Source organism: Dromiciops gliroides, chromosome X (genome assembly GCF_019393635.1).
Source record: "Dromiciops gliroides isolate mDroGli1 chromosome X, mDroGli1.pri, whole genome shotgun sequence".
Lineage (NCBI taxonomy): Eukaryota > Metazoa > Chordata > Mammalia > Microbiotheria > Microbiotheriidae > Dromiciops > Dromiciops gliroides.
Window position 1 is genome coordinate 10,490,355 of NC_057867.1, and position 70,927 is coordinate 10,561,281.

Here is a 70,927-nt window from a genome sequence, read left to right on the forward strand (position 1 = left end):
TGGCGCTTTCTCCTTGGTGATTTTAAGGAATGGGTAAAGGAGTGTTTGCTGGGTGGTGGCTCCCATTAGTAGAAGTGGAAGTAGGGAGAGTGAAGATGGGGTGCCCAGCTCCTTCTGGGAGCGATAGGGTGCTCAGTACATGAAGTACAAAATCATCAGTACAAAAGGATGCTCAATTTGCTCCTCTGTAAAGGGGGCCGGCTGGTTACCCCTTTAAGATTCTTCCCAGCTCTGGCATCCCTACATTCCTAAATCCGTCCCCCTATATTGGCCTCAGTTTCCCCATCCGTAGGAGAAGAGGACTGGATGAGAAGATCTCCATCAAAAACCCTGAGAGGTCTTTGTTTCTGGCTCCCGAAACAGGACCCAGGTATCCTCTGTCAGGGTGGGGGTGGGGGGCCCCAGATCTCTAACTGCTTCTCCATATATCGTGAAGGGACTGACGGCCGGAGGCTGGAAGAGGGGCGGGGAGGGGTGAGCGTGAAGCGCCGAGCCGCGGGGCGCGCATGCGCATGCGCACGCGAGGGTCCCCGGGGAGCCGGGGCGCGAGGAAGGGCGGCCCGGCCCCGCCTCCGCCGCCGACCCCCCCTTTTCCCTCCCCCTCCCCCTCCCCATCTCCATCTCTCGGGCGCAAGCGCGGGCTCGGGACTCGGCGGGCGCGAGCGGCAGCTGTCAAGCGAACGAGGCGCAGAGGAGGCGGAGGTGACGGCAGCGGCGAAGCGGCGGTGAGGGGACGGCGCTGACGGGGACCGGGAGAGCGAGCAACCCGGAGCCAGCCGGGCCCGCAGCCCCCCCCCGGCGCCTCCGGCCCGGTCCGGCCCTGCCCCCGGGTAAGGTGCCTGCCTACCTGGCTGGCGGCTGGCTGGGGAAGGGCGAGCCGCCTGAGAGCCGACGGCGGGCGGGAGCAAAGGGGAGGGGGCGGGGGCGGGGGGCGCGAGGCGCGGGGCACGCATGCGCGCCGCCCGGGGCCACTGCGGGGGGGGGGGACGGGACGCCGGCCCCCGCTCTCCATCCCTGGGGGCCGGGAGGCCGGGGTCCCGCTGCCTGCGCCCCGCGCCCCGCCGTCTGCTCCCGGTCCGGTCCATTCTTCCCTTGCGCTTCCGCTGCTGCCGGCTTAATGCCATCCATCCTTGCCCACCCATTGGCCCCTAGGACAGACCTGGAGGCCTTGGGGGCATTGCCCAATCACAGTCCGCCGTGCCTCTCCTCTCCAAGGCCTTAGGTCGCAAACAAGGAGGTCAGGAACCTTGGAAGCTAAAGGGGATGCTGGGCATTCTGGGGCCATGGCCCGTGGTGGGCGCCAACTTCTGTTCTGGCAGCGGTGGCATTTAGGCTCTCAGCATGGGCGCAGCGGCCAACCTGTCAACATTGCAGAACGACTTTGGGCTGACAGGTTTTGTTTTTCTCCCGAGCATCATCAGATGGTGTTGGATGCTGCTGCCTAAGGGGTGGGGGTGAGAAGATATTCTGGACTTCAGGAACAACTTTCTGATCTCAGAAATGACCATGCCTTTAACCCAAGGGATCTCCAGGTGGTGGCCAGCCCCCCCCTTTTTTTGAGGTGATCGCAGTTGGAGAGGAAAGAACCCCTCTCCCTACTCACTAGTGCAGTGTTTTCTACTCCGTGTGATAGATTCCAACAGTGAGCTAACTGCTGTGTCACAGCAAGCCGGGTTTTCCCTACTGCTGGGCTCCTCCTTGGCGCATAGTGCTGCCAGAGCCACTCTCTTCCATGTTCTCTGAGGACAGCCCTGCTTTCTTTTCCCTTCTTTCCCTCAACCTTTCCCTTCTTCTAGCTAGATATTAGAGCCCCACTCAAGATCTGCCTCGGGTAAACTATGGATACCTACCTGATCGGAGAGACTCCTTCCTCTTATAAGGCAACTGAGATAGCATTGCCATTGTCTTGTCTGTTTCTGGGTCCTCTCTTCATGATCATGATAAAATATATTATTTTCAAAGGACTAATTATTTTCTACCTCTTAGACCCCCCCCACCCCTTTTAATCACCGAGTATATAAATGCTGCAGTGTGAAAATTGCTGGGCGAATTTTTCATTCTGGGTACAACATGAGTCAGAGCACCACATTGAATGAAATGGGTAAATGATTCCTAGATGATGTTCCTAAGTCTGCATCTTTAAGGAAAACAAGGAAAAGAATCAAATCTCAGGGTTTTTAGATGCCCGTTGAATCAGATTTTCTCTAGGACAGGCAGTTTTTATCAGAATTCTCTATCTGGGTACATATAATATGCTGATTGTGGGGCCTAGACATAAGGATTTTGACTTACATTTATGTTCTTATAGACTCCTTTTGACAACTTGTTGATATGCTTGGAATGTTTCATTTAAGTATTTGCCACAAGTGTATCTCGGGAGAGAAAAAAAATGGTTTTATTTGCCATTGTACTTTGCTAATTCTTCTCAAAGTACTTCTAAAAGACCTTCTCTCTCCTCTACCAACCATGATCACATGATAATGGAAGTATTACTATTTCAGGGAGAAAATTACAGGGGGGCTTGTTTGTATTTGGGGAAAGGAACAATGTTCATATCAGTTAAACATTTTTCTGTGTTTCAGAATTAGAGAAAGAACACTGGACTAGGAGTCAGAAGACTTGAATTCTTGGTCAGAATCTGCCACTAACATCTTGGGCAAGTTATTTCTGCTTTTTGGGCCTCAGTTTCCTTCTGTGTAAAATGAGGAAGTTGTACTAGAAAATCTCTAAGGTCTATGGAATTCTACCTATTGATTTTTATCTGAAAAGTGCTGTAGCACATTTGTGCCACTTTAAAAGTAATAATAATATAAGAATCAAGGACTAAGGTGATATGTTAGCTTGAGCAGACAAGCTGAGTTCAGGTTCAAATCACAGGCTACAAGAAATGATTGCATGAGACTGACTTCATAGTTACAGAATTAACTGAGATTTTATTGCACATATACTCAGGAACAGGTGGGAATCAGGTGGACCTTAGTTAGGTGAGTACAATCACTGCAAACTCTGATACAGACAACCACAATAGCCACATAGATCATCTCAGTTCTGGGGTACATGGAAAACAATGTTGGGCCAAAAATATGAGGCAGCATTTGGGACACCAATCTTCTTGTGAATGAACCCGATGGCCCCTTCAGGGGCTAAATGTAAAAATACTGATATGGCTGGGTTTCATTACAGAGGCTTTTTTTCACTGAGGGGGAACAACCTGAGCTTATGAGCCTGTTTGGGACCTTATCACTATTTTAGGATGACATTTTTCTTAGCTTGTACAAGTTCATCTGCAAAAATAGGGGAGACAGAAGCTAGGGAATCTGATTCCTGAGAAGCAGAAAGTTAAGCAGAAGAGCAACAATGAAGACATGCAGTACACTGGTACATGTCTACCACACAGAAGGCAGAGTCAATATAATATTTGGACCTTTTAAGCCCATTCACAGGCAAAGAATACAACTTCTTTTTTCCATATTCCATCTCTTTGAAGGAATATACTCAAGGGTTAATGATGTATTGGCTTATTGGGAGGGATGGATAAACTTGTGGTTTTTGTCAGCATGACGGTTGCCATTGATGTTTGCTAGGCCATACCAGTCATTACAACCCTCTTTTATCTGGGGCAAAGGAGACTTTTCATCACATTTATGGCTTTGGTGACTTATCCTGGCAGTGCAAAAACAATTGGATTCCATGGGTGGAGACAAGTAATTTTCAATCTAAGTGAAATTGGAATAGTGTCTTCCCCCCCCCCAAAAAAAAAGTTATCTACCCAAGGGGTTATGAGAACAACTTCTATAAACAAACAAGATATGAAGGTGGAAAGAAAATATATAAAACTGTGGAAATTAAAAAGTTATTATTGGGATATATTTTTCCATGGGTCATCCCTTCATTTCCATGGTGGATTCCCATGGTAGAGGTATCTTAAAATTGTCCTTTGGTTATACTGTATCTCTTCTCATCTCAGTGAACTCTTACAAACATTTGTTTCTTCTGTAAATGCTAAATTAGATAGCTACACAAAAGATCATTATAGAACAAGTATTTCTTAAGGACTAGAGGAACTTACTGCCAGAGGGGGAGAAAGACCTTTTTGTGGTGATATTGATGGTATTTTATAGCATATTGTTCTAGGAATTACAGACTGATCGTGCGTAGTTTTGGGGGGCTTAGTTTCTTTAATTCTGTCTTTATAATGAGTAAAGTTTGGTTCTTGAATTGCCAATTCATAATATATGTCTTCATACTATTCAAGGGGTACACTAGTCAGGTCCATGGTCAACCAGGTGAGGGGTTGCCTCTTTCCAGGGAAGAAAACAGTAGGGTCATCAGAAAAGTCCTGCCACCACCTTCGTGAGGCCGCTTCTCCAATCATTACCTCTGCTCCTATATAACCACCTGGGACTGATTCAATATTCAGAACCATTATTCTGCCTTCAGTGCTTCTTTCATGAGCACTTTAGTAAGTAACCTGTTGACAGTCACCCCTTGATAGTTACAGATTCATCCTCAAGCCCATCACATCAATAATAATTTCTAGCACGAATTAGGCCTTATAATTTAGTAAGTTTTCTTAGCAGGTTTCTGACTTGGCATGGTCAAAATAGAATCACAATCAAATTGTAAGAAGCAACTATAGTCCCAATGGTTTCTTCCCCACACAGTAAGTTCCACTATCTATGGTCATCACAAGAGATGGCACAGCCAACAATTGGTCAGCCATCATGCCTCAACATCAAAATTGGCAAGTACCCAATTAGTTTGCAGATGTAACATTGAATGAACCAGTCAGTAGATGATACGCCTTTTATACCTATTAAGTTCCTGCTAAGTCTTTCCAAAGCTTCCAGTTCTTTTTTCTAAGTTTCCTTCTTTTCCACTTCTCCTAAGTTTCAACCCCACATCTCATCCAAATATGGCATATTAGATAATCATAATACAATCTAAACCAAACTTGACTTCACTCTAGAACAAAATAATATCAAAAATAATAACATTATGGGATACACTAATATTGAGTAAACAGAAGCACTTAAAATAAATCGAAACTATTATACCAATAAGTAAGCTCCTCCAACCACACATTCCCATGAGTCCAAGTTACAAAACGGTCCATGTATTATCCACTCTACACTCAAGTTTCTAGGAAACAAAGCACAGAGATCATTGTTATTCTCCATTTGAGTACACAGTGTAGGCAGCTTCTTCTGGATGAGAAAATTACTCAGATGACAACTCAAATTCCACAGTTCAGTTTTAGCGTTGGTGCTCATAGACTTTCTTAAACACTGCATAATCGCCCCAATTTTACATTTTCATTGCAGTCAGGATAGATTCAGTTCTTGCAACTTGTGTTGTTTAGAAGAGGTCCTCTCTGTTCTACGCTCTTATTGTGATATCTTCCAATGTGGCCCAGCATACTTTATCTCTTGTTGTGGTCCTTCCTAGGGGGCCAAGATCTCCTTGATTTAGGGCTGCTTGTTACAGGTTTGGGGATACATGGCTTCGAATGCAATAAGAATTACAGAACTGTTGTTCTTTGATCAATAGAAAAAAAACAGTAACAGTAATAGTTGATGTTGATCACACAGTGCTTCAAAGTTTATATAGAGTTTTACATACAATCCCATAAAATACTCTAGCTACTAGATTATCACATTGGAAATAGATCACCAAGGATATTCGTTTTATTTATTGATTTTCAACTTCACTTTTCTTAGTATGGGGGGAGGGGGTACCTTTTTAACTAGCATGGCCCTAACCTTTTCTCAGCTTTACGCTATTAAAACTATATGCTTTTTCTATTCCAGTTTTATTCTGTATTTCAAGTGTCTTTGCTTTGCGAATTTCAAAACTAGACTCAGACATGCAAATCACTCATAAAAACTACTCCTGCAAGACTTAGGCTCTCTACTTCTACTTCACGACTTCTAAATTATTTAGGCTAAAACTGCTATCTAAAGACTAGAATTGTTGCAACGTGTAGCTTCTAGGGATTTGGTTCTCCTATTTTGAACTTCTTTTTCTATTAAAAAAAATCAGATAAAAGGGGGCTCTTGTATATGTCCTATAAGGGAGGAAAAAGGGAGCCTCCTGTTTAGGATCTGCCAGAGTCATGGTAGCTTCATGAAAGCTTGTGGATTAAAAGATTTGGAGTCTTAGCTCCAAGGGCTGGAGAGAGCAAAGGAAGGGAGATGATAGTTGACTTTTTCATTCCTTTTTCAGAAGAGATGATCATCCATTCTGAGAATCCCTAGGGTCTCACATACAGGTTTCTCTCAGGACATTCCAGGATAGAGGGAACTGTTAGCTCCCTGAAGTCAGCTCTAGACTACTGGGCCACATGGGGAAGGGGAAAGAATTTTTGTTTTGGGGAAAGTGAGGTCAAACTGTCTACCTGGAGTCTAGGAAGACAGGTGTGAGCTGCGGTTTACCATAAAGGAAGTTGGCATGGTAGGATAGAAGTGTTGAAGCTTGGAGCCAATCAGGGTAATAGAGTAAAAAGAACACTACATTTGGGTTCAGAGGAGCTAGATTTGAACCCCAGATTTGCCACCTACTAGCTAGAAGACCGTGGGCACGTCATTTAACTTCATATGTAAGAGGGAATGTAGCACTGACCACCATGGGCCTGGGTATGCTAATTAAGCTATGATTATAGATCTTCAAAAAGCACATTATTTGCCTATGTTCTCTTTTATTGTCTACATTGTTCATAGAAATGCATAGATGTGCTTCTATATACATTCCAAGAGTCTTATGAAGTTGGGGTCTTTTAGCTTTAGTAATAGTATGTTTTGATAGATTGTACCCAACAACTCATATTATCATAGGTCTTTCTTTGCAAAAAGAAAGCTGATCATATTGGGGAGCTTTTAGCCTAAAGACAAATGTGCAAGTCATTGTTTATCCAAATAGGCATTAGCCCCATCAGATAAATACTTTGTTTGGAGAACTTAGATTTAATAACTTCCAATAGTAAATCACACATCATGCTCGGCAGAGAAGATAAGGACACAGAAGGGAGCTGCATAGGCATAAAGTTCATGAGAGAGAATAGATATCTGGGGAAGAATATCAGAAGCTGCAGCTTGCAGAAAAAGTCCTTCAAGAACCAGACATAGCAATAACAAATATCTTTCCCAGGTCTCTTCTTGCTGGGGTGCTTCAGAAGTCCAGGGTGGAAAGAAAAAGCCAGAGAGTCTGAGGCTTTCAGCCCTCAGGAGAGAGAAAGATCTCAGAAAGAAAAGGGATAGAGTAGCTAGCAAATGCTGTCTAAGCACCTCTTCAAGCTAGGGAAGGAGAGCACAAAACAGCACAGAAATTGCCCTCTGAGAGAAGGGGCAAAAGAGAAGAGCCCACCCTCACCCTCAGCCATCCCTGGTTTCAGGGAGCAGCAGAAAAGGGGAAGGGTAGCTCAGGAAGGGAGTCTGGGTGCAAAGGTCCAAATTATTCATTGTCTGCATCCCCACAATTTAACATTCCATGGTGGGTGAACCCAGCAACCCACCACAGAGAAAACACATGAAATTTCGTGCACATGCAATGTCATTGATATCAATTTACATTCCAGACATTGCTGAAGTACCCCCAATAGAATCACATGAAAGTCTGATTGCCTTCCCATTATAATTTGCATCAAATTCATAGTCAACAAAATTGTGACTGCAATGACTTCTTCCACACTATTCTTTTGCTGGAAAGCAAAATTCAGATTCTTCACACAAATCCCCAGGTGTCTGCATAATCCTTCAGAATTAATCTTATGCAGAATTTATCCCCCCAGTTCTGGCCAGATGTGAAGAGATAAGGCATCTATTTATAATCCAAAATTTTATAAACTTTCATGACTAATTCAAATAGCATGATTCCAGGGTTGTCTGAAATTCTTTTTGCTGACAACCACTGTCCTCTCTATCCCTACACAGAGAGACAGACTCACATACATATATACACACACATGCACAGTCAGATGCCAAATTATTTTTCCAAGGTCTTTTGCATTGGGTAGCTTAGTGAAGAAAAGATCACGGTGCAGTCGATAAAGCACCAGCCCTGAAGTCAGGAGGACCTGAGTTCAGATCTGGTCTCAGACATTTACTAGCTATGTGACCCTGGACAAGTCACTTAACCCTGATTGCCTCTCAAAACAGAAAAGAACAGTAAATTGTAAACTAAATTAACTGCTACCACATTGGTGAACACATAATTAAACAGCTAACTCATGCATGTATCTAGGTTTACACACACCTACACATCACATGTATACACATCAGATTTAACACAGAACCATAAAGCCAGACTTCAAAGTCATTTAAAATTTGGCCAATATTTCTAAATATGTTCTTTTGATTTTCCTGGATTTGATTTTTCTTATCCCCATGCCCTCCCCAACCCACCCCCACCTACAAACCCTTTTCAAGACAATCAGAGGTGGGGAGAGAGAAAAGGGATCACCATCTTTTTTGTCTTCACCAACTATTCTGTTTATTCCTCTTTGGAAATAACTTGATTTCAGTTGCCCCCTTCATTATCCTCTACATCTTCACAACAGACTCTTATCTCAGACTGGAGTCTTTCCTTCTCAACCAATGCTTTCTTCATTAGGAGGGAAATGAGCCCGTCTACGTCATCATTTTGGTTTTCTTTCATCTTAGCCATCCAGTCGAGGATAGGGAATTCCTTCTCCTTCCCCTTCACTTTCCTGCTCTGCCCAGTCTGTCCTGCCATCGCCCTAGCTCAAAAGTGCAGTGTCTGCACCGACCTCCTAGTACGTTTGTGTTAGCCTGACCAGCCAAGCTGATCAGTGGTAGGGTTCAAATCACAGGAGCAGGAAACGACTAAACAAGACTGACTTACATTTACAGAGTCAATTGAGATTTTTTGCAAGGATACACAGGAACAGGTAGCGATCAGCTTCCCCAATCTGGCAGAAATGGCAGGACTGGGAGCGTGAGGCAGCAGTCAGGACACCAGCTCTTCCCTGAATGAATCCAAAGTTCTCTCTCTAGGGGAGAGGTTTTTATAACCCCTCAGAGGTGGGGGTGGAGGAGTATTCATATAGCTGGGATTTGTCACTGATGCTTGTTCCCACAGAGTGGAGGAGCCAGCCTCCGCCTGTGACCCGTGAGAAGCTTTATCACTGTTTCAGGATGTATTCCTCCCTCACTTGGCCTTGTATACTTCTTATTATTCAGTTGTGTCGTATTCTTCATGACTCTGTGAACCATACTGTCCATAGGGTTTTCTTGGCAAAGATACTGGAGCAGTTTGCCATTTTCCTTCTCCAAAGGATTAAGGTAAACAGGGTTAAGTGACTTGCCCCAGGGTAACACAGCTAGTAAGTATCTGAGGTCAGGTTTGAACTCAGGTCTTCCTGACTCCAGGCCTAGCACTCTATCCACTGAGCCATTCAGCTGCCCCTGGCCCTGTATAAGGTTTACTACAAAAATTGAGGAGGCCTGAACTGGTAAAGCTGATTACTGAAAAACAGAAACTTAATCAGAAAAGCAAACCTTAAGACATGTGTCATGTACTGCATAAAGGCTATATAGCGATGATACAGATTTAAGGGGTTTTGAGCTGTTTCATGTGCTAATAATACAACTATCATCCAGAAACATTAATAGAAAATGTCAACTTCATATAGCATGTTTTCAGATACAGAGTAATACTTACGAGCTCTGAAAAAGACAAATTCACTCCTTTTATTGATGCCTCCCCTCAGTAATAATCATCATCCCGGCCATCATATCATTACTCCCCCCCAGTCCAATCCTGATTATATCATCATCAGCAACAACAACAACAACAACAACAACAATAATAACAGTACCTTCTACCAGGAATCATCTCTGGAGTAAAACTGTTCTCCTGCCTCTAATGATTACCACCTCTGAGACTTTGGGCTCATGACTGTAAAATTATACTTACTTGTAAAATAAGAGCTTTAGACCAGATAAGCTCTGAGGTCCTTTCCAGCTCTAAGTCTGCGATTCTTTGTGGATATAGCATTCCATATTTCAATCTACAAAAGCCCTTTCACATGTATGGAGGCAGTATAGTATAGGAAATAGAGCACTGAACTTGGGGGCAGAAAATCTGGATGCAAATTTTACCTCTGATACTTTACTAGCCATATGGTTATGGGTAAGTTGGTATCCTTCTCTGAGCCTTAGCCTCCTTGCCTCACAGGGATGTTCTGAGGCTCAGATGGGAATCACAAAATATGAGGTGGATGGTGGACCTTCAGAAGCCACACCTGAAAAAGAATCCCCAGTGGGTGGCCATCCAGTTTTCAGAGGGAATCTACTACTTCTCTAGATAGTCCATTTCATCTTTAGATGGTTCTGATTGTCAGGCAGTTTTTCCTTATGTCCATCCTAAAAGCCATAATATTCTACACACACACACACACACACACACACACAGGGAGGGAGAGAGGGAGGGAGAGAGAAAGAGAGAGAGAGAGAGAGAGAGAGAGAGAGAGAGAGAGAGAGAGAGAGAGAGAGAGAGAGAGAGAGAGAGAAAGAGAGAGAGAGAGAGGGGTGTCCTCTTCTCTAGGCTAAATGTCCTTAGTTCCTTCAACTCATCTTCATGTGACCTAAACTTAAGACCCTCATCTCAATGTTTTTCAACTTGTCAAAGTCCTTCCTAAAATGTGGTAGCCAGAACTGAAGACAATTCCCCATATGGTCCAACTAGGGTAGAATACAGAGGAACCCTAGTCCTGGACAGTATGCTTATCTTCATGAAACCCAGTTTGATTTTTTTTCTTTTTTTACTTCCATATAACCTTTTAGGTAGTCCATTCAAACCCTCAGGTATTTTTCAAATAAATTTTTGTCTAGCTACCCCTCCCCCATTTTGTAGTTGTGAGGTTAATTGATTTGATCCCAAAGTAAGACTCTGTATTTATCTCTCAAATGATTATATTTGGCCTAGAACTGTACCTTGTCAAAATCTTTTTGGATTCCAGGGCCGGTGCTTTATCCACTGCGCCACCTAGCTGCCCCTAGAAAATGTAATAAGCATACCATTAATGCACTTATCCAAGCTGATGACAACAAATTTCAAATGGTACAGAGCCAAACGCCTTTCTCTGGGGCACTTCGCTGGATACCTCTTTCTAGGCTGACATCAAACCATTACTAACTACTCTTAAGCTTCAGCCATTCAACCAATCCTGAAGCCATCTAATTGCACTATCATTTAGTCCACATGTTTCCATCTTATGCCACCAGAATAGCATGAGAGATTTTATCAAATACTTTGCTAAGATCAATAGAAACTTTACCTCATTTGTCCGACTTTTGTGAATTTTGTCACAAAAGGAAATGGCCTCTTCTTTTGTTTTATTTATGCTTTTTGTATACTTCTATCACTAAAGATCATAGCTCTAGAGCCAGAAGGGACCAGAGAGGAGAGGTCACCTAGCCCAATGCCTTCATTTTAAAGATGAATTGGGGAGGTTATGTATGTAATTTTTCCCAAGCTCACGTAGGCAGTAAAGCTTCAGAGGCAGAATTGGAACCTAGGTCTTCTGATGCCATTGCTTTCTCTACTTTGCCTCCCCAAGGACAAATTCCCTCATGTGCCCCCAAAATAGCTTCCTCCCTTCTAAAAGTGAAGTACAGTTAAGCACATTGGCCATGGCATGACCAACTGCTCTTGGTGAAACTAAGTTGATTCTTTTTGATCATAACTTCGTTTTCTAAATGTTCACTAACCATCCCTGGGATAAGGTCATTTTGCCAGGAACCAAAGTCAGGCTCACTGACATACAGTCTGCTTAGTGTATTCTTCTCCATTTTTGAAAATTAGGACAGTATTTTCCCTTCTTCAGTCTCTTCCATTTAAGAGATCATGGAAAATGGCTTAGTAATCACATCTAACCATAGCAGGGAGTTCTAGACCTGGTGACTTGAACTTCTTAAGGGCAGCTCTTATGAACTCCCTACTTAGCACAAGTATCAATCTTCTATTATCCATTCCGTTCTACCCTTTCCAGTCCAAAGACCATTCTCCTTAGCAGACAAAACAAAAGCTTCACAGGAGGTGAATGCCTTTTCTCAGCTCTCAGGGAGCCTATGTTCTATTGAATTGTCCAGGGTCCTATGGTTAGAGAGCGGTAGATCTGGGGCTAAAACCTCAATCTTTCTGATTCCTAATCCTGCTCTACTTCTGCTACACCATGGTAGAGGTGAATACCCTAAAGAAATGGGCAGCTGGCATGCTCTGGAATCAATTCAGTAGCCTGAATTCCTAGATCCTTTTTTTTTTTTAAGTGAGGCACTTGGGGTTAAATGACTTGCCCAGGGTCACACAGCTAGTAAGTGTTAAGTGTCTGAGGCCGGATTTGAACTCAGGTCCTCCTGACTCCAGGGCCGGTGCTCTATCCACTGCGCCACCTAGCTGCCCCCTAGATACTTTTTATAGCAGTCAACAAACATTTAACTCAGTAGTAAAAGAACTACCCGCGCAAGGGACCCTAGGAGGGGAAAGGTTGCCACTGGACTTTCGTGCCCTGTTATTGAACCTCAAGCATGGATTTGGGGGAATGGATTAAAGAGCAGTAATAAGAGGCAGTCCCAATCCAGGCCCGAACAACCCCTTCCCTGAGGATGTGGCCCTGGATCCAGTGGCTTACCAGGAGAATTTCTGAGCCAAAGAATAGATGTTATCGCTGCAAAGAAACTATGATGTATAAGTATCTAATTGTCTCAGACAATTAGTGAAACTTAGTGAAATTGCTGTTAATGAAAAGGTGCAGGTTCAACATCATTTGTGTATTTCCCAAAGCAGTCAAAGTACAAATAATTGCAGTCTGCTTTCCCATGCGTCCTTCCTACTCCTCTACTCTAATTGTAGCTCTCTGGTAGTTTGGTTTCCATAGTCACTTCATTGGCCCTTCATTCTATTGAGCTTATCCACAGCCGGGAAATTATCCCTAATGAGTTTGATAATATGATCACCAGTCTGCTAGGAGTGTAACTGAGTTCATTTCACACATGCCATTGATTGCTATCATAGTATGTCAAGAGTCCTGTTTCCTAAAATTGTCTTTCAGATCTGCACAATGAACAAGAAAGTATGCTAACAGCTATTCCATCTCCATTTAAAGAAACATTTATCAAATTGAGCTGGCTTCAAGAGCTTCAAATTGCGAATAGAAGAGGGCATAAAATAGGGCTTTTGTAATTATGAGGGTGCTTGAGAAATCTATAGTGTCACTATGGCTTCAAGTCTCAACTCTCATATATATGGGCTGTGTGACTGTTGGCAAGTCACTGAAATTATCAGTGCTGCAGATGAGACTCTAAGACAAATTGCCAATTGAAATTAGTGGAGAGAATTTCCACACCAGGGGGTTCCTCACACTGATTACGTTATACCTCCTCCACCTGCAAAGGGGTTGTGCTTAGTGACTTAGCAATTAATATCTCTACTGATGAATTAATCAATCCAGTATTTTTAGCTTGAATTTCCTGACGTTTATAACATTAAACTATTAAACAGTAGGATGAAAAAGATGCTTTATAGTCCAAGTGTAAACTGTGAGCCCTGTTTGCTAATTGATTTTCTGTTTATACTTCTGTTACCCAAGCTTAACTGTTTATCTAAGAGTTTTGCCTTGATTAAGAATATTATTATTAAAATGAAGGTGTCTTATAATTTCAAGGTCTTGTATTTGTTTATTTAAGCAATCAACCAGTCAGTCAAATCAATTTCTTAAGCTCCAGGCTTAGGGCTAAGAGCTGTACCACCTTTGTTCAAGATTGACTACCTTGATCAAATGATCAGCTTTGAGAATAGAATGACAAGCAGAAGCTAGCTTCCAGTTTTACTTTATTTTTTCTTCATTACTGTGGACAGTGAAAGAGGCAGAGTGGTACAATGGTTAGAGAGCAGGCTTTGAAGCCAGGAAGACCTTTGCGTTCTAGTCTTACCTCTGACACAGACTGGTTGTGTGACCCTGGGCAAGTCACTCAACCTCTCAGGGCTCTAAGACCATAAGTTGCGGGGGAGTTGCTAACCTACATCGGTAGAGGAAGTTCACTCTTCTGGGAGTTCTCTTTATCAATAAAATCATTGACCAAGTCCCTCACCTGGTTGTGTACATTAGATGGTACAACAGTGTGGGGCAGATTATCCTTTTACTGGGGCAACTGTCCTGTCATGGAAATGGGGCCTTTAGGAGAAAGAAATAGAAGGAAGCCTAGTTCTAGTGTAGATGTTCCCTGTACTTTACACCCCTCTTTGCATTCCCTTCACTAAATATCTTTTGCTAGCTTTGTTCTGTTTTCTTTTCAAAGGCTATTTTCTTTAACGTTATCATACTAAGAATACAAATTAAATACATTATATTTGGGACAAGTTAAGGTTCTTATAGCTTCACTTTTCTCTTAGAGTGTTAACTATGCATATTAAATATGTGCTGTGGATTTAAGTTGAAGTTGTTACTTTTTGCTTTTCCTGAGGTGTTTTCCTATCAATTTTTGGAATTCAGTTTCCAAAGTTGTTTTTTAGAAAGGGTGGATAAGAAGACTAAAATCATGGAAAAAGAATCAGGTAGGTAGATACCTTTGTAGAAGCAGTTGTATGAATCACACACACACACACACACACACACACGAACACATACACACACGATTTGGTCTTTCTAATGTTTAGTTACTACACAAACATACCAAAAAGTTTTGGATGGAGGGAGAAAACTTCTTAGTGTGTCTTTACACACTAAACTTACAACGTGTGTGCTTCTGGGGGCATTCTAGCAAGGGCATTAATTAGTGGCTCCATTCCCATCTCTCTTTTCTCTTGCAATCATAATATTCCCTTTACCTTCATCATTCTTACAGATTTGTTTAGTTCACCCAACGACCTAATCACTATATGTAATTTGTCTAAGATACCTTCTAGGTGTTTCATGTGGAAATAAGCTGCCATGGACCCTCCCCAAAATGAGTGAGAAATTCCATGTATGTTTGGTATTTTTTCTGACTCAGAGTCATTACCTTTGTAATGCCATCAGTTTCAGCAAAGTCAAGATCATAGTAGACCCCCTCACTGATAGACAAGCCCCACAGAATTAGAAACGCTTTGACTAACTTGACCTTTTTCCCATTTCTCCTATCAGAACCTAGTGCAGGGATCGCAGGCCTAGAGATCTACTTCAGCATCAGCTATCTTGGAAGCTCTCAGTAGCACGTCTCAATCCCCAAATCAGTTACAGAACTATCCTTTTATTGCTCATGCTATCCATCCCAGGGCCAGGCCCAAACTGAAACTATATACCATCAGTTAGGAGTGAAGTACTCTTTTGCCAATGTATTCAGCCTTGAATATTCAACACTTTGTCAGAAATTGTAGCAGCATTAGACAAAAGAAAAGCAAGTTATCTCTTTTCGTATATCGTGAAGAGTTTGTTCTTTTTGGCTGTGTACTGTTACGGGGCTTGTGTCGAATGCAAAAACGATACTTTTTCAATGGCTCTGTGATGTTACCAATATGGGTACTCCCTGTACCCGTGCAGATCATAACCGATCTATGTCTGCCCATCTTGTGACTCATGTCCATGTCCTCTCTTTAATCTGTCAGTTAAAGTATAGAGCCTTCCCCTGCAATGCAGAGGAATCAAATATTGAATTGCTTATAGTTTCCTTGCGTTTAACTGTTTTCCCTCTTCTTTTTCCTCTTATTTTCAGATTGTCTTGGTCACAAGCCCATACCCACCTGCTGCCGTTACAATGAGTGGGAAGTCCCTGCTCTTAAAGGTCATTCTCCTGGGGGATGGTGGAGTCGGGAAAAGCTCCCTCATGAACCGTTATGTAACCAACAAATTTGACTCTCAGGCTTTCCACACTATAGGTGTGGAATTCCTAAACCGAGATTTGGAAGTCGATGGTCGCTTTGTGACCCTCCAGATCTGGGACACTGCAGGTCAGGAGCGCTTCAAGAGCCTACGAACACCATTCTACAGAGGCGCAGACTGCTGCCTCTTGACCTTTAGTGTGGATGATAGGCAGAGCTTTGAAAATCTTAGCAACTGGCAGAAAGAGTTCATCTATTATGCAGACGTGAAAGACCCTGACCACTTCCCCTTTGTAGTCCTAGGGAACAAGGTAGACAAAGTCGAAAGGCAAGTGACCACTGAAGAGGCACAGACCTGGTGTTTGGAGCATGGGGATTACCCCTACCTGGAAACCAGTGCCAAAGATGACACCAATGTCACCGTGGCCTTTGAAGAAGCAGTGAGGCAGGTTCTGGCAGTAGAGGAGCAGCTGGAGCATTGCTTGCTGGGCCATACTGTTGACCTAAACAGCAGCTCCAAAGCTGGATCTTCATGCTGTTAAAGCGACAGCTTCTAGAAAAGTGTACCCCAACCTTGATTTGTCGATAGTATAAGGAGAGCTGATTTCCAGGCGCATCCAAGAGGGTCCAGAGAAAGGGTAGTTAGATGTTATTGTTGACTGTCAATCAGGGCCTTTCAAATTGAAGTTGGGAGTTGAGAAGAAAAAGCTTTATGGGGAGCAAGCCAAATGTCTTTGTGTGTGATTTCTGCTATTTCCCCTTCCTGCATATATCAACCAGGGCTTTCGAGGAAGATTTAGGTCTCAAAGGAATGAAATAGTTTCACGTTTGCAGTATTAACCCAGAACCCGCTGTGAAAATGAGACTTTCAGCAACATGGAGTCGGAGAGTTACAGGTATCACTGAAAAGGTTTCCACTAATGAACTGAAAAGGGTTGCCACATCCAACTTTTGGAAAAGTAGTTCCTTACATTTCTGCCAAAGGAATGGCATGAGTCTTGAGCTGTGTTTCAGCAGAAGTAGTGATGCTTCTTGAGACTGGCATGACTGCAAATGCAGATCTGTAACAATGTATGTTGCCTTGGTGAACCCCTTCTATATATTTTTCTCCTGCTCTGAGCCTTTCAAAGAATACCACCTCAATGTGAGACAGACTCATGCCACTGGGGACACTAGACTCCTTTTGTTTGAAACGAATAGATTTTGTTCAAATATCTCAACCTTCTTTGGTGAGAAATGGTTGATCTGCCTTTACTTTGCACCCTCGCTGCATCGAGACATTGCTTCTATGTCAGCCTTTCATCAACTGAAGAGTTCTGCCTGATCTTCCTAATGATGAGTGTCTTTAGTCATGATTCACTGCATTTGGCTCAGGTAGTCCTTTTGGCCACCAGAACGAGCTCATTGGGAAGGCCATTAGAAGTTAGGGGACAATGAGTCTCCCTCGCAAAGTTCTTTAACTGCAAGTATTGGAAGATCTTTCTATGTAGAAGAGGAAGCTTAACTTGTCTGGCTGCTCTAAGAGGCAAAACCGTGACCGAAAGGTAAAAGTTACAAGAAGCAGAACATAGGAGCTAACTACCAGTGGCCTGGACTTCCTTGAGAGGACCTTGTCACTCCAAGGCATTCAACCAGAGGCTGAGTAACAACCTATCAGAGATGCTATAGAAGGGATTCCTGTACTGAGTGAGAGGTTGAACTCCATTATCTCTCAGCTCTCTTCCAACTCAAAGTCCTCTGAGTCTATAATGTATGTTTCAGTGCCATGGAATTCCAGGTTTGTCACGGGATGGCAGCTCAGGCCCAAGAGAGCAATGTGCTAATGTCTTAGTCTGCTTTAAAGTAGCTTGTCTTTAACAACGACCGGGCACTTAATTCTTTTGGCCTTTGGACAATGGCAGGGGAAAGTCTAGAACTCTTAAACAATCCTACTGTGTCCTAACGTAAGCTTATCGAAGTACAACAGGGCTTGGTCAACTCTTGGCCACAGTGGCTGCTGGATCTAAACCATGTTATTGAAATGTACAGTCCAGAACCTGCTTTTTATTGATTGATCCATTTGTCCCATGTAGCTCTTATTCTGTAGATCCATACTCTCTTTGATAAATATCTAACCTAAAACAGTGAACTCCTGATAGAAACTACCAGTAAAGGGATTTTTTTCCCCCAAGGGCAGCGTTCACAATAGTACAACCTAGCCTCTGTACTAATCACATAAAAAGTTCACCTACGCAGAGAGGCTTGTCTGAAAATGGAATGAACTGACTACACCCAAATCTCCACCTAAGGTATAGATCTGGTCCCATTACCCAGACTAGCCTTGATGTGGGATATCAGAACCAGAATTGACCCTCTCCCCTTCCTTCCAGCTCTTAAGTCTAGGCTCCTTCTGCTGACTTCACCCACAGCTACCAACACTGCTTTCCAAGTTTTATGATCCAACTGCAGCAGTCACATTAAGGTGGAAATTTTCAAGTTGCTGTAGTAAGAACTAGTCGTTGTTAATGCTCATTTTAAAAAACTGCATGGGATATGGGACCCCTCTTTCTATTTGCATTCTGTTTATGATCGCTTCTATTTGTAGAGCTTAGGCCTTTATAAAGACCAACATGGACTGACTCCCCAAAGGACTGGCTTCTGTTATAGTGGCATATGGTTTGTTGACTAAAAATCACATAACTTTAATGTTTTGGGGCCTGTTTTCTACTCAAGACAAATGTTAATCATCTTGATGGATCGACTGATGCCCCATTTCTCTTCACCACCATACCAATTTCCCTGCCAAGTCACTTCATGATCTCTTAATGAAGGTACTTAATTGTGATTCAAGCAGTGGCATTCTGATGTGTAACACCCAGCGGGCTGCTTATGTATAGTTTGGCTAATGTAGAGAAAGGCTAACTTAAGCCCCAGAACTGTGCTAGTGATTGATTATATATATATATACCCAGGAATAGTTAGTGTCGATGGTTTGGGGTTTAATTTCTGTTTTGGCTTTTGCTTTTAAGGAACACTAGATATGAGACATTCCTCATTAGAATTATGTATAGTTTTTTTTAAATGATCCATTAAGGTATCATACCAAATTTTTACTTTGTTCATTTCTCTGTATTCGAAGAAAATTCCGGGGGCCTCAAAATTCAATTTGTGCCTACCTTGGCCATCTCAATTTTGCCCTATGGCAATCCACACTCCTTGTTGCTGGTGCTGCTAAAAGTCTCAAGAATCGTGTTTCAGGTGTTTTGATTCAGCTATTAAAATTCATCTGTGTTAAAGTGAATTTGTGCACTCTTGTGTTTTTGTTACATTTGGAATAACCACAACTATAGTAAACTTGTCCAAGTTCATTTTTTTTGAGCAGCTGGTAAGCCTAACTCCAAAATCATTGGTTCATGCTGATCGAATCTAGTCTCCTCACTTGACAGGGATGGAAACTGAAACTCCAAGAAGTTTCCCTCATTCCAAGCCCAAGGTTGCACAGCCAGGATTTGAACCCAGGTCCTTTGACTCCAGAGCCACTCTTTTCACTGCACCACACTGGACACATAGCTGCTTATTGTTCAGCCCACAGGAAATAAAACCAACAAGGGTTTGAGGCCTATTTGGTGCTATTTCCTAACAAATTGGTAGGTGTGAACTCACAGCATGTATTTGCAAGTAGGGACCCAGTTTCAAATCCTGGCTCTGCAACTTATTAGCTGTGTCATCTTGAGCAAGTCACCTAACTTCTCTGGACCTCAGTTCCCTCAATTGTAAAATGGAAGGCTTAGATTAGATGGTCTGAGATCTATAATCTAGGAACCAAAGCCTTGCTTCTCCTGGTCTTTATTATAATTTAAAATAAAATGTTAAATCACTATAAGATGATATAAATACACTATTAATTATAAACATTCTACTTGCTTATTTTCTTAATGCCTAATAACCTCACATTCTCATAGTGCTTTTCTTATGACAACCCTGTGAAATAGCTAGTACTGGTATTATTATATCTACTTTATAGCTGGGGAAACCTCTCTAAGAGGTTAAGTGACTCACATAAGGTCATACAGCCATTAAGGAACAGAGCCAGGACTTGAATGCAGGTTTTCTGAAACCAGGTTCTATAGTCTTGTTACCACTAACCTAGTACACATTGATGATATTTTGATTCATACCTTCTGATCAATTAGAAAAATAAAACAGTATAGGTAAGACCAAAGAACTGTTCATGTTGCCTTTAGATGCTGGATGGGGAGTCAGAGGACCTGGCTTTAAATCTCAGCACTTTAAAACTCAGCTAGGTGGCGCAGTAGATAAAGCAGCAGCCCTGGATTCAGGAGGACCTGAGTTCAAATATGGCCTCAGACACTTGACACTTACTAGCTGTGTGACCCTGGGCAAGTCACTTAACCATCATTGCCCTGCAAAAATAAAAAAATAAATCTCAGGATTGCTACTTACTAGCTATGTGACCTTGGGGAAGTCATGTCCCCTCTTGGGGCCTTTGTGTTCTCTAGAAAAGGAGGGGTTATACTAGATAACCTTTCCAAGGTTTATTCAAGTTCTAAATGCATGATTCTGCAATTTTGTGTCTATACAGATATGTGCATCAGAACACATTGTACTTGCTAGTGACTTTAAAAATCACATCCCACCTCCCTGAAGGGCACAGATCCCAGCATGGTGGGTAATTTAGCTACACTACATTCTTTTTATCAAAGTCTCTTATCTTCTTCCTACTTCTCTGTATTAAAATGTTGGTCAATTGAAATCTCATGAAAGACCTGGTTCTGCCACAAGAGCAGTTTCCAATGTAATCATCCACGGATTTGAAAGTAGGGGTTAACTGGAGTTAGTAGTACCTAATGAATCAAGGGAGCCGGGGAGTCCAAGAGGCAGAGTGAGGAATGTTTAGATCAATCCCAATTTCTTAGAGAAAAAAAGGTCAAAATAAATGTTAATGAGATGTAAAAAAAATGTCTGCTCATTCCTCCTAATTGGATCCTAAATATGGGTGTCTGCTCTGAGAATGTTTGTGGACAGCACAACTCCAGGGAACTTAGTGTCCATTCTTTGTGCAACTCTGACCCTGAGAGTGACCTTGGCCTAGACAAACTTGTAATTGGAGCTCTCCCTGAAATTCCTCTTTCATTTTTTACTTCTGGTTAAGGCTTAAGCCATCTTCTAGTAGTAAATACGCAGGCTGGGAAGATCCTAGGGGTGGCTTTCAACTTCTTGTGCTCTTCCTCACAGTTCTGTTCACCACTGTCGGGGGAATCTCTGTTCCTAACAGTACCTCCAGATTTTCATTCACCAGCACCCATTGGCCTGGCATTCAAGGTTTATTGCTAGCTGCTAACTACTTTGCCTGATTTGGAGAAGGCTGGTTTAGGAAAGCCCTAAGTTTCTTTGTCAGATCAGAGATTTTCCTCCATCTTCTCCTTGGGATCTCATATAAACCAGTATAAATAAATAAAGATAAAACCTTAAAGCAGAGACTTTATCTTGAACAACACAAAGGAGCCTGGGAGATTACAACTGCACGGCTGCTTTGTTTGGGGGCAGTGGAAAGGACATTGGGTTTGAATACCAGTTTAGTCACTGACTCCCTGTGAGATTCTGAAAAAGTCATTCCATCTCTTGGGGTATCTGTTTCCTTCTCTGCAGGATGAAGAAATCGGACTATTGGTCACTAATGTTCCTTCCAGCTTGAAATCTATGATCACTTAAGGCCATGGAAGTTTTCTTGGGCAATTTCCTCCTTGCCTATGGAAAGCTCCTTGGTTTATTTTGAAAACGACTTGGGAATCATTAGAAGCTGATGGATAAAGTGGGGCCTAATGTTGAAACAGCAAGAATTAAAACCCCTCACCTTTCTTAGCACTTGCCCTTTGTGAACTCTTTCTCTGGAGTTTTTCAGAGCCTAAGCCTGCCTACAGGTGGGTCATATGAAATCAATATTCCTCAGGCCCGTGTCTTTTTTTTCTAAAGCAGAGTGGAGAACTGAGCCCGTAACCTGGATAACCAGGGAGTGAGCAGTTGAGGAAGCCCCTTGCTTTTATTAGGAAAGGGACAGGGACTAAACCTAAATTGAGAACTCCCAGGTGTGAAAACTCCCTTTCAGTTGCCACCTTCTTTGCAACTTAGAATTTTGGCCTAGAGCAAAGAGGGGTTAAGTGGTTTGACCAGGATATGTCTGGGTGGCAGAACTTGAACCTGGGTCTTCCTTGCTTCAGGGTCAACTCTACCCATTATGCATCACTATCTCTCTCTATTAAGATCATCAAGATAGTCCAAATAGGTTTCAAAGTTTACCATAATAGTTGAGATTGTAGGGTCTGAATGCCCCTGTACCCTGATAAAAACTTGATACTGAAGAAAGCCATTGGCAGCTCCAGGGTGAAAGAGATAGAATTTATTTAAAGGAGATTTACTTACGGGGGGGTGGGGGGGGGTGTCGGTGTGTCCCTGGCGGTGGGCGGACATTGTGAATTGCTTTGAATTCCCACACTTTCCCTCCCATTCCCCTCTGATATTTATACCTACATAGGGCAAGGTGCCTTCTTTGTTCTAACGATATTCATTGGTGGCAATGCTCCTGGGGGAAATGCTGATTGGGTTAAAGTCTGCATGAACTCCTTGTGCATAGTTTGCTCATACTGTAGGCACTTGAAGGGCAGCATGTGTGGCCCCTCCTTATGTGGATAGTCCATACTGAACATCTTGGAATTCACATGGATAGTCTGTTTTTCATGTCCCGGCCCCTACTTCCCGAGCTTTCTTCCCCTTTGTTGAAAGGTGACCTATACTCACTGCAGAACATTTCCTAATAATCATAATAATAGCTAACATTTATGTGTCAATTTAAGATTTGCAAAGCACTTTACATATCTTATTTGAGTCCAACAACAACATCGTGTGGTTAGTGTGATTATGATGCCCATTTTACAGATGAGGAAACTGAAACTGAGGGAGGTTAAATGACTCACCCATGGCTTAATAAATGTCTGGGTCAGCTTTGGAACTCAGGTGTTCTTTTAAATTAAATTAATTTTTTTTTGCAGGGCAATGAGGATTAAGTGACTTGCCCAAGGTCACACAGCTAGTAAGTATTAAGTGCCTGAGGCTGGATTTGAACTCAGGTCCTCCTGAGTCCAGGACTGGTGCTTTATCCACTGTGCCACCTAGTTGCCCCAAACTCAGGTGTTCTTGATTCCTACTCCAACACACTGTATGTGAGAGGCATCAAATACAGGTCTCATGAGCCACATGCTTGTCACAACACTCCCAAGTGAGGCCTGAACCAGATCAAATCATAATTGGGAAACATTTAAGAAAATAAATAAAAATGCAATGAAATATAGATATTACATTTTAAAGCTAAATTGATATGTGGGGAGGGGCAGCTAGGTGGTGCAGTGGATAGAGTACCGGCCCTGGAGTCAGGAGGACCTGAGTTCAAATCCAGCCTCAGACACTTGACACTTACTAGCAAGTCACTTAACCCTCATTGCCCCGCCCAAAAAACCAAAAACAAATAAATTGATATGTGGGCCACGGGAAGCCTTCTGTACCATTAGGCACCTCCCTTTCTATTTGAGATTAACCACTGTACTCCACCACACTGCCTCTCCATCCTGACTGCCTCCAGAAAAAAAAAAAAAGTTAACTGCATTTGATGCAGGAAAAAAATTGTTCCATTTCACAGCATTGTTTGATTTGTTGGCTAAATTGTTAGATTGCATAGTATATGCCAAGGGATGGGTGCTCCCTGATGCCTCCTTTAACTTTTCTTACATTCGGATCCCTGTGCCACCTTCTCCCGAGGCGATAAGGATGGAAGCTGAAAGAAACATAAAGTATCTTCTTCTGGGGACCCTTATGGAAACTGGAAAGGAACGGCCCGACTGGGGGGGAGGGGTCATGGTTTTTTCCAGGATGATTTCAAGCCCTTAGATGCATAGCAACTGCCACTCTTCCCTTTGTATGTTTTCTAAAATGGCTTTGTCTATTCAAAGGCAACCTGCAGAATGATAATGCAGGCAGATGACTCTGTTGAAGTGGTGCTTTTTAAATAGCTGGATGTACGTGTGTGTTTCAGCAATGCTAAGCCTTTCAGCTTTGTGAATTATAGGTACTTATGTGCATAATGAGCCTTGCTGCAGAGCTTCTGATTTTTAACCAGACTCGACGCTTTATATTCTTTTTTTTTTAATTGACAAAAAGCATGTGGGCAGTGCTACTCTAATGAAAGGAAACAGCTCTTAATTCAACATTGGCTTTATTGATGAAAATTTAAAAAATGGAATCTTGGCTACAGGGTACATCTGCGGGGAGGCAAGAAGCAGGTTTTATCTTTTGTCTTTGTTACAGGCTCCCTCTATCTTAGAAACGGCTTGTTTAACCCCTGAGCCAGTGAATGCCTCAACAGAGATTCCCGTATTTGATCGAAAAGTGTTAACAGTTTTTGAAACTTTTCCCATCCTTTCCTGGCTAGAAGCCCCATAGTTACCCATTCTTGACAAAACTAGGAAGAAATTGAGTCAACATAGGGCCATCTTAGAGTATTATTAGACACAAGGAAGACTTAGGGGTGGAATTCAACAAAGGAGAAATGAGATATTTTCCATTTGCATCTTAAACTCTTGGGCACAAACATACTTATTTAGGGGCAGCTAGGTGGTGCAGTGGATAGAACATTGGCCCTGGATTCAGGAGGTCCTGAGTTCAAATCCAGCTCAGTCATTTGACACTAGCTGTGTGACCTTGGGCAAGTCACTTAACCCTCATTGCCCTGCCCCCCCCCCCCCAAAGTGCTTATTTGGGTTTCTTTTCTGGTGTCTACATGATAGGTAACGGTGGGAGAGAAAAAAAAAAAACCACAATCCACCAGTTGTTTTGTGGATGTGATGTCACACAACCAGCTTGATTTTGGTGGCTTAAATGGAGGTTTTTGGAGTCATGTAGACGCAGCCGAAGTGGTGAGGACTTTAAAGCTTTAAAGCTCTCACCCACAAGGGGGAAATGAGAGACCACATTGTGGCTCAACATTTGAATATGAACTCCAAATAGAAAAGCAGACATTTTTGTCTCTTGCTTCCTGAGAGATTCCCCCCAGTGCTCCAGATCTAATGCAACATCTTTCATTTATTTTGAGTACGATGCTTAATAGATTTCGGCCTCCTTTTTATTTTCCTCCATCCTGGAGAGCTAGTGGGAAGTAGTAGAAATGGGACTGGGAAGAGCTTTAAAAAGACCTATGATATAACCTGTGCTCCGTCATTGACTTGCTATATGACCTACGACCTATGCTATAAGTCCTTTGCTTTGCCTGATCTTCAGTTTCCTCCTTGGTAAAAAGATGGAATGGACTAAGGTCCCTTCCACTTCTGAGTCTGTGACTAGCTCAGCTCTATGGTTCAGAGTAGGAAACCTGTTTGTGACATATAAATGCCCCAAAGAATGTTCAGTCGTCACAAGACGGGATCTGGTGTGTGATTGGGAAAAGGGATGTGCAGAATTTAGCACAAGCAAACTTTGGAGAAAATGTGAGCTTGTCAGGGGCAACCCACGAAAGGAGAAGGCATGTATCTAGGTAGGAGGGCTTGGGAAAGCAAGTGACTTCAAACAGAAAGGGAGGGGGGAGAGATGCAAAGAGGTCAAGAGCCCATACTAATAGTTTACAACTGTATGTTACATTGCTTTGTATTCCTTGGCTCTGTCCTTTGATGAACCTCACAACCACCCTTTGATGCAGGTATGGCTCATCTTTGAGCCTTTGCACAAGCTATTCCTTATGCCTGGAATGCACTGCTCCTTACCTCTACCCCTTAGTATCCCTAGAATCCCTTCAAGATTCAACTCAAATCCCATCTCCTAAAAAAGGCCTTTCCTGATTTCCTCCCTACAAGAATTATTTTGTATTTATTCCATATGTTCTTTTTTCCGGGCAAAGAATGACTTGTCCTGGGTCACACAGTAAGCATCAAGTGTCTGAGGTTGGATTTGAACTCAGGTCTTTCTGAATCCAGGGTCAGTGCTTTATTCACTGCGCCACCTAGCTGCCTCCTATTCCATATATTCTTTTAAATTTTTTTTTCCATATATTCTTGATGTATGTCGTATGTTGGGCAGCTAGGTGGTACAGTGGATAAAGTTGCAGGGCCTGAGGAAGACCTGAGTTCAAATCTGACCTCAGACACTTCCTAGCTGTGTGACCCTGGGCAAGTCACTTTACTCTGTTTGCCTTAGTTTCCTCCTCTGTAAAATGAGCTGGAGAAAGAAATGGTAAACTACTCCAGTATCTTTGCCAAGAAAAGTCCAATTGGGATCATGAACAGTCAGTCATAGCTGAAATGACTGAACAACAACAAAAATGTTGACAACAAAATATCAGCTCTTTGAGAGTAGAAATTGTTTCCTTTCTGTCTTTCTGTCCCCAGTGACTAGCAGTTTTTGACACATTTGGGACTTTGGTGTCTCTTTGTTTGTATATAAGGGAGTACTCTTGCAACTCTTGACCTGTTGACATCACATTAAAGATGACTGAGTCATGGCTAATATCTATACCCTTGAAAAGGGAGAGCATAAAAACCAGATGGCTAGAGAGACGATGGCTAAATAAGTACAGTCTCATTCCCTAGAGGGAAGGCAGGGAGGCCCCAGGATCCTTCAGGAGAGCCACAGGACTCCAGGGATGGCAGTATCCAGGGATAGACTTGGAGGTCTGAGTTTCTGGGCCAAGAGGGGGGGGGTTCTAAGATGAAGGAGCTGTTGAAGCTGAAATGTAGCAAAAAAGAGAGCACTATATTAGGACTGGGAATGATGGGGGTTAAATGGGTCCAGGAAAAAAGTGTTGACTCTAGCCACCCCGAGGGTTTTTCCTTTTCTGGGGGGCAGAGGGGAAGGGGGAGGGCTCTGCTACCACAGAGTAGTATTATAAGCTGCAAGACTCTATAGATAAGGATAAAGCACCAGCCCTGGATTCAGGAGGGCCTGAGTTCAAATTTGGCCTCAGACACTTGACACTTACTAGCTGTGTGATCCTGGGCAAGTCACTTAACCTTCATTGCCCTGCAAAAAAAGACTATATAGGTAAATCCTGTGGCTCGGGTGCCACATCCACAATTGAGCCTTCCTAGCTGTGTGGCCACAGGAAAACCCTTTTACCTCTCATCTGGAAAATGGGTATAATAATATGGACAGATCCCTTTGCTTTTCAGTGCCTCCATGCAACTCTTTGAGACTAGAAGACACAAGAGTTGCTGATCTGCAGAGTAGAGAATGAAATTCCCAGTCTGGACTCTTTCCCTGAAATGCCCACAGGGCCTGCCTCACATAAAGGTCAAATATTATCACTCCTGTTTTATAAAGCTGAAACATCTGCTCTGGAAAGGTCCCATGGCTAATGGCCTTCACCAGGAAATATCTTTTGACCTGTGTGGTGTTTTTTTCCTCTCTGGCCCCAGTCATGGCTAGAATATGGTCTCAGAACTCAGGACTTGGGGCAGTTAGCAGAGATCTCAGAGCATCTCTAATACAATCCAGATGTGAACAAGAATCCCACCTCCAGCATTCTCAACTAGTGATTGTCCAACCTTTGCCTGAAGACTCCTAGTGAAAGGAAACCCACTCCTTCCCAGGGCTTCCTGCCCCCAAACCTGGGGAGAGTGCTACTTAAGAGAAGCTACTTCTGTCTTTTTGACAGACCAAATCTGGGAGACTTTTCACAGTTGATAGAGCACTTGGCCTGGAGTCAGGAAGAACTGAGTTCAAATCTGGCCTCAGATACTTACTAGTTGTGTGACCCTGGGCAAGTCACATAATCTGTTTGCCTCAGTTTCCTCACCTGTAAAATGGGGATAATGATATCAAGTACCTCACAGGATTGTTATGAGGATCAAATGAGTTAATAATTGTAAAGTGCTTAAAACAGTGCCTGAACTTGGTAAGCACTATATAATGTTAGCTATTACTGTCACCTATATTCCCTATTATCTGTATCAAAGAAAGTGAAATAAGGTAACCCTTGAAACTCTTGAGCAAGGTAACCTTATCTCAATTGTAGGCAAAAGCTTTTAAACCTGCTATTGGATTAAGAACTATTTCTTCTCCTTTCCATCCCCAAGTCCCACTGACCCTGGATTCAGGAGGATCTGAGTTCAAATCCAGCCTCAGACACATGGCACTTATCAGCTGTGTGACCCTGGGCAAGTCACTTAATCCTCATTGCCCCGCAAAAAAAAGAAAGAAAGAGTACTTGGAAAGTCTGGTTAAAACTTAGAAGTTCATAATCAGTAGCCATAATACTAGATGTCTTTTTTTTTTGAGGCAATTGGGATTAAGTGACTTGCCCAGGGTCACACAGCTAGTAAGTGTCAAGTGTCTGAGGCTGGATTTGAACTCAGGTCCTCCTGAATCCAGGGCCACTGCTGTATCCACTGTGCCACCTAGCTGCCCCAACTGTAATACTAGAAACATAAGAGTTAAGTACTATCAGGAATAATTTTTCCCTGACATACATTGTTTTGGACTCCTTTGGCTCAGAGATACTTGGCAATTGATTATGGGAATTGCCAGTTAATTGATGCTTGGGTAGTGATTCCTTGCCTTGTTCATTAGCTTTAGCTCGCTGGCACAAAGCCAAAGCTGCCAACGGTTGCTCTTTTGACTGAGATGGATGCTTTTTTGTGTTGTCTTCTTGGAGCATTCTCTCACTATAGTGAAGATTAGAGCTTCCTCCTGTTCCTTCTACACCAACGACAATGACTCTTTGGGAGCATGGCCCTGTGATATTGCAAGATCCAAAAGTACCTTCTGCATCACCAAAGAAAGGTGATGTGAAATTCAGTTTACTGCCTAGAGTCGGGCATATTTCATGGTAAACCACACATGTGTCGTAGGATTAGAGATATTGGACTGGAAGGGACATTGGAGGTGATGAAATCCAATTCCTTCACTTGACATATTTCATGAAATGAAATGATTTGCCCAAGGTCACACAAGTGGTAAGTACTTGGCAGATCTGGGATTTGATCTCGGTCCTCTTCCCATTATTCCACCATATGTAGTGATCACGAACCAGAACAGACCAGTCCCTGGGTAACAAGAGATGACTTTTTCTTCCACTTCTTCACATTGTTTTGTTTTTCCTCTAGTGTTGTTGTTCTGTCATGTCTGACTCTTCATGACCACATTTGGGGTTTTTTGGTAAAGATACTGCAGTGGTAAATAAGATACAACTTGAGCTATTGAAGAACCTAGAGAATTGTAGGGGAGATTAGACATGATATCCTGATAATGTGTGATATAAGATGTACAAGGTAGTGCAGAGGTTCAGAAGGAGAGATCGTTACCAAGTGGGGAAATAAAGGAAAGTTTCCTGTAGAAGGTAGTACTTGATCTGGGCCTCAGCTTGATACTTATAATGTTGACAAATAGCATAGGGACAGGCCATTTGAGTTTGTTTGTAGTGTTTTTACTTCCACCAAAAGAGTCACCATGAATATTTTGTTATAAATGTGTGTATATATATCCAACCAGAATGGTTGAGCCAGTTCCCAGCTCCAATAAAGCAAGCAACAGTCCCTTCCACATGGATAGTCATCATCTTTTACCATCTTTGACAATGTATTGGGTGTGCGGTAAGACCTCAGAGTTGTTCTCATGTGTATTTTTTTATTACTAGTGGTTTGGACGATTTTCTCATATGGTTGTAATCTAGCTTTTCAAGCAAGCCACTTAAGCATGCCTCTAGACTGGTAGAGAGAATGCTGATGCTGCAGGACTGCTGTTTCTGTGCCTGAATGAGGCAGAGAATTGGTGCGAGAGCTTTGGGGCAGGTGAGACATTTTTTTCCTGTCTTTCAGAGGACAATGCAGGGTACCAGACATTTTCTTCAGGGGACCAGCTCCAAACAGGGGAAAGAGAAAGAGAATATGGAAGCTATGGGCACGTAGAGGACACCAGCTCTTCAACATGTCCCTGATTTCCAGCTTGCTTCCATAGACACTTCAGGGAATTTCTACTTGGGTGAGAGCGGGCTTTCTTTCAGTTTGATTTGAACTATCTCACTGGAGTTTTCATTCGCTCAGGCAGTTTTCAGTACATTCTAATCTGCTTCACTTCTCTGATTTCTGTTTGCTGTGTGCTAGGGCTATGCGTGTACTTTTGAGCTCTGCATGTTCCCTGTCCTACATACATTTCAGGCACGTTGTCACTGCAGTTCTTTGTGGGGTGATGTTCTCTATGGTTTATGTCTATCGTATGCACCACGTGCATACATTTGTTTTCTATTATTTTCAACGGTACTGTAGGCTAGTTACCTGGGATGCCAGGAAAATCACCTTTGTTGTTTTAAAGCAACACCATGAAGCAGCTAGGTAGCACCACAGTGGATAGAGTGCTAGACCTGGAGTCAGGATGGTCTGAGTTCAAATCCAGCCTCAGACACTTGCTAGCAATGTGACTCTGAACCAGTTGCTTCACCTTTGTCTGCCTCGATTTCCTCATCTGTAAACTGGGGATAATAACATCACCTCCCTCCCAGGATCAAATGAGATGATAATATTTGTAAAGTGCTTTGCAAACCTCGAGGTGTTATAGGATGCTTGAATAGTTACACATTTTAAGCTTACCCCAGCTGATTTTTGCCAGCCTGAGGATGAACGTAACCCACATGTGTGACCTTTGGAGGAGAGCAGCCATTTTTCATTCTCTTCATGAGGATATGAATGTTAACAGACATTCTTTTGGGTACAAACTCCAAACAATGGAGAGAGGCAGATGAGCTTTGGAAGCTCCAGACATGTAGGAGAAGCCAGAGCCTCCATATGTCCCTGATTTTGAGCTTGCCTCTCTAAAGACCAGGGAATTTCGGCTTGGATGAAATTGGGAGCCCTTTCTTGATTTGATGTATTTTGCTCCTAGCTGGAGAGGCCATTGACTGTATATTTTCTAGTATGTTCGAATCCATAGGATTTCTCTAAGTTCCACTTCCTATTTGCTTTCATTAAAGGGTTTACCCTCTATTCACTATTTGTAATAGTCTTTTTTCTTCTTTCTTTTTTTGCAGGGCAATGGAGGTTAAGTGACTTGCCCAGCGTCACACAGCTAGTAAGTGTCAAGTGTCTGAGGCCGGATTTGAATAGTCTTTTTTCTAATTACCATTTGATGGGAAGAAGTCAAACAAGGTAGTCTAAGTGATCAGTGACCAGGGAAGTTGCTTTTGGTTTTGAGCCAAAATCATGTCCCAATACCAGCAATATTTAGGAAGACAGATAGGTAACGTTGTAATCCAATACCCGTCTCAGAAACTGGAAGAAAGAACCCTAACCTTGTGGCCCTTCTATTGCTCCCCCAAGGCAGGAATTTGCCTTGGAGAGGAGTGGACAAGATTCTAGGGACCTCCATCAATGTCTAGACAACCCATGCAGTCATGAATATCTTGTACATATACCTTATATGGTTGTTGATATTTTGCCTTTCTTTGGGGGACTGTTGGTTCCTATATTTTTTTTTTAATTTTAGCAGGGCAATGAGGGTTAAGTGACTTGCCCAGGGTCACACAGCTAGTAAGTGTCTGAGGCCGGATTTGAACTCAGGTACTCCTGAATCCAGGGCCGGTGCTTTATCCACTGCGCCACCTAGCTGCCCCGGTTCCTATATTTTGATCACTTATTTATTGGAAAATGGGTTTTATTGTAATATGTTTCAGTTAATTCTCTACGCATCTTGGACATCAGACTTGAGAGAAATAATTGATATAAAGATTTTTTCCCCTGGTCAATATTGCTCCATTTCTTCTAAGCATATTGCTTTTATTTGTTCAAGGGCTTTTAAATTTTATGTAATCAAAATGGTCTATTTTATCTTTCATGTTTGGTTATGAATTTTCTCTGAAATTTTCTAAATGCTCTAACTTTTCATACTTAATATTATATATCCATCTATAGCTTGTTGTATTGCCTAGAACAATTTGCTTTTGGAAACCAAACTGCTTCTCAGATTTGCTAGACAGTTCTAATAAGCCAGATAGTTCTTCCCACAGAAGTTTTTGTTCCTGGATCTATCCAACACTGGGCTGGGCCACTGTGTTTGATTATTCCTGAGTCTTACTTAGCAGTTGTGTGCCCTTGATCTACTTTTTTGATTTGTTAACTAGTATCAAGTACTTTTGGTGACCATTGCTTTTTAATACAATTTGAGATCGAGTGATACTATGTTGCCTTGGCTCCTACTTTTATCATTGCCCTGGGGGATTCTCAAATGTTTGTTCTCAAAAATGAACGTTTTTATCAAGTTCTGTGAAGCACATTGTTGATAGTTTGCTATAGCACTAAATCTTTGGAGGCCATGGTATGTATGCCTTATCTTGCTGCCACATAGGAAAAACAACCATTCTCTATGGAAATACAGATGAATATCTCAGAGAGGGCCATGGAGAAGCGTAGGCACAACCAATAAGGAACTCTGAGAATCCTCAACAGTAAGAGAAGATGGACTTCTCTAAATAGAAGCAATCTCTTAGCATATCTACTTCACACTTGAGGGTCCAACTCTGAGAGAATGACCAGAAAGAGCACTAGCCTGCCTTTGATGAGACCCTGCTCCCACTCTCTCCACCTTTCTTGAGCCACGGAGTCACTCGGGCTGGGAGGTATATGTATCCTGATTCCTACCATCCTAGTCCACCCCCAAAATATTAATTTGCTAACAAAGGAATGAAGTTTCTTGTTAAAGAACTATTAAGGGAGGCTGCTAGGTGGCACAGTGGATAAAGCACCGGCCCTGGATTCAGGAGGACCTGAGTTCAAATCTGGCCTCAGACACTTGACACTTACTAGCTGTATGACCCTGGGCAAGTCACTTAACCCTCATTGCCCCACACAAAAAAAGAACTGTTAAGACCATTCTTCCTCTTCTCCCTCCTGATTCCCTGGACCCCACGAGATCCTTTACCTCTTATTTTGTTGTCTCTACACACCATGGGAAATGAGAGACAGGAGTGTCTTGTTCATAGAACTGCCAGGAAGCCAGTGTCATTGGATCAAAGAGTATGTGTTGGGGAGTGAGGTGTAAGAAGACTGGGAAGCTAGGAGGAGGCAGGTTAGGAAGGGCTTCAAAGGCCAGACAGAACACTCTGTATTTGTTCCTGGAGGCACTTACTAGCTGTGTTAACGTGGGGCCAGTGATTTCATCTCTCTGGGCCTCAGATCCTTGATTGGTAAAATGAGGGGGTTGGGAGAGATGCCTTCCAGTTCTAAATCTGGGGCCTCAGGGCTCCTTTCCCCCTTGCATGGTTTGTTTTTTATCATAAATGACTGTTGACTGTCGTGGTTTCATTTTCTGTGGGGCATTCATGCAGTAAGCCTTATTCTCATTGTAATCCTCGTCCCTTTTGTCCTGGATATGGCCACAGACTTCGAACCCAGATTGATCCCTTCTTCCTTTTCAAGCAGGGCATAGAACGAAGGGTGCTTCCACTCTGCACTGGGGTCCAGGCTAGGGCTGGGGGAGTACACGGGGCGGGGGCGGGGGTTAAGCATGCTTTTGCTTTTGCTAAGAGGCTGTTTGCTAAAACTTGGGACAGGGGAATGTAAAGAGCCTGAGTGGTGAATGCAGGAGGCCTCACTTTTAGAACGTGAAGCTGTATGAGACAATTCTGCACTGATGCCGGGAAATTGTGGAGGAAGACAGTCCAGAGAGCGGGGAAAGGGGGGCTGAAGCCCAGAGAGGAATGAAGGAATGAACATGGTTGACCTGGGCATGTTACTTAAAATTGAGGTTCTGAGGGGGCAGCTAGGTGGCACAGTGGATAAAGCACCAGCCCTGGATTCAAGAGGACCTGAGTTCAAATTCAGTCTCAGTCACTTGATACTTAGCTAGCTGTATGACTCTGGGCAAGTCACTTATTCCTCATTGCCCTGCAAAAAAAGGAGGTTCTGGAAGGAACTGACCAATCAGAAAAAGAGGCTGCAAGAGATCTTCCGAGGAGAGAAGGGCACTAGGTTATAGTGGAGAAAAGTCTAGAAAGTCAAGAAGTAGAAGATTGAAAACCACCAGAACAAACCCAGGAATAATGAATGGCATCAACAACAAACATGTATTAAGTCCTGATTGTGCAAAGGCAGCTAGGTGGTACAGTGGATAGGGTGCTGGTCCTGGAGTCAGAAAGAGCTGAGTTCAAATCCAGCCTCAGACACTTAATAGCTGTGTGATCCTGGGCAAGTCACTTCATCCTGTTTGCCTCAGTTTCTTCATCTGTAAAATGAGTTGAAGGAAATGGCAAACCATTCCAGTATTTCTGCCAAGAAAACCCCAAGTGGGATCACAAAGAGATGGATACAACTGAAATGACCGCACAACAACAATGTTCAAGCCATTATTCTTGGTGCCCCTAAATACACCTGTTTTTCCAAAGCTGAAAAGTATACCAGGAATCCGGTGAATCTTCCTCAGTCAGAAGTTACTGATTGGCAATTCTTTACCTTCAGACAAGGGGGCGGGGGGGGGGGGAGAAGGCTCCAAGTACTGTTTCTGCTGTCATGATTGTTCACTAGTATATAGAGAAACTTCAAGCCTTTAAATGGGGATGAGGATGGAGATGGGGATGGGGAAAGACAGAGCCATAACTAGCCAAGGACTAGCAGACCTTTGACCCAAGCCCTTGGTGATGAGCAGAGTGGGGCAAGGGGAGGAGTTTGAGTTTCCTCCTTGGAAGGCATCATCCCTGAACCTTACTTTGTCATCCTCTTCTGACTCATACCAATGTTACCCCTGTTTAGCTTCCCCACCATGACATCCTTCTTGTTGAGCCATCTTCCCTCCCCCACAACCCCAGCAAGGACAAAGCTTGGGCCACCCCCTTTCCCAAAGTGATTGTAGCCACCATCCAACTGTCTCTGCTGCCTATTCCTTTACTCTCATCTTCACTTTCCCCCCCTCCCCCCCACCCTGGACTTCCTGATGCCAGGTTTCTTTTTCTTATCTTTTGAAAATCTCCATCCTGTTTCACTATTCAAGTTATCCTTTGATATCTCATGTTGTTGTGTGAAGGTGACCCCCATGGGGCATTCCCATCAAAAGGTCAGCTAGCCTTGAATTGAAAACCTTGGGTGAAGGGGAACCCACTTGAGGCAACCCATCCCCCTTTGGGATTACTCAGATAGTTAGGAAACTTTCCCCTTCCCTAAATCTGCCCCTCATTCTGTCTCAGTCCTCTGGAGAAGAGCAGACCAAGGCTAACCTTCATTGTGACATTCCTATCAATCCTTGCAGTCAACTATCATCTGGTTTCTGCCACTTACTGGGTGTTCATCTCTGAGCATTGGTTTTCACACCTGTAGAATAAGACAAAGTGATTGGTATGACCCCTGGCTGGATTTGGAGTTGAGGACGAGTTGAAAGGCTACCTCCTGGCTGCTCTGCCACCTACTGACTGCTCTGTGATCTTGGGCAAACCTCCACCCCTTACCTTCACCTCTCCCCCATCTCTCCCTCAAGGCAAAGGTGCTTGAGAGCTAAGACTCCTAGTTATGGCTAGGGAGGAAAGATCTTTTGTGCTATTAGCAACTCTCCCCTCTGTTTTTGAAAATGACTTCTTTTTTCAGGATATCAGTCAGTATTTGGTGGCTCAACCGTTAGGGACAAAGAAATGCTGTGGGGGGGGGGAGCGGGGGAGGGGTGGATGAGGGTGGGCATTTCTGCCTATATTTTTGCCTTGAATTCTGAGAATTATTTGGGACCCAATTAAGCAGCTTTAATTTCTTTGAATCCTAGACCACGTGCACACATTCCGTGGGCTCAATCACATGTATTACTATGTGTATTTGTGTGCATGCTTGCTGTCACATGTAAAGCAGAAAGACAGGGAAGCGAGTCACAAGTTGTCAGGGCTAAAAAATACAGTTTTGTTTTCCCATGGCTTTGGTGTGGGATGCCACCCCCATCCCCACCCTCAAGCCTAACCCCCTCTGTGCACCCTCATAATTCATCCGCCTACAGCACCCGGCCCATCAGGTTGTTTCTTGAATGTGGCCTGCTCAGAGAGTTCAGTGTGTGCTGGATGAAGCCAAAGCTTCCACACGCTCCCCCTGCATGACTGCGACCACTGCGTCCTGACCCCGAGAACTGTAAGCAAATGTTGCTGGTTTACACTGCAGCATCTTGCTCTTTGGCTGAGCAGAGCACAAAGGGAGCTCTTTCAGTTCAGAGAAAGGAGGGTTCGAATGTGTGGGAGAACAGAGAACAAAGGCCTCTCTCTATTAGGACTTTCTAAGAGCCTGAAAACTCCAGCCCCAGATCAGTGTCAGAGGACACAGCCAAGTACAGGGGGGTGGAGAACGTGACTTCCTTAAGAACTGGGGGGAAAGCACCCCAAATCAAGGCTCTCATAGACAGGGCCGAGTACCTCAAAATCACCTCTTCTCATGATGTCTGTCCTGCCCTACTCCAATTGCCTTTGATCAAGCCATCACATTCCTGCCCAGCTAGGCCACTGAGGCCATAGGCAAAGGTGCTTGAGAGCTAAGGTTGGGGGGGGGGGGGAGAAGGCGTTTGGACAGAGAATCTACCATTAATGTGAAAAGGCCATCGTTAGTTAGGGGTGGGAGGGGGCAGAGGAAGAAAGTATCAGACTATTATTCTACAAAATATCTGTCTACAGTTCTGTGTAAACTAAGAGCACTTGGTCTGGCCTGCCCAGAACTCTTGCTTTGGAGTCATCTGCCCCGTCCCCTGCTTGCCGGAAAATAAAAACAACCCAAAACCCCAGACAAACCTATTCCACAGGCTTGGGCCAGGGTAAACCAACGCTAGGGTCATTCATCAGCTACTGTACAAATAAGGATGTCAAACAAAACCATTCACTCTGACAACTCCATTTGATTGAGAATAATTTTAATTTATTTTCTTTAATTTTATAAAATTCATCTTGTAAGAAGGCTCTAAACATTTTATCCTTTATATATGTTAACGTTGAAATTCTAAATCAGCAATGAAGAAGATCCTTTCAGTTGATTAAATACTGTGTGGGGGGTTATAAATGTGGGGGGGTGTATACATATGAGGGAAGTTGAGGAAAGGTTGGTTATTAAGTTAAATCAAAAGAAAACTCAAGGCCTAGACTACTATGACTTTCCTTGATCTTGATTGGTTTCTTACTAAGTCTTTTCCCTCCCCTCCCCCACACAGCTTATCTAATCTTGTTTGAAGAAATATTTTGTCCTTTTGAAGAGATCTCACATATCCATAAATTCTGCTGAAGCTACTTTGAAATGAAAAAATAAAGGAAGGCAGGAAGAAATCTTGCAGTAAGAGCTACAGTCCTGCATCAAATGAACAAAATCAAATGAACAAGGAGACAAAGAAAGGAAGAGGGGACGGCTATGCCCGAGCTGGCTGCTCAGCTTCCAGATGCCTTCCTTTCTGGCCCCTTTGCCTTTGGAAAGGCACTTCATGTGACTTTCATGAGGGAGAGTCCGCCCTTCTGTTAAGCTGGACTCTCTGTCTCTTGCTCTCCCCCACTTCCCTCTCCCTCCCTCTCTCAAATACCATAGGACAGTACTAAATCACATCTTCCCTCCCTGGCCAGAAAGAATGAATGACCAAGTCGGTTCTTCAAATGGAGGTTTGTTTTGTATAGTGCAAAAGGGCAGCTTAGCAATGTTCTCAACCAAAGGCCCCGCCTGTAGCCTTGCATTTCAACAGTACTCGGGATGGTTTCAGTCCCTTTTCCCGTAAAAGAAAAACAACCTTAAGAGTCAAACGATTATTTTGCAGTTCTATTCAGGCACAAGATCAAAGTTGGAAAGAATTAGAAAAAATAGGAAATGTGACATTTCCTCTGGTCAGAAACAAATCAAGATCTTCAAGCCACTGACTGGTTACTAGACAAGTACCACCCTAGGAAAAGAGCACCATTGTGAAGGTATGACCAAGTAGAGGGCATCTTACACAGCTGGTTAATGGTGGGGCCAGGGAGGGGGCAGGGGGAGGCGTGTAATCCAAAGAGTCAGCCTGCGTCTCTAAGAGGGACATCTTAGGTTACACCGTCAGTCCATTGCTCTCTTTGGGTCGGTCTCTCTCATGCAAACTGGTGTTCCTCTCTACTCCTTGGAAACTACATGGTTGTCATGGTAGCTGGTCTGTTATCACGGTTATTTAATGAGAAGATGCTAAGAGCTCACTGTTGTTGTTCCCTATCGATGTGTAAGGCTGAGGGTCCCCTCGTCTCCACAGACACCATGTTCCCTTATGATATAAGTAAGGTTGGATGAGTTAAGGCTTAAATATTCCATCATATCAGGGTCAGTGCTCTCCTTTCATAGTTGAAAGATCCTTGCTCTGACCCTCTCCTCCCAGCTGCAGTAGGCAGATTTGGACAAATTTTCACATGTTTACAGGGGCAATCCTCCCTTCTCAAATGGTAGTAAGAAGAGAGGAGAGAGTGTTCCATTGTCTAGAACAAGATCACTGGCCCCTATACAGGGTGATGAGAAAGTGATTTCATTCTCTCTTCCCCCCCCCATCTCTCTCAATCTCTCTCTCTCTCTCTTTCTTTTCCCCATCAATGGAAGGGCCTTGGTGATTCGAAGGCACCACCTGATCCTTGGGAGATGCTTACAAATTGAATACTTCTTTGTGACAGGAAGTCCCCTTCTTTGCCATTTCCCATTTCTAGCAGGAAGAGTTGTAAAGCACAATGCTTAAAAGAGGTACAGAAGGGAGAGGACAGAGAAGGGCCTTCAGCATCGAGTCTCTCCTTTCTTGTTATACTTGTTGATTACGAGGAGGGCCAGTCAGCGCTGAAGGCAGAGAGTTAAGACAGGAGATGCAGCATTGGCCGGCTGGCTGTGTGGTTAGAGCCCGGCTGTTAGAGAAAGAAAGGGGACTCTGGGGATGTGCTGCCCTGCACATTAGAACTTGGTGCCTCGGCCCATGAGTTTCAGGACAGCAAAGTTGTATGTGGCAGCGATCATGAAAGTGAGCTGTGAAAAAGACAAAAGGGCGTGAGTCATCAAGAAAACCCTCTGCTAAAAAAAAAACAACTCTGCTAAAAATAATAATTAATAACATTTTTAAAATTTCAAAAATTAAAATTAAGAGAAATTTTTTAAAAAGAAAAGAAAAAGAGGGGGAAGCTAGGTGGCGCAGTGGATAGAGCACCAGCCCTGGAGTCAGGAGGACCTGAGTTCAAATTCAAATTCTCAGACACTTGACACTTACTAACTGTGTGACCTTGGGCAAGTCACTTAACCCTCATTGTCCAACCAAAAAAATATAAACCAAAAAAAAGAAAGAAAGAAAAAGAAAAGAAAAAACCCTCTGCTTTGCCCCAAACAACATGGCTAAGTCAGTCCTTTTTTTGATTTGTTTTTGGTTTTTTTTGGGGGGGGGGGGCAGGCAATGAGGGTTAAGTGACTTGCCCAAGGTCACACAACTAGTTAAGTATCAAGTGTCTGAGGCCGAATTTGAACTCAAGTCCTCCTGAATCCAGGGCCGGAGCTTTATCCACTGCACCACTTAGTTGCCCTCTCAGTCAGTCCTTGCTGCAAATGTGGCTGGGAGCCTTTGCTCAGCTGGCCAGGTACACGTGTTCAAAGAATAGTCGAAAGAGTACTAGACTTGAACTCAGGTCTTCTGACTATGAGGCACAGCTCTCTGCAAGTTCATTAACCTTTCGGGGCCTCTTCTTTAAAGTGATAATGATATCTATCTGCACTACTTATGTCACTCACAGGACTGTAGCAAGATGGAGAGGGCAACAGTTCGGCCTTCCTGCCTTCCCCATGGGAAAACTACAAGGGCCTGGAGAAATGGCTCCACCTCTAGCCCAAGTCTGAGGCACAAGTGCTGAGTGGAGGCAGGCCCCTCCCCAGCCAGGGCCACAGTCCCAGGCGTGCCACCAAACACTTCCTCTCTGAACTGGGAGCCTGTTAGCTCCTCCAGGCCTCCCGCCCCTTCCTTACTGTGTTCTAACAACATCTTCCTGCCACAGCTGGCTCCTGGGGCCCAGGCGGGGTCCTTACCCAAGCTAGTCCAGGACATTTGCCAAGAGAACAGAAAGGCAAAGGCTTAACTCACCAGGGAAACGAGGGTGGCTGCAGCCCCGACGAAGGCCGCAATAAACAGGTGGAAGGTCATTTGGAACTGCAAGGAAATAGCCAACATTGAATGCCAGGAAAGCAGCACGTGGATGGCCTGGTGTTGGCTCACAGGTGCATTCTGGATCCCCAACTACATGGGGACCTTTTGGAGGACATGCACTGAGCCTTCTTTGCTTTCCCCTGCCGAGTGTCCTAGGGTGCCCAACACTCCTAAAATCCCTTCCTGGTCCCAAACCGGCAGCTCTTTGCCTGCCAGGCTCGCACACACATACCCCATGAGCCCGCTTCCTTCCCCCCTTCTACTCCCTCTGAGTATAGCACCTCTCTGTCTCCCAGCAGGGATTAAGAAGAAACTCTTAAGAGAAAAGAAAATAAAAATTCTTAAAAGCAAGTTGGGATTGCCTTTGTAAAAGCTGTGAAGAAAACTGCATAAGGCTTTTTGTCTCTTCCCCCGAAGGACAGCAGCAATTTCCCACTCCCCCAAAAGTACTTCCCCTCCTCTCCCTCAAAGACATTGATTGCTCCGGGGCAGGGGGATGGGGGGAGGGAAGGGGAATCAACTTAGCCCAAGCCTGGAGTGACTCAGATGAGCCCGTGGTGCCAATGTTGAGAGGGCCCTCGCTGCCAGTAACCTCCATGGGCCACTCACCTCGGCAGTTTTACAGATGGACAGAAGGTTGGAGCCGCACACCTTTCCAGGGAAAGCATTCCAGGGGAGGACACCTGAGCGAGACAAATAGGTGTCACGGTCTGCACCCAAGCAAAGGCTTCTTGCCGACATCGGTGCCCTGCCCCCCCGCCAAAGACCCTTTTGGAAGTTGTAGGGCCCAGGGGCCTGCTTTGCTCTGGGGATAGCAGCCAAGGAGGAGATGGCCTTCAGCAGTAAGGCCACGCATCTATCTGCAAGGAAGCCCTACCCTAGGGAGAAAATTACTCAGGCTTCAATTGACTTGATAAAGATGAAGAAAAGATGAAAATCAAGCCTGCGGAGAGTTGAATCTGCCTTCTGGGGGTGTTTTAATCAGCCTTAAAGCCAAGCAACCAAATTGCGCTTGTCTCTCCGGATCTGTGCATAGGTTGTGTAAGCTTCCTAAGGGGAGGGGCTGTCTTGCCTTACATCTTACACCTGTAGGCTTGTTGAACTGGACTTTGAGATGGAGCCAGATGACCCATCATCCTCCACACCCTTGGGCACTGTCCCACCCTCCCACCCTGGGGTTCCCCGTCTGCCAGGCTCTACTTGCCATACATCCTGGCATCAGCACAGAGACTGCCTATGCTGGCTGAGGTCTTGCTGGGGAAGGCAATGGACTGGCAGGTTGTCCAGGTGTTGAAGTATATGTAGACAGGCACAGCAGAGCAGGCAAACACCAGCAGCCAGACAATTGTCAGGGCATAGGTGATGCCCACGAACTAGAAAAAAACAACCCACACGACCAAGACAGGGAGGTTACCAAGCAGAGGCACTTGAAGGCAGGCTCCCGAGCTGGGAGATCCCTGAGCGGTGTGTGCCACACACCAGAGATCTCCAACAATTGAAATGAGAGAAGGGCACCTCTGCCAGGTGGCACGGGACAGTTATCTCCCTGGGGACCCTGGGTTAGAGAGGTTTGCGAGTTAGTTCCTGGGCAGAGAAGGTACAAAACCCCCAAAGCAGGTCTTGAAAGAAAGCCGTGCCCCATCTCTCTTCTGCCTTAGGCTGAGCCTGGAAAATGTTCCCGGTCGGGAACCCTCCTGGCCCCTGAATAGAACCCAGAGCCAATTGCAGATCGAAGCTGGGGCTCACAGACAACTTTTCTAAGCCACGTGCTGGCAGCATCAACAAAGAACGTGGGGACCATCCCTGGCCTTCACTATAGCCAGCAGTCTAATGTAGTCCAACCCCTCCGAGGGTCGGGGAAGCAGGCCGGCAGGCAAGGACGGACCGCCCAGCTTCTGACTCTCTTGCTCATCATTTCATCGCCATTTATATCACGGACACCTCAACACAACGCTACAGGCGTGAAATTGAGCTTCTCCAGGAAAATGGCTGCTTAGCCTAGGAGGAAAAAGGGCATGCCGGCAGAGGGCTTAGAAATGTCTTGCTTGAGCAATCACTTCCCAAGACCACCTTGTCCTTTTAGAAACTGATTTTGGCCAGGGACCCGTTGGGAGAGGAGGCTGAGCCTGCTGGGCACCGCGTTCTTCCACACCCTCTTGCTCCAGAGTGGCCGCCCTCCCAGGCCTCGACAGCTGGGCCCCTGCAGAGGGCCCAGTGTCGGGCTGGAACAAGTCCACAAACTCACCCCAAGCTGTCCCCCCACCCCTTGTTATTCCCACAAAACCCTGATGATGATCACCTTGTCGGGATGTCCTAGCCATTTTCCCAAACAATGACACACCCTGTCCAAAGAGTGAGCTTGATGTTGGCCTCTGGAACCCCTCCCCTTCGGGCCCCCTGTTACCGTAGCGCTCAGGCCCTTGCCGCAGATGGTGGTCTTGTAGTCGCCAAAAATCTGTCGGACAGCACCAGTGGTGTAAAAGCCCTCCGCCAATAGGAGGGCGCCATAAAGGAAGAAGAAAGAGGCGGTGCCGTAAATGACATACTGGAAGGCGTGGATCCTGCAGCAACAGACAGACAGAGAAAGGGGAGGGGAGGGACAGCCTTGTTATTCAGGGTCCGGCTCCTCCTTCGCAAAGCCAGGTCCTTGGCGATGTTGAGAAATGCTTTTTAGAAGGATCCGTGTTCACTCCCCCTCCCCAGCAGAAAAGGGGGAGAAATACGGTGTGTCCGCAGTGGCACGAGCATGCGCCAGCTCCAGCCCACAGGCCAGCCTCACTTACCCTGTATTCCCCAGTCCCTGGGTGCTACTCTCCTTGTCCTAACCCTCAAAAGGAGCCAGGACAGGAGGTGAACTAGAGATGAAGAAAGAGGATGGGTGAAGGGAGTAGATACCTAACTTGCTGTAACATCGTCCAGAAAAGACCTAAAGGAAGCTGGGGGAAAGGAGATACTAGTCCTGGGCCTGAACACAGTCAAGTGGTGAATAGGACACCCCAAGGACAGTAGCCCCTGTTCTGTCCAGCCAACGTGCCTCCCCTGAGTCCACCATACCTACCCTGATGGAAGATCCAACTCAATCAATATTCACCACACCTAGCAGAAGTTAGACAGAAAATATGTGAGCAAACAGAAGATAGGTGGGCGGCCTGCTCTTTCCTGAGCTCGAGACTTCTTCCTCAGGAGGAGCTGTAAAGGGGGCAGCCCCCAGAGAGAAGGTTCAAGGGGCCCCAGCTTGTTGAGCATCTAGTCCCTGTTGGTACATATAGCCAGTTCTGGCCACATTTGGGCTGGGGAAGAGGGGCACAGAGCAGATCTCCAGTAAGGACAAAGGGGAGGTACTTACACATTCATGAGATACTCATAGTCTTGGTAGTTTTTGGAAAAGTAGGTCTCAATCAACTTCTCTGTGCCAGTCAGTGCCTCATGTCCACAGCCACAGAACAGTGCCACCCCAAAGAAACACAGCCCGGTGGCCACCAGGGAAGCAAAGGGTGCCCCGACCATACATCTTGCACAGCACTCTAACAACCCTGGGAGAGAGGGGAGAGAGAGTTAAGGGTTTGGGGCAATCATGATCACATCATCCTCATACTCCTGGAAAATCCCAACTCAGTAGTCATTGCTCTGGAATCAGCAAGGGTCTGACTCCTGACTGATCGTAGGCTTGAAAATAAAGCTGCACCTGCTGCTTGAGTACTGGATGAACAAATTGCAGCAAATGAAGAATTCAGAGAAACTTGAGAAGACTTGTACGTACTAAAGGAAAACAAAGCAAGTTGAACCCCCCCCAAAAAAAAAAACAATACACAAAGCTTCAACCTTGTAAAGGAAAGCATTAAAAAAGATATCAGAGCTTAGTTCAACACATTGATCAGTGACTCCACAAAACAAATGAAACAGACCTCTCTCCTCTCTGGGGAGAGCGGGTGGCCTGCAGGTACAGAATGAGACAAGGGAAATGACAACTCTCCTCCAAAAGTTCAAAAAAGTATTAATCAAATACTAAAAAAAGGAAAGTATACCCAGAAAACCCCACAAGAATGTCAAGATGAACCTAGGAGATATTTAATCTCCTCAGCCTCTCTTTTTTGTTCCCTTGGTTTATTTTCCCACTCAAACAATAAGTACTTAGCGAGCAGTTCTGGTACATCCTGCCCTCAGGAAGTTTCTGGTCTAGTTGGCAAGTTCAATTAGATCCCCAACAACATAAGGTGCTAAACGAATGGTACAGACCAAAGCTTCAGGAGTTCCGAGACTGGGTCTCAGTCCCTTGGGCTAAATTGAGGAATGATAATGTAAGCTGATCTTGGAGGGAGGGGTGATAAGAAGAATCACCCCCGTTCCTGGTTACTTGTTCTCACTGTGGCACAGAAAGGTAAAGAATGGATGGAAGTAGTGAGGTTTCAGAGCAGGGCTTCATTTCAGCTCAAACATCCATTGAGGACCTACTGTGTGTAAGACATTGTGCTAGGTACACAGAACCAAAAAGAAAGCACTCCCTGACCTTCGGGGGCTCCCATGGGAAGGAGGGAAGAGAGTTCGAATGCAGACCCATCTCTCTTCACCCCCAGAACTCTTTCTCCCTCCATCCCTCCTTCTCATCATGATGCATGGTTGGCATTACCTGGATTAGGGAGCTGCATGAACCCGGAATGAGTTTGTTCAGGACAATGTCTGTGCTCTCTTAGCTTAGAAATTCAGGAGGGGAAGCTAGGTGGCACAGTGGATAGAGCACCGGCCCTGGAGTCAGGAGGACCGGAGTTCAAATCCGGCCTCAGACACTTGACACTTACTAGCTGTGTGACCCTGGGCAAGTCACTTAACCCCAATTGCCTCACCAAAAAAAAGAAAGAAAGAAAAAGAAATTCAGGGGACAGTACAAGGAGGTAGAAATGACTACCAGGGGAGAAGGCAACAGTGGCAAGTGTGAACAGGGTATTGCTCTCTCTGAGCCCAATGATTTCTTTAAATTTTGCATGGCTGCTTTGTTTCTCATATCCTGGCTTGGCCAATCTCAGCAGCCAATGGTGATCCTATCCAAGCAGCTATAAAGAGACTTTATAAGAAGGCAATAAAGCATGAAATGCCTTTCTGTGATGAGGAAAATATCCCAAAGGAGAGGAAGCAGGTGTCTTGAAAATGCCAACAGTCCCTGATGGAGCTAAGATTCCAAACCCTGTCTCCTGACTCGACCAGAGCTAGCCTGTACATGTGACTCAATGCAAGAAAGAGCTTGCCCCCAGCCACTGCCCTCTTCATCTAGGGAGCAGCCAAAAAGAAGAGGCCAAGCATAGGCCAGATAGGGAACCAAATGGTTGGGAAAGCCTGCGACCCACAAAAGGCCTAGAGTAGGGACCTGGGATGGACTTCGTCTTGACAGGACCCATAAAAGGCAGAAGGAAAGAACATGACTGGATGCTCCCTTTGTCCAAGTTATATTTTGTAGAGCACTGGACTTGCAGTCAGGAAGAGTGAAGTTCAAACCAAGCTTCAAGTGTCAGAGTACCTTGCTATTTAAAACAAATAAAGTGAAGAAAACTGATCTATTTGGTCAGCTTGAAAGGTTCATGGTAGGGATTTTCTTAAAGTAAAGTCTACCTGGAGAGAAGGAGCCTGTTGCCTGATTTCCTTTAGACCTGGATCCTATTCTTTTCATCTCTGGCCATATGGGCACATGATAACTGGCACAATCCAGTTACATTCCAGTTGGAAACTTTAGTGAAAATCTGAAGCCCAGTGAGATTGCCTTCTCTCAGAGAACAAGTCTAGAGTCACTAGGATCTTTGGAATGTCAATATACCCAGGTGGGGCTAAGAATCAAAGACTGGCAGAGTTAAAAAAGGGCCGTTGATATCCCTGAATCCAATATCTTCAGTAGAGAGAGGAAGAAGAGACTCAGAGAGTTAAATAGGTAAATTCTACTTCCTACCACTCATTGGCCCTACAGTACTGGCTCAGACCTCAAAGCATACCAAAGAGTAGGCTGCTCATGGCTAATGGGGAAATATGTTTTGCATGACTTCATAGGTATAATGGGTATTGAATTTCTTGCTTGCTCAATGGGTAGGGGAAGGAGTGGAGGATAGGAGAGAATTCAGAACTGAAAAGAATTAAATTAAAAATTTTAAACCCAGATATTAACACCAAAAATTAGGCTGCCCAACCCAACTCAAATAGAAGTCAGTGGCCATATTAGCAACAAGATCAGGTTCCTTGGCTTCTTCCCCTTGACCACAATGAGTATGTTAGGTTTGTAGTGAGGATCAAATGAGATAATATATGGAAAGTCCTTTGTAGACGTTAAAGGGCTAAATACATATGAGATCATCATCTCCATCATCACCACCACCACCGCCACCAATTGGCGGTGGTGGCGGTAATAGTAGTAGTAGTAGTAGTAGTAGTAGTAGTAGTAGTAGTAGTAGTGGTGGTGGCGACAGTGGTGGTAATAGTAGTAGTAGTAGTAGTAGTAGTAGTAGTAGTAGTAGTAGTAGTGGTGGCGACGGTGGTGGTAATAATAGTAGTAGTAGTAGTAGTAGTGGTGGTGGTGGTGGTGGTGGTGGTAGTAGTAGTAGTAGTAGTAGTAGTAGTTGTAGTAGTGGTGGTGGTGGTGGTGGTGGTAGTAGTAGTAGTAGTGGTAGTAGTAATAATAGTATCAGACGATTCAGCTTCTGGGCAAAGTGACTATTTCACCCACCCATATACTTTGGATATCAACGACAGTGATATATATGCCCAGATCAGGAATCCTCTCTGTCTATACCATCCCTGACTAGTGTTTATCCAGCCTCTACTTGAAGGTATTCAGAGTTCAATACCTCTTAAAGAAGCCCACTGTACTTAAGGTTGGAAATTTGGGCTTTCTATTTAGATGAAAACCCACCTTCTGGTCACTTTTACCCATCACTTCTTGTTCTGTTCTAGGACCAAGCTGCCTAAGTCTAATTCTATTTGAACTGCTACAGAATGAGCAGGACCAAAAGAACCGCATATATAATGTCCACAAGGATGTAGAAGGAAAAACATGGCAGGACATTGGAACTCGGATCCAGCATTGACCTGAATAGGCTTCAGCCAGTCCTCTGAATCTGAGAAGAGTCACTGGTAGACTACAGAGGTATTTACCATCATACATGATCCATGTGTCTGCTTTGCTCAACTGTATACTTCTTAGTTATGGGGGGGGGGCTGAGGGAAGCAAGTCCTTTTTTCTAGCAATATAAAAATAAAACAAAACACTTGTGAAAAAATAATGATTAAAAATGGATTTCTAGGAGAAATCTAGACATTAGTCTTTGCTGCTCTCTCTCCCTCACACCAGAAACCTGCTGGGGATGAGTTCGGCTTAACCAAAGGAATGCAGATTGATTTTTCTGACTAGCTACAGGAAGAAGCATACCTAGATGGTGGGAATTTGATCTCTAGACCGCCCTGCCCCAAGTCATGTCAATCAATGGAGCTGAATGATGCTAACCAATTAGCTTAGCTCGATGTGTGGTGACCCGCCTCTACCAAGAAAAGGATAAAAAGGATCATGAGGGGCCTGGGCTCTCTTCTTTCCTGGACAGTGTTTTACTCTCCATGCGCCCTCTCCTCTTGGCTCAATATGCTGGGTATGTAATTGTTTAGGCCTGGAAGCCTGTGACTAGTGGGGAAGTCAGGGAGACACTCGGTCAATACTTTAACAGTACGTGATATTAACTAATATTGTGCCCAAACTGGCACAATAGCCATTAATATATAATTTCGTAATAGTTTAGAAAACCCAGCCTAGTCCCCCAATCATTTAAATAACACACACTTTAAAAAACCCAATTCTTATCCCTCTTCCATGTGACAGCTATCATGGCCACCCCACCCCATCTCCCCTTTCCTAGGCTAAACGTTCCTAGTTCAACGAACTATTCAACCAATCCTTCTACGGCCTGTGTCCTTAGCCATCTTCCCTCATTTGGACATGGTCTAGGTTGTTAATGTCCCTTCTAAGATGTGGTGCCTAAAATTAACTGTAGAACTCTACTGGGGTCCAAACACTGTGGGTAGTAGTGGTGGGTCACTGCTGAGAACAGAGGCCACATTTAGTCAGCAAGATCTTCCAAGAGAGATGGTGCCTCTTAGTACAACCCCTGAAATGAGTCTCCTGCCTTTGGGAGTGAAGGAAAGGCATGTTCCTTATTCCTTTTTTGTTCTGAGTTAAGAGAAAAAGAAACTTCGAGGTAGACAATGTTGTTGCTTTCCTTCCGTGTCTCCAACTCTGTCTCTTCCTCCCCAATCTCTCTCATCCTAATCTCTTCTTCTAAAGAAGGGCCCTTCAGTTCTAGGAGGGGTCAGTGACCCCACTGCTCCCTTCTCACCCTGGCACGAGGTCAGGATTTAGACAGAGCACTCCACAATTTCCAGGACAAAGGAGCTTTATTGTGCCAGGGCCACCTCTCTCCAGCCTCCTTAGGACTCTGCTGCTGAGACTTGGGGGTGGGGAGAGAGATAGGCAACAATGGAAAGACTCTGTGGTGAGGAGAGGGTTAAGGGCACCACCCATGGCCTGAAATGGGGCCAGTCATTGTCCAGGCTGCTCCAAATGGGGCAGGCCCAAATAGTAAGAGCCAGTGGGGCCGGAGCTGTGCATTCGAAAAGGCTGCTCCCCCTCCAAGGCTAGCACATTTGTTCTGCTTATGTATGTTCCTCCAAATAGCTGGAAGACCTTCCTTTGGGATGCTCCTAGCTCCAGCAAAGGCGCAACTGGGGGTGGGGAAGGGCAGTACTTGACTTGCCAACTGCTTCTCTGTCCTCCTTTAATCTTGCATTTCCCTAGATCTCAAACACCTTAGCATACCTCTCTTGGTGCCTAATTTGCAGCTCAAAAGAAAGGGAGGGAAAAAACAGAAGTTTCAGCAAAAAAAAAATCTAATGTCAAGGCTAAAATAAACATCCCTGGATAAATCTATTGCTTGTTAGCTAGAAACAACTCCTTGATGATGTGGAAACCCAACTAAGGACACAGTCTGGTCATTAACACTGGGATCAGCACCAAGACCAGGGACAGCACTGGGACCAACACCAGCATCAGCACCAGGACCAGCTGACAAGTGAAAATCAGTGTTTGCAACAAGGCCATTTGTTCCAACAGCATTCTCAAAGTACAAGTCGAGCTGGTCTGCAGAGCCACAATTGGCCGCTTTGGTTCCTGGGGCAATCAGCCTGAAAGCACCATCAAAAGCAACTTTGTAATTCCCGGTGTGAAAATCAAAAGAAAATAATTAAGGCAAATCCAGGCAGGGGCAGGGGCTTTAGTTACTCTACCAGCATCTATGCTACTGAAGGTATCACTAGGGTCCAGAAACTTAGAGCATGTAAACAGTCCCAGTAGCCCTTCCCTAGTTACATCTCCAAACCTCAGGCCCCGCCATGGGAAATGCCAGGAATATGACCCCCCGGAATACAGGTAGCAATCCTAGGTCCCCTTACAGCTAAGGCTGACATGGGCTTTCCTTATGTAGGCTGGTTAGATAAGATCCAATGGGCATATGTCAATATTTTCAGCTCAGAAGGCCAAATGGTCTGCTTGTGTCTAGGAGAGTTACATGTTCTCCATTTTAGAATCTTTTATTGTCGAGAACACATTGGCCTCCAGAGCTTCCAGGAGAAACAATTTGCCATCCACCAGGAGATGCCATATCCCCAGACTCCTCAGGATAATACTTTGACTACTGATGTGCTGTAGGTATTATTATTCCCATTTTACACATGAGAAAACTGAGGCTCTAAAGGGTAAAGTGACTTCCCTAAGGTCATTCCCTAAGGTCAATCTCAGTTTCTCCTGATTCCCAGTCCCTGGCACTTTCTACTCCATGAAAACAGCTTGGAATAGTAAAAAGTGTCCTGCACTTGAAGATGGGGACAAGAATAATTGTATTACCTAGATCCTAATGTCATTTGAGAAAAAAATCCTTTGCAAATTTTAGAGCAGGATTTAAATGTATTACTGTAAAAAAAAATAATAGTTGAGAAAACTCTCACAAGAAGCCATGAAGAAAATAAATGATACATCCTGGTACCAAGGAGTTGGTAGTCTCGGGAAGTCATTGTGGTACAGTGGGTGAAAAGAGTGTTAGACTTGGTGTCAGGAGAACTGAGTTCAAATCCCAGCTCTGCCACTTACTACTTTGTGTGACCTTAGCCGAGTCACTTTGTGTGTGGGGGCCTCAGTTTCATCACCTGGAAAATGAGGGGGTTGGACTTGGTGACCTGTGAGGTCCTTTCCAGCTCTAAGATTCTGTATCCTTGTACAAGATCCTCTCCCTCCAGCTAGACTAAAACCTGTGAAAACATCAAAGGACAGTGTTGGATCAAAAAGGTTCTGGGCAGCTCAGTACTGGCTGGAGGTCACTCTTGGCTGGACCGCTTAGTCTAATTCCAAGTAAGCCATCATTGGACCTGAAGAACTGTCTCCTTGATAGCCCTCGTGGGGCTCTGGTGGTCACAGCTATGCTACCAGCTGGAGCTGCCAGGAGCTTGGGAACTATCCCTCAGACCAATGCCAGCCTGCAAGGACAGGGCTCTGCCTGAAGCCATCGCTTTTCCCAGAAGCTCGCTTCCCAAGTCTTTATTCCCTTCAGTGAATGGTTCAAGGGTGAAAATCCGATACAAATTTGGGAAATTATCAGAGAATGGAAAGACAAGGACAGCAGAAGGCAGCCCTGTGTAATTCGTGCCCAAACAGCACAGTGGGCTCCATTAAGAGAGAAGCTTTCCTCATCTCTAAGTCCCAGATGTGGAACCCATCCCATTCGCTCCCCCCAGGGCCGACCTCTCAGCTCTGCCCCTGTCCACAGAGCTCTCCTTCATAGGGGCTTATGGTAACTAACAGGTCCAAGATGCTAGAGCAGCCGTGACTGGTACTGGGGATGGATGAGGCTTTCTGGGTGGGTTCTAGAACTGAAATAACAAAAGCAGGAAGGGGCAGAGATAAACAGTGAGCCTTGATGCCAAGATGAGCACAGTCATACAAAGCCTTATCTGTGTGCTGGCTTCCTTCCCTATTCCATGTCTTTGTTCCTTCCTCATTCGCTGCCGTTGCACTGCATTCGGTCTCTGTGGACCCATAGCTGAGACCTGGAAAACCAGTCTTGGGGAGGGGAGTGGGGAGATAAAGGTGGGTGAACCGTGAGGCTATCTGCTGCAAGGAGATTGTCCTGAGTTGACGCATAGCAAGTGCCTAAATTCAGGGGATGAGCCTCACCATGAACTAGCTAGCCAAGGGAGCTTAGCCAAGTCCCTTCCTTTTTCTTGGGGTCTTAGGTCTTCTCATAGGTCAATAAGAGACTTGGAGTAAGGGATTATCTGTAGCCCTTGGGCTCCTCCCATTTGATGACCACTAGAAGACCCTGTCTCCTTTTGGGGCAGCCCCATGGTTGGAAGGCAGAGGAAGACTGGCCAAAGCCATCTGCTCTGGCACTGCTGACCTGGGAGACCTTGGCCAAATCCCCTGGTATCTTTGTGTCTGTTTCCTTCTCTATAGGCATGTCATCCTTGGAACAGGCCCCAGCTCCAATAGGTTTGTTTGGGTCCAAGGTCCAAGTTCCCACGGTCCCCTGCCCCTCAAAAGTCTAGAAGCACTGCATTTCTGGTTACCAATCCCCTCAGAAAGGCAACCCCTTTTCTCTGTTTCCTGCCTCCTGGGACCATAGAATGTAGGGAGTAGATGGAACCCTAAAGAACATTGTTCTAGTTCAATGCTCTCATTCACATGGGGAAACTGAAGTCCAGAGGGGGATTGACCTGCCCCAAATGCCCCAAATTGGACCTAGGTACTCTGACTCTCATTCCAGGGCTCTTTCCAGGATGAGAATCCTCCCAACTGCCCTTCCTGGTGCTCTCCTGCTGTTTGCCCACCCCAGAGCCCATTGCTCACCTAGCTTTGGTGGAGAGGAGGGCAGAGAAGGGACAAAAGGTGCTCTCAATAGCATTGTTAAGTCAGAAGATGTTAGTTAGTTCCCAGTTCCCTGATATCACTAGGGTAGCCTCAGGGCTGCTGACGGGGCTCAGTTTGTCCCCTGGTGGTCTGGGGTATTGGGCTGAGCCATGAGCCCTGTCTTTCAGACTCTTCTCCTGAGTCTACCATGCTCACATACTGAGCCAGCCTTCTGAGCAAAGCATAAGATGTCTGGGTGCCAGGGTGGCAGCCACTGTTCTCAGACAACAGTCTTCAGTCTTATATGCTGGACCCCAGGAGCCAAAGTTCTATTGCTCCAAAAGGGATGATTATCAAAAAATAGAATCAGGCACTCCTCTGGGTCTTTTCTGACCCATTGTTCTCGTCCAAATCCCCCACCAAAGCTAGATTATAAGCACCTGTCACTGGTGCCTCCCCAAATCCCATCCCTGCAGCCTTCTCGAAGACAAGGGCCAATACTATGGCATTGTGCAATATCATGGTTACAAGCTGGGTGGGGCCGCAGCCCCATGGGCTCTCATATTCCCCATGTATCAAATACATAAATGGCCTATCTCCCAGGCAGGTTCCAGTGATCTAGAACCTGATACATTCTCCAGTTCCCTGACCCATATGGCAAGTCCTTGGTCTTGGAGTCCAGCATCCCATTGTTTCCAGAGGATGTTTCCTCAGACTGACCTTCCTCTGGTGACCACATGTTTCTGACATCAACAGCACTCTAAGAGGTCATTCTGGAAGGGCTCATCAATGCCAGGTAGTCAGAGCCAGGCTAGAAGTCAAGCCCTCATGTGCTTGTAGAATATAGCTTTTAAAGTACTTTCCTATTAACTGCCTTGCTTGATACCATTGGTAACCCTAGGGGGTGGAGGGTGGGGCAGAGCAATGATTATTATCTCCATTTTCTAAGTGAGGAAACTGGGTTTAGAAGTGATGTGACCCAGGCTCAGGGAAGTTAAGGGACTTGCCCAGGGTCATATGAAACTAGAAAGTGTCAGAGGCAGGATTCAAACCCAGGTCCTCTCCAACTCCAGCCTGATTTCCACTTTACCACACCACTGGTGCTAACAGTGCCCTCAGAGGTCATCTAAGTCAATTGCTTCACTTTACAGCTAGGGGAAGCTAAGGCTGAGATCCGAGGCAGTAAGGGACCTTAGAAATCAAGACACCCAAACACTTCCTTTTACAGGAAGTCAGTGAGTCCCAGACAGTGACTTGACCACGATCACATAGTTAATGATGGACAGAACTGGGGGCTTCTGACTCCTCTGCCAGCCTTCTTTCTATTATACCCCACTACCAGAACAAGGCCTGCAAAGAGATGCCTCTGTACAGTGAAGCAACTAGGTAGTCCAATGGTAGAGCGCTGGGCCTGTAGTCAGGAAGACTGGAGTTCAAATCCAGGCTCAGACGCTTACTAGGCTGAGTGACCCTGGGCAAGCTACTTTTCCTCTCTGTCTGCCTCAGTTTCCTCACCATGTAAAATGGAAATAATAACAGCACCTACCTCCCAAGGCTGTTGTGAGGCTCAAACGAGATGGCTTTTGTAAATAAGCCTGGCACATAGCAGGCACCATATAAATGTTTGTTCCCTCTCTTGCCATCCTTCAGGAAGGATTAGGAAGGCCATGGAAGCCCATCTTACTGAGACCTTACTGAGATCCTTATGTGGAGTTGCTGCCTTCTGTATTCTGGAGAGCAGAGGGTCACTGGAGCTACATGTGGATCAAACATCTTCCTGGAGGAAGCAATTGAGATTTTCAGGCAAAGCCTGCATTTCTACATTCCCTGGTGGAGGATACCTTGGTTGCCAGGTGGACTGGGATAGACCCTGCTTTGGAGGAAGGTACCAGAAGGAAGCACCCACAGGCTTCTTGGTGGGACTGGAACCTGGCAGCAAAGCCTCCAGTGCTTTAATCTGCCAACTCATGAAGAAATGACAGAGCCCGGCAATTGAGGGACAGCTTCTGAGAGGCTCTGAGCCTGGTACCACAGGAGGGGCTATGTTCTGTGGACTAGAGGAGAAGGAAAAGAGAGGCCCAGGCACCTCGAAAGTCTTAGAGTGATGGAGAAGGAAGAGGATGGAGACAAATATAGATCGGCAGAGGAAAAAGGCAAATCTGTCCTCCTTGGCTGGAGAACTCTCTCCAGGGGGCTTCTGGGTCCTCCAGTGGAGTCCTGAAATGGGGAGTAATGAAGTAGCATGCACCCAGCACCCCCAGGGAAAGGAATCCCTAATATCCAAAAGCAAACATTCTGATCCCAGAACCACAAAAAACCCAATGCTCGGGTCCTAGAATTAAAAAGCCCTGAGGGCACACCCAGCCTGCCCCGAACTCGTAACCAGTCCCAAGCATCCCAGGCTAAAGTTCTTGGCAAACTCACCCATGGCTTTGGGACTCCGGACTCCAACTAGGGTTGGCTGCTTCTCCCGATTTGGGGCTGACTTGGTTCGGCGAGAAGAATCCTAGCTGCTCTCTCCTCTCCTTCCTCAGCCCTTTACTTTTTCACTCTGAATATCTTTGTCCTCTTCTCCAGCAAAGAAAAGGGCTTTCTGATTGACAGCCAATCCCCTTAAAGGGACAGGCCTCCTTTCCTCCTCCTCTTCCTCCTCCCTCCTGTCCCCTCTCCTCCCCCTCCTCCCCCCCACCCCGGGATACTCCCTTCTCTTAGGGCTTGTTGTGTCTTCGACTTTTCCCCATAGCTGCCAGATTTGATTTTGTTTCCCTTTCGTTGCTGCCAGTGTGGTTTCCCATCTTCTTCCTTAACATCAAAAATTGTGGTTTAGGGGGTTGCCAGGAGGGAAATTGTTCTGGTAGCCAGATGGGCAAATGAAGGGGAGATGGCACTGGGAGAATGGGGTGGGGTGGGCTTCCAAAGGTGCCCCAAGACCAAGATTGAACTGGAAAATGACTAGTTACCTTCCTCAAAGTGAGCAATCACTCAACAAATAAATGCCTACTGTATGCCGGGCATTGTGCCCGGTTTGGGGCATATTATGACAAAGAATTGAACAGACCCTGCTGTCAAAGAGCTCACACACTAATGAAAACCCTAACCTAGGTAGGGGGAGAAAGGAAAAGGGGACCCTTGTCAGTGTCTGAGAGAGACACACAGGAAGCAAAGGAAAGGATGATAAGCCCCACTGGGCCCTCAGAGCCTGCATTAAGTGTCTGCTGGGCACAGGGGATACAGAAAGAGAAAGGAAACAGTCCCTGACCTCAAGGGGCTGACATTCTACTTGGGGGGTGTGGTGTACAGTGCTTATGCACAGCCAGGTCAATACAAAAATGTATAGCAAACAATCTGCCAGGTGGGAGGAGACTCAGAAAAAGGCTCTAGTAGGTGAGAAGTGGTCCTTGAGCTGAGGCTTGAAAGGAACCAGGAATAAAAAGAGAATTCTAAATATGGGGCACAGCCTGGGCAAAGGCATGAAGACAGGTGATGATGGAATTCTGGGTACCAGGAATAACAGGTAAGAATTGAATTTGTGAGGTGGGGGTAGAGAAGAGACAGTTCATATGAAATGAGTCAGGAAAAATAGCATGAAGAGCTGGAAATGCCAAATAGAGGAGGTAGTATTTTATCCTAGAGGGAATAGGGAGCCACTAAAACTTCTTGAGCAAGGGGGTGACATGGTCACATGTACTTTGGAAACAGAAGTTTGGCAGCTATGAGGATGGAGACAGGGAGACCAATTAGAAGGCTACTATGACAGTTTGGACAAGAAGCAGTGAGAACTTGGTATAGAATGGTGGCGCTCTAACTGGAGAGAAGGGGATGGATACCAAAGGGAGAAGTGACAATGCCTGGCAAGAGATGGGCTCTGTTCTCCAAGTGGTAGGGGAGGTCCAGTGTAGGGTGGTGGTAATCCCTCCTTTCACTTGGGAACCTTTGGAAAACCACGTCCCCATCCATTCCCAGGGATGGACAAGTCCATGCAGAGAGGCTGGCCCTTTCTCATGCGGCCTACCTCTGTGGCGGGGAAGTGGGGGAAGCAGCCAAGAATGGTGCAAAGGAGTCATTCTCTGGTTCCTTTCCCTAGCACTCAACTGTTACTGTTGCTCTGATCTCATGGTCACACTGGGAAGTTCATGATGTTCTTGCATTCCTCTTGGGTGCAGAATGAACTCTCTGAGGGCTGGGGTTAGGGATGGGTTGGCATGAGTCCAAACAGGCCATGTCCTTGAGACCAACCCTTTCATTTTACAGAGAAACCAAGACCCAGTGGGGGAGAAATCACTTGTCCAAGCTCGCATGCTCTGGAACCAAACCCACACCTTCCAGTTTCAAGCTTGGGGTTCTGGTTCTGTTCCCACTAACCCATGAAGAGACCCAAGCCAGGAAGCCCTGTAGCTCACACAGTCCCCCCAGTCCAGCCCCACTAGCCACCACCCAAACTCTACTGCTTGGGGAGGGAGTCCTGCCCTCCTGAGGTTGTTTGGCTTCTGCCTTTGTATCCCTTGCACCTGCTACTAAGAAGCTTCCATTCTCTCCTTGGAAGTGGGGGGAGGGTGTAGCCTGCACCGTAGTGCAGTGACAGCACTGGAGAGAAGACCTCAGTTCAAATCTAGCCCTAGCCAACTGTGATACCCCAGGCAGGCATTTAGCAAACCTGGATGATTTGGATGGGGTGGTGAGAATAGAAAGGGAGAGGGCTCTTTAAAGCTGCATGCAGACTCAAAGCATTCCCCGTTAGTCATTTTTCTTCTGGAAGCTTGTAAATAGTGCCAAGATCAGTAAACAGGGCTGGGACTAGGCCTGCTTGGAACAAGACAAGACACATGCCAGTGAGCTTCTGTACCCCAATTTACCAACCACATTTTCCTATTACATATCCTCTTTCTTGTCCTGCCTCTCTCTGTGTGTCTGTCCATCCGTCTGTCTGTCTCTGTCTCTCTTTCTTGGTCTTGGTCTCAGTCTTATTTCTGCCAGAGGATGGCCTCTTGTCTGCACTGTGGATTTGGAGCCCAGCAGGACTACAGGAAGAGCCTCTCTCAGGCCCTGTGAGACAGCACCATCACCGAAAGGCCAAGGAAACGGAACACGGCCACGTGAGCTGGCAAGTGAGGGGCGCTTCCTTCTGCCCAGCCACCTGAGATCCCCTTGGCGAGGCTCTCCAGAGCCCAGCTGGGCTCCCCAGCACTCCCCAGGTAGCCCTCCAGAGGGCAGTACCAGCCTTCTCGGCAGCTGCCTGAGGCCTGGAGCAGGGAATGGGGGGGCCCTCTGGAACAATGGAGGTTTGTGTCAGAAGTGGTAAACAGTTTGCTTCATGCAATGCTGAGGCCAACTGATAGGATCTGGGCACCTAGAATAGCAGCTGGGGTTGGGCCACATGGCTCTCTTCCAAGGACCTCTCTTTCTACTGTTGCCCCGTGGGCAGCCCCAGCCTTTACTCGGGGCTCCCAGCATGCCTGATCTCCCAGCAAGGTCACAGGAGGCCCACTGAGCATGTCCAAGTGGCTGCTGCTCAACCACTGTGGAGGATCATGGGGGATCATGGGCTCGAAGATCCAGACCTAGAAGGGATCCTAAGGACCATCAAGACTAATCTCTTCATTATACACATAAGGAAACTGAGGCCCATAAAGGTTTAGTGACTTGCCCAAGGTCACACGAGTTGTCAGGAAGGAGGCCTAATCTCATCTGAGAAGAAATTTCAATCCATAGACTACACAGGGTTCTTTACGGTTTGGGAAAGAGGCTGAGAAATGTTCCTTGGAGTGATAATCACAAGAAGAGACGGGATACTTTCTATACTTGTTCTAAGCCTGGAGGCATAGACTTGGTCATCTGGCAAATTACTGTGTCTGAACATGATGTTCCGGGCTCCCTACGCCTGATGCCTTCTCATGTCAGCTGGCTTGGCCCTGCCTAGCCCCTGGCCTAACTAAGTCCAGCCAGGCTGCAGGGAGTGGGGATGCCTATGAGGATGGCAACCTCTAGCTATGACTTGCTCTAGGACTGGGGTAGGGTGAGCAAAGCCAAGAGTTCATGTCCTGGGGATGAAGACGACAGGCACCTGAAAACCCAGTCGGATGAGTGTTTTAGGAGAAGAGCAGTAGAAACCGAGCAGAACAACCCAGCAAGCCTAGATGCCTCAGAGCCCCTGCTAGACCTGAAGAAATGGGCCCACCCCTGCTTCCCCAGGCAGCACTAGAGAATGGACACACACCACAGCTGGGATCGCAGAATTGCAAAGGCCCTTGGCCCCAGAGATGAAGAGATGACAGAAAGGCTTCCCAGAAAGCTCCAGACCACTTGCCCACAGTTATGTGCCAAGTCAAAGACAGAACGAGTTCTCCTAAGGTCCATGACATCTGCTCTTAGCCATCTCGGTGGTCTGCAGAGAGGGCTAGAGTCAGAGCATCCTGAACAATGAGCCACCCGATCTTGTCTTAAAGGCTGCCAGCTCCCAATGAATGTAAAGAGCAATTATTTTCTCCTGTGGCCAGAAACTGGGGGTCTTCCCCTCCCTGACTGATATGTTTGTGTTGGTAAATTAGGCCATCTCTTGTCTCAATTCTTACCTAGCCCTCAGTCGTTGAAGGGACGTGGTCTCAGACAAACTGAGGCCTGGAAAAGACCTTAATTTAGGAAGGCCAAGGTCAGCCACTGCATGTTTCTTCTACAAAATGATGACTTGGATAGACCCTTCCAGCAGCCTCAGAGCTCCAGCTGCCACTGTACAGAGAAGTCCACTGCAAGGCTCGTCGTGCTGGAGGAATGAGGCTTGGGGCAGCCCTCCGGGAACACTGGGGCCACATATACCTGCTAAACCCCTAGCATGGGTGGGGGTGGGGCTCTGGACTCCCCTAAGCCAGGTGACCAAAGCCAGGCCCCACCTCCTAGGAGCCCCCCTATCCACTTGCCAGAGAGGAGCTTGGCTGCTTAAGCTCCTAACATCCTGTCCTTGGCCCTCTCCATTGAAGGCCATCTCTCCTTTCCCAGAGGTCCTTGGCATGAACCATGTTTGGCTCTGCCCTTTGCCCTCAGAAAGTATTCATTAGTGTATGTGTCCTGTTCCCCCCTGTCCCTGCTTAGTTTCCAAGTTCCTGGAGTACTGGTGGGGGCCAAGCAGCCCAATCAAATGGGGAGGGGGTGGGATAGGAGGCAAGCTCAACGAGATCAGATCGGGCTCTGCCCACAAGGCAAGAAAGAGCCCCCTTGGGCTACCCCTGACTCCCTTGCCCTTGAAATTGTCTCCAACATGGAAGGGATGGCTTTCACCTGCATAAAGCCCATCACCAGCTTCATCCCATCTTTTCCCAACTAAGTAGATGTTGCCTGTCTCCCTGCCCAGCCCCTGCTTCAGGCAGGTCTGAGGAGGGAGTGGCCTCTGAAGTGGTTGGCAGGCAGGTTGGGAGAAAAGAGACGGGCAGCTCATTAGCACTGGGGTCTGGAGGGAAAGTTGGAGGACCTGGAGCCAACAGGCACCTGCTGAGCCCTTAACGCATGTGGGTAGATGGAGAACAAGTACCCAGTATTCCTGGGTTGGTCAAGTTTCTGGTGTAGTTGCTATGTGAACAAGCTCATTTCCTCCCTTTACCTTCTCTCTTCCCTTCCAGCCTGTACCATCTGCTGACCTGTAAGCCAAGAGAAGGAAGTGATGCTCTTCTGAGCCCATGCCTGTAGCCATGAGAACACCCAGGGGGTCCAGGGCATGAACTTGACCAGGACAACAATTTACATCTTTATTTTTGGTAACCTCTGATTGAAACTTAGCATTTCCTTCTGTTATTTAAGAACGTGTTTCTGAGAAGGGGTCCATGGGTTTTACCACAGTCAGAGAAATAATGACCCCCCCCACCAAGATGAAGAAACCCTTAATACTTGCAAGGCTTCCCAATGACCACAGGCAGCAGGCAATGCCAGAACTATGCACCCTTTTTACAGATAAGAAAACTGAGGGTCCAAGAAGAGACCTGCTTTGCCCAGGGTCACACAACTAGGAAGTGTCTGGGCAGTCTAATCCTGCCTTTCTCAGCAGAAACCCAAATGGGACAAGAAAGCTCTGAGAGCCAGCTGATGGCCAGGCTGGTGAGGCCCTGAAGGGAGAGACAAAAGACCTCCCCTCACCTACTCCAGGGCAGCAGGGAGCAGGGTCCCAGGCATAACCCTGGTGTATGCAGCATCCTACATAAATCTAGAGCTGGTCAGGTAGACCTAAGTGAGGAAAGTGAAGCCTGTGAAGGTGGGACCTGAAGCCAGGCTCAGTTTCCTCCTCTGTCAGCTCCAGATCTAGCACCCTAGGAACCTTGGGAGCATCTCTTGGGCCCCACCAGTTTGTGGCCAGTGTCCTCAGGACATGGAGGCCCATCCCTGGGCTGTCACCATCAAAGGAGGAAAACCAAAGCCTAGCCCTTGCTTAGGTGAACACAGGGCCCCAGGCAGCACAACATGCCCCCCCCCATCCCTAGTGACTCACATTTCTTGACAGAAGAGCTCTCAGGACGTTGCCTTTGGGCACCAGCCTCCCTGCTGATGAAGGGATGGGCGGCCTTCCTCCTTCTCTCCAGCTTCTGACTGATCCTCATGGCTGCCTACTGGTTAATCTGAGCCTTAGATGTGGTTGCTGGAGTTCTAGCCTCGTTCTGAGGCCAGAACACCTTCCCAGCTCTTCTTCTGTTCTCCTGGCCAAGGTCTCTCTGCTTCTCTCCTCCCCCTTGTTCCCTTTTTCCCCTTCTAGACAGCCCCACCTCAGGTGGAGGTGGAAGGGGTGGGTGGAGAAAAATGTGTATGCCTTCCCTCAGGGCACACTGCTTCCTGGAGGGGTGAGACAGAGCTAGGTTGTAAAAAGCAGGTTGGGGGACAAGATGGGATGAGTCTCTTTCCCTGATTTGGTGTCAGAGTCTTAACCACAGACTTATGGGCCAAGAATGGATGAAGAACCATTGCTGGGGACTCAGGGACTCCCATGGGACTTAGCATTAAGGATCAATGGCCCCACGATTCAGGGAGGGAGACCCTGTCTTCCTGTCCCCAGGTAGGGTCATCTTCCCAGAAGCCAGCCTTGCCAGAGGGACTCTCCAAAGACAGGCAGCCAGTAAGGTCAACGTTGGCCAAGGCAACTCTCTCCAACACTCCCTTGGAGCTAAGGAGAGAGAGGTGGTCCGTGGGCAGGCAGGGAGCAGGAAACAAGAGAAGGTCCCAATAGCTAAGATAGGCCTACCTACCTGTGTGGCCTTGGGCAAGTTATCTTACTTTCTGTAGAATATAAACTCTAACATGGTCTTGGGCTCCACTGAGAGGCATGACTTGCAGGAAGAAGGTAAGAGTCCTGCCATCTTCTCTTCTGCCCTGGCCCGACAACACCCGGAGCAGAGTGTGTGGTTCTGGGTGCCGGGCTGAGAAGGACATTCATCACCTGCAGAGCATCTCGGGGAGGGAAACCAGGAGGGTGAAGGGCCCTGCCACCACATCACAGAGCAGGCTCAAAGGACTAGTGATGTTTACTCCAGGAAAGAGATGGCTCAGGGCAGACCCAATAGCCGCCTTCTAGTATTTGAAGGACTGGTATGGGAGAGAAGGCTTAACTCTGCGCTGCCTGGCTCTAGAGGGCACATGCAGGAGCAGTGATTGGGGGGGGGGCATGGTGCAAAGAGGCATCTTTAAACTTGGGACCAGGAAAAACTTCTTCACAATGAGCTCTATCCCAAAGTGGAGTGGGCTTCTCTGAGAGGTGCTTGGCTCCCTGCCTCCCTGGAGGTTCTTCAAACAGAGGCTGGATACCCACTTCTGGGCCCAGGCTGGGCGAGAGCGTAGTTAAGGACCTTTGTTTGGGTCTGGCTTTCACTGGAAGGCCCCTCCTAATTCTAAAACTTGGTGATTCCATGACCCTCGCTCAGGGAGATGAAGTCATGGGCTGAACACCCCCATCCACATGGGGGCCTATGGTCTTGAGCCACTCCCATTTCATGAATCAGAATCAAGGCAGGGACCCGCAGTGTGATCTGGATGACTGGATGACCTCTTCAGAGAGCAGGGAAGATGGGGGCCCAGAGGGCCCCTTGGAGGACCTCCATTTGCATTAACCTAATGTGACTTTCTTTATACTCCAGTGAAGGGAAACAAGAGTAGTGGGAGAGTATTTCGGGGGGAGGGAGATGAGTGCCTCCCTCTAATCACCCCCAAGGAGACCCCCAGAGCCTCCCAACTTTATGCCAACTGCTCCCCCAAAGAGGGTTCATCATCCACAAACAGGTCCTCTTTGCCAGGAGACAACTTCCCAAAGGCTGGTGGGAGCTCATTTCTCAGGCAGCCTGGCCCAGGGGCCAAAGTGTGAGCCCCATTTCTGCTAACCCAGAAAGAGTCATCAGGGCACAGAATGGGGGGCCTGGGGTCCCTGCGCCCCAGGGACCAAGTGAGGCAGAGTCTAGGCCACCAGGAAAGAAGTGAGTGCCTGATCCCTAGACTGTGTGACTGTTCCGGGCAGCGACTCCAGAAGACTGGAGCAATCGGAAGAAATGATTCTTTCATCCGGGCCATCTCTACCACCCTCCTCAATCCCCTGCACAGACCTTTCCCCCTGCAAAAAGAAGAAGAAGAGGAGGAGGAGGAGGAAGATGACAACGGCGACCACGAGGAGGAGAAGGAGGAGAAGAAGGAGAAGAAGGAGAAAGAGAAGGAGAAGGAGAAGGAGAAGAAGGAGAAGGAGAAGAAGGAGGAGAAGGAGAAAGAGAAGGAGAAGGAGAAGGAGAAGAAGGAGAAGGAGAAGAAGGAGGAGAAGGAGAAAGAGAAGAAGGAGAAGGAGCAGAAGGAGGAGAAGGAGAAAGAGAAGGAGAAGAAGAAAGAGAAGGAGAAGAAGAAAGAGAAGAAGGAGAAGGAGAAGAAGGAGGAGAAGGAGAAAGAGAAGGAGAAGGAGAAGGAGAAGAAGAAAGAGAAGAAGGAGAAGGAGAAGAAGGAGAAGAAGAAGAAGGAGGAGGAGAAGGAGAAGGAGAAGAAGGAGGAGAAGGAGAAAGAGAAGGAGAAGAAGAAGGAGAAGGAGAAGAAGGAGAAGAAGAAGGAGGAGGAGGAGAAGGAGGAGGAGAAGAAGAAAGAGAAGAAGGAGAAGGAGAAGAAGGAGGAGAAGGAGAAAGAGAAGAAGGAGAAGGAGAAGAAGGAGAAGAAGAAGGAGGAGGAGGAGAAGGAGGAGAAGGAGCAGAAGGAGGAGCAGAAGGAGGAGGAGAAGAAGGAAGAGGAGGAGGAGGAGGAAAAAAAGGAGAAGAAGAGGAGGAGGAAGAGGAGAAGGAAGAAGACAAAAAAACTTCGTAGCTCTTTTTAGTTCTGAGCTTCGTGAAAGCCAGCCCCATTCTCTCAACCTGGTTTTTTCTTCCTGTGTTTTCACTGCTTTGAAACCCTGTCATTCCTGGGTTCCCCAGATCACTAAGTTGTCTGGCACAGCCTCCTTTCTCTCTATGAAGAGACCCCCTAGGGACACAGGGTGAGTGAAAGCTCAGTGGAAATCAGTCAGTCAGTATGCCTCTGATATGGCAGCCAAGGACGGACTAGGGAGAGGGAGGACAGCACCACCATCGTCCTGTGCCTTGGAGAGGCCACAGCCAGAGTGCTGGGTGCAGATGTGTGGAGAAGGCCCCTGACCAGAGGAGAGGATCCAGGGGAGATCAACCAGGATGGAGAAGGGCCTGGAGTCAATGCCACATGAGAATCAGCTGAAGCAACCGGACACCCCTAGGCTGGAGGAGCGGGGTGTGTGTTGGGGATGGGGGTGGTGATGATGACAACAAAAGCTGCCTTCAAATAGAAAAGGGATCCGCATTATTCTGCTGGGCCCCAGAGGGCAGGGTTAGGGGCATGGGCAGGTTTGAGGCGGGCATTTCAGACAGGCAGATTTAGACTGGATCTCAGGAACTTGCTGGCAATTGGAGCCCTCCTGAGGAGTGAGAGGACTCAGGGAGGTGATCTGCTCTTCCCCAAAGTCTTTGAGCAAAGGCTAATGACCACTTGTTGGCTATAATGATAGCTACCATTCCTATGGGCTCTAAGGTATACAGAGCACTTTCAGATACACGATCCCATTTGACAGATCTGGTCATCGAGGCTCAATGTGACTTTAGGGAATGGCAGAACTCAGAATTTCTGACTCACTAGAGGCAAGTCCATGCTTATACCAATGTCAGCCTTGCAACCATAGTGTCCTGAGAATAGGAATGCTAAATGGAAGGACAGTGGTAACACAACAGAGAAAGGGACTCCTGATGCCTGGAATAGGCCTGCAGATCTTCCCCATTACAGCCACCTGTGGTGGCATTCCCGGTGTAGCCTATATTCCTGGGGACACTCTTTAAATCTTTATATATATATATATATATATATATGGAGTGCGTTTGGGGGGAGAGATGCATAGGCAACAATATATGGCCTTCCCTTGTGGGAGAAGATGGAGAGTTAGAATATGGCTGTGGGAAAAGGAGTCAAGCAGATGTAAGAAACTCCAGTGTATGGGGATGTGGGGTGTGGTACAGCATCATGCCATCCCCTGGCAAGGACATTTTTCTAGAATTGGGGAGGACTCTTCCATGTCATTGACAATGGTTCCTTAATAAGATAGAAGCCTACCAAAAGGTACTCGTTTGTTGCCTCAGTGACCCTCAGGCCTCCCTCCCACCCCACTGAAGTTGATGGATGAATTCCCACCCCTAATCCGTACCCTTGGATCTGGGCCTTTGGAAGAAGGCTTGAGGAAGAGCTTGGATAGAGAAAGGCCTGTGGGATTCACATAGACTTAGCTCCCTAGAGAAGACTGATCAGGTACATGCCCTCCAGAGAACCCCGTACACCCAGGAACCCTGTAGCCCCAGAGATAGCAGGCAACTGGAACTATGACAAATGGGCAAGAACATCCTGGGCCAAGCTGAAAGAGTATAAGCTGATGCCAGTGGAAGGCAGGTGGCAGAGGCGTCAAGTGGTCCTGGACAGTCAGTGCTAAGGTTAAGGAGCAGAAAGAAGCACACCTATGATGGCAACAAGGAGTCAGTGAGACACTTTGACTTTCATTGGTCGTGTGGGTTACATGGACTGTGTAGAACAGGAGGTAGGGCACAGATTTGATACTATCTCTTTGTAGCCATCGAAGAGTGTAAATCCAAAGGACCAGACAAGTCTCTGGAAAGTGGAGCTCACCATGTCTCTGGCACCAACTCTAGTCTGTCGGGGAGGGAGAGGGAAGTCCTAGAAGACTGGAGGATCCCATAGGTCTCTGGGAGATTGGGTTTACCAGAGAACAAAGGGCAGGTGTCTCCAGCGTTTATGGTCTCAGGTGTGAGCCCACTGTGTTCATCAGATTAAAGGCCTGTCCTATACCCTATGTCTTGTTGGCTTGACTGCTCTCATAGGGGTCGAAAGTCATGGAACTTGTGTTGTAGAGACCTAGGTCTACATTAAATTCTGATGTTCCTAAAGTAAAAACCTTGGAAGGAGTCAAAAAAGCCAAATCCTGATGCTCTGAGGCAAAAACCCAGGTGAAGTATCCATGGGGGAACAATGCCTTCACACGTCAGGGCAGCAATGATGCCTGGATGGTACAGTCACTCATCAAAAAGAGTCTGCTCGGGCAGCTAGGTGGCACAGTGGATAGAGCACTGGCTCTGGAGTCAGGAAGACCTGAGTTCAAATATGGCCTCAGACACTTGATACTTACTAGCTGTGTGACCCTGGGCAAGTCACTTAACCCCAATTGCCTTAAAAAAAAAGAGTCCTCTCTGTGATTATAGCACAAAACCTCCTGGACTCTAGCCAAAAGACCTCACTTCTGCTTCCTCTCTCCCATGAGACCCCAAACCAAAGTTTAATTATCAACTAGGTAGGGAGATGGCACAGGAAGAGCTCAGGGCACATGTTCCCCTTGGGACCTCTCCTCAGAGAGCACAGTTTCACCCTTGCTGGCTGTCCCACTTCCCTTGGCACTGGATTGTCCTCTGATTCATGGGTGTCCGCCTCGTCTCCTTCCCAAGTGAGGAAACAAGGCAGCTTCCCCCCAAGGAGGCTTCCTGGTGTTTGCTTGTGCTGGTAAGCCTTGCAGTTTTATGTAAATGTCAGCTCTTATTAATTTTCTTCCTGCTTCTCCAGACACTTAGGTATTGATTTCTTGGCCTTGGGTCTCCATTGGTCTCCCCCATTGCTCTCCCACCTCTTTTGATAATGAGCTGCTTGTCCAGCAGCACCCAGTGAGCCTGTGCCGCATGCAGAGGCTTCACTCCAGAAGGAAGATTTCTCAGGCTATGCCCAGCGCAGTGATCAGGTGTTCATAGTCTGTCCCCTCTGCTTTGTGCCCAGGCTGGCACCCTTCTCTGTCTCTCTTTGTCTCTCTGCCTGTCGCTCTCTGTCTCTGTTTCTCTGTCTGTGTCTCTGTCTCTCTCCTGCACCTGCCCTATATTCTTCCCATTGCTTCCTTTCTCTCCTCATCCCTTCATCCCTCCCTTCCCCAATCCACCACCAAGAGCGTTGATCAAACCAGCATTACTGGAAGTTGGCCGCAGACTTAGCAAGTCCTCATCTCCCCAGATACTACAAAGCACCCTCGCAGGAGGTATGCATTCCCTCATTGGAGGCAGGCAGGACAAGAATGGTTATCTTCATTTTATGGATAAGGAAATTGGGGGGTCAAAGGGTTCAAAGGTCTTGTCCGGAGTCATCCAAGTGGCCCGAACACCCAGGGCTGTGACCCCTGCCATAGGACACAACTGAGGACAGGTTCAAATAGGAAAAGCTCAGGTTCAGTCTCCAAATGCCAGAAAGTTAGACAAAATGGTGCCCAACTTGGGTCAGAGAGAATGATTTGGATTGTGGGGCATATGGGTCACATCACTTCTAAACCCAGGCAGAAGCTGGACCCTAGTCCCAGAACATGTCCATGAGGAGATGGACCTAAGCTAATCCATCCGACAGAAATGCTCAAGGGGCACAGAGTGACCAAAGGGACAGTGGGCACAACCATTATTCAACTGCCCACCAACCCCTAGATGGGCGGCTCATTGTCAAATACTAGTGGCGGATAAAGGGTGAAGCTGGGCTGTGGTCTGCCCAGAAACCTGTCTTGCACGGGCCCAGACTCGTGGGGAACTGCCCATTCTGGAAGCTCCACATGCCCAATGACACAAAGACCTCCCCACTGGAGAAGCTCTCTGGTCTGGATGCCTGGTGGATATACAAAAGCTCTTGAAGGGAGGGAGAACCACACACCGGGAAGGGGATGGAGATGTTGGAGGCTCTGAAGAGAGGCCAGTTGGGGGTTTCTTTCCATTCATTGCTCCAAACCATCTCTCAGGGGCTGCCAGGCTTATGCCACTGAGCTGTCACATCTCGCTTCCCACACTCATCCCTCCAAGGAATCCCCTGAAGAGGACGTATCCATTATCCCCGAAGGGGAGGCCTGGGTCTCTTGCAGCCAGAGATGGGAGCGATCTTGAACTGTTTTAGCATGGAGACCATAGAGGGCTCAGTGGGGGGAGGAGAGAGCAGCCGACAGAACTCCTCCAAAGCAACACACAGAAAAGCTTCGAGGAGCAGCTCCCTAATCCTCCCTGGGGGCCCTGCTGCTCACCATGGCAACCAGCAAACCTCCCAGCAGCCTCAGTCCGCCAGCCATGCGCTTGTTATGGGAGTGTTACGGAGGCTTTCAATACTGGGGACATCAAACTGGCCCTGGAGAAGTGAGAAACCTCAAGGACTGGGCAGAGGGGCCAATGAGCCCAGCAAGGGGTGGCCGCACTATGCTCTGGAATGGTCTGGGGAGAAAGGATGGGGAAGCCCCCCTCCCCCCGCCAGCTGTTAGCGATCCTCCAAGTCTGACCTTCCTATTCCCCTCCCTAGTCTCCATCCCCATTTCCCTCAGGCAAGATTTCACAGGAATTCTTCAGGCTGTGTGGGCACAACAGTCAGCTCAGAGCTGCCCAAAGTGGTTTTCTCCTTGTTTATTCATCAGGCAGGAAGAGACAAAAAAACCAACCTTTGGCGCATACTGGGGACCCCTCACCACCTCTCCTGGGATTAAAGCCCTTAGTTGGGGTGCGGAGACACATCCCCCAGGACAACATCCCCCCCATCCCTTTCCAGCCCCTTTGCCCAAAGCCACAGCCATGAGCCCTCGTGGACTCTCGTCTGCCTTAGCACGAAAGGACAGTGCCCCCCCGGGCATGAGGCCATCTGCCAAGCTGGGCACCCCTCCAGACTAAAGCAGAGGAGGAGGAGGGACCCATCTGGCTCTTCTTGGTCCAGCAGACCATGAGCTGGCACAGGGAAAAGACAGAGTGGGCTGGGGGCTGCGGGGGTGCCTAGGACACCGGCACAATGACTACTTCGATGTCCTTTGTCCCATCAGATAAAAGAACTTTCTCAGATGCAAGATAAGTCCTGGGAAACAAATGGATAGAGGTACTTTATGAGCAGGTGTTAAGACTGACCTTGTGAGTAGGGCTGAGTAGGTGGGGAGTCTGGGAAGGCCTTCTCTCCTCCTAGTCTCCATTCTCAGTGTTCTGATGCCTGAAATCCTCCCCCCATTAAAGCCTTTGTTGCTTTGGTTCCTGAAGAAAGGACCAGAGTCAATTCAAGTCTACGCCTAATACTTAATAGCTGTGACCCCACGAGCAAGTCTTTTAACCTCTCAGGCTCAGTTTCCAAATGATAAGAGCCTTTTATAGGGAAGTTGAGGTACAAATGAGATTACATAGAAGGTGCTTTGCAAACTTGGTTTTTTTAGAATTAAAATAATCCTTTATTGGGCACTAGAGAAAGTGACCTAGAGTAGTTGAAGACAGCTTCGAAACATCTTCCTCCGCTTTGCAAACTTCTGTATGGCTCTAAAGAGTTACGTATAAATATTAACTGTTATTATTTGATTATGATAAGAATGAAAAACTGTTGGGAGGTATCATAACACAAAATTTATCAGTTTTTTATACCCCAGCATGAATGAGTTTATCGCAACCTTTTCCAAGAGCCAGAAAGGAGTGGGAAAAGAGCAGTAAGATGCTGAGTACCTATGGCAAAAAGACACAAATTCACAAAAGACAAACCCATTTATCTTCACTGAAGGGCTGCCTGGTGAAAGGTGCATCAACACCAATTTACATTCACTCGATTTTCAAGGACCCTACTAGGAAAACTGCAGCAATGATTATCTTGCTTTATCCCTTTGTTTGTTCAATGGAAGGGACATTTATCAGCTTGGAGGAAAGCAAAGGAAAGACTACCAATTAGATATTCCAACCATGTCACTCCCTTACTCGAGAAACATCAGTGACTCCCTATTGTTTCTTGTATAAACTACTTCATTTTTTTTTTCAGGGCAATGATGGTTAAGTGACTTGCCCAGGGTCACACAGCTAATGTGTCAAGTGTCTGATGCCAGATTTGAACTCAGGTCCTCCTGACTCCAGGGCCGGTGCTTTATCCACTGCACCACCTAGCTTCCCCCTGGAAAGGGCTTTAATACAAAATGAAGTAGTTGGGGGCAGTTAGGTGGCGCAGTGGATAAAGGACCAGCCTTGGAGTCAGGAGGATATGAGTTCAAATGCGGCCTCAGACACTTGACACCTACTAGCTGTGTGACCCTGGGCAAGTCACTTAACCCTCATTGCCCCTCATAAAAAAGCCCTTTCCAATATAGTGTGTGTGTATATATATATATATATATATATATGTATATATATGCATGTATATCCCTATATATACATACACAACCCTATATGTACATATATACATACATACATACACACATTAGGTGGGTACATACAAACACATACACCCATATATGCATGCACACATATACACATACACACATACATGTTCCCCATCCCTCCTCCCAATCTCAATGGACCATAAGCTCCTTGTGGACAGCGACAGTTTCATTTTCACCTCTGTATTCCCATCGCTGGGAGTAAGTGCTTAATAAATGCTTCTCTTCTCTCGTCATCCCTCCCTCTCCTTCCTTGAAACTGAAATGGAGCCAAAGCCCAAACCCAAACCAAGCCAGTAGCCACCGACGCCGCTGAAAGTCCAGCAAGTCCTCTGGTGTCCAGGTCCAGTCCACACCTTAAATCTAGAAGAGCCTATTCTCACAGATCAGGCATTTTTCCTCCTCAAATTCGATACTGTTGCATCAAGGAGGCCTGTCGTTTCATTATTATTCTGCAGCTTGACCTTGAAACAAGCCCATTTCTTGGGAACAGGGTTGGGAGAGCAGCACGGGGGAAGCCAATCAGGTTCCCATGATGGTGAGGAGCTCAGACAATGGAGAAACTCATTTCTGGGAAAAGTGACGGGATCACTTTGTCCTGTCAAGCCCACAGATCTCATTCCCCCATCATCACAGTGGGCACAAGACGGCCAGACTTTCTGGAACCATCTTCAGCTTGAATTTTTTTTTTTTTTTAGTGAGGCAATTGGGGTTAAGTGACTTGCCCAAGGTCACACAGCTAGTAAGTGTTAAGTGTCTGAGGCCGGATCCGAACTCAGGTACTCCTGACTCCAGGGCCGGTGCTCTATCCACTGTGCCATCTAGCTGCCCCTTCAGCTTGAATTGATTCGATGAGCTCTGAGCTGAATTGCTTGGGCTCAGTGGCCTAAGGTCCCTGCGAGGCTATGACTTCCTAAGGCTGTACTGGAGGATGCTGGTAAATGGCCTATGCCCCTGACGCCATTTCTAGGGGCAGCCCATCTGATTCCTCACTTCAATTTGCCCCATGTTCCTGCTCTTTTCCAAAATGGTGTGGCAAGAACTCCCATTTGAAAGCCCCTCACCCCACAACAAGATTGTGCCCCCACTGCCCCAAAGTTTGGCTTCTCCCATAGGCTCCAGCCTAGCCCCAGGTACTTGGGTCAAGCACATTACAGAATTTCAGAGTACAGGAGTGGGAAAGGCCTCCTTACAGCTGACCCAGGATCCCTGCCATAACTTCCCCCCAAGGGCTCCACCAGTCTCACCATGAAGCCCTCCCACTGCCTCCTGAGGCAGCTCCTTCCTCTTCCACAGAAAGAGCTCTAATCCTTAGGAAAGTTCTCTTTATGTCTAGTTGAAACCTGCTTTTCTGCTGG

The 70,927-nt window shown here is 46.2% G+C and overlaps 2 protein-coding genes across 5 annotated transcripts; one reads left to right on the plus strand and one right to left on the minus strand.

Moving 5' to 3' along the window:
• Positions 1 to 599: 599 nt before the first annotated feature.
• Positions 600 to 19,299, plus strand: RAB9B (RAB9B, member RAS oncogene family). Of its 3 annotated transcripts, none has more exons than XM_043974851.1 (3): positions 600 to 830; positions 2,583 to 2,630; positions 15,708 to 19,299. In XM_043974851.1, the coding sequence occupies exon 3, from the start codon at positions 15,750 to 15,752 to the stop codon at positions 16,353 to 16,355; it is 606 nt and encodes a 201-aa protein (XP_043830786.1). In that variant the 5' UTR covers positions 600 to 830; positions 2,583 to 2,630; positions 15,708 to 15,749; the 3' UTR covers positions 16,356 to 19,299. The 3 variants fall into 3 exon arrangements, with proteins under 3 accessions (XP_043830786.1, XP_043830785.1, XP_043830784.1); XM_043974849.1 differs by having other exon boundaries at positions 601 to 830; positions 2,583 to 2,656; positions 15,708 to 19,298; XM_043974850.1 differs by lacking the exon at positions 2,583 to 2,630.
• Positions 19,300 to 36,672: 17,373 nt separating this feature from the next.
• On the minus strand, positions 36,673 to 54,447 carry PLP1 (proteolipid protein 1). Of its 2 annotated transcripts, none has more exons than XM_043973882.1 (7): positions 54,281 to 54,447; positions 43,289 to 43,475; positions 42,347 to 42,503; positions 41,147 to 41,315; positions 40,552 to 40,625; positions 39,880 to 39,945; positions 36,673 to 38,783 (listed from the first exon to the last, which is right to left on the minus strand). In XM_043973882.1, exons 1-7 carry the CDS (start codon positions 54,282 to 54,284, stop codon positions 38,712 to 38,714), a joined length of 729 nt encoding a protein of 242 aa, XP_043829817.1. In that variant the 5' UTR covers positions 54,285 to 54,447; the 3' UTR covers positions 36,673 to 38,711. The 2 variants fall into 2 exon arrangements, with proteins under 2 accessions (XP_043829817.1, XP_043829816.1); XM_043973881.1 differs by having other exon boundaries at positions 42,242 to 42,503; positions 54,281 to 54,445.
• Positions 54,448 to 70,927: the final 16,480 nt, after the last annotated feature.

Coding starts and splice junctions, on each gene's coding strand:
- RAB9B (XM_043974851.1), top strand. CDS start 15,750: ATGAGTGGGAAGTCCCTGCTCTTAAAGGTCATTCTCCTGGGGGATGGT.
- PLP1 (XM_043973881.1), bottom strand. Junction 41,316..42,241: donor GGCTAGGACATCCCGACAAG/GTGATCATCATC, acceptor GTTTTTTTCTAG/TTCGTGGGCATCACCTATGC. Junction 40,626..41,146: donor TGCTGATGCCAGGATGTATG/GCAAGTAGAGCC, acceptor TGTCTCGCTCAG/GTGTCCTCCCCTGGAATGCT.